The sequence below is a fragment of the Lytechinus pictus genome, chromosome 8 (genome assembly GCF_037042905.1).
Source record: "Lytechinus pictus isolate F3 Inbred chromosome 8, Lp3.0, whole genome shotgun sequence".
NCBI lineage: Eukaryota > Metazoa > Echinodermata > Echinoidea > Temnopleuroida > Toxopneustidae > Lytechinus > Lytechinus pictus.
This window is the reverse complement of record NC_087252.1, coordinates 38,555,056-38,614,665: the sequence shown is the minus strand read 5'-3', so window position 1 is coordinate 38,614,665 and position 59,610 is coordinate 38,555,056. Positions and strand designations below refer to the sequence as shown.

At 37.9% G+C, this 59,610-nt stretch overlaps 1 protein-coding gene across 1 annotated transcript; it reads right to left on the bottom strand.

The window, feature by feature from the left end:
- Positions 1–7,284: 7,284 nt before the first annotated feature.
- On the bottom strand, positions 7,285–26,409 carry LOC135155190 (serine/threonine-protein kinase SIK1-like). Its single transcript, XM_064104052.1, has 4 exons — positions 26,292–26,409; positions 23,903–23,966; positions 15,441–15,556; positions 7,285–11,205 (listed from the first exon to the last, which is right to left on the bottom strand). The coding sequence occupies exons 1-4, from the start codon at positions 26,331–26,333 to the stop codon at positions 11,026–11,028; spliced, it is 402 nt and encodes a 133-aa protein (XP_063960122.1). The 5' UTR covers positions 26,334–26,409; the 3' UTR covers positions 7,285–11,025.
- Positions 26,410–59,610: the final 33,201 nt, after the last annotated feature.

Below are 59,610 nucleotides of genomic sequence, written 5' to 3'. Positions count from 1 at the left end.
TTCTATAAGTAATCTGTTCATATCAAGATATGCTTATGTACTTGTGGAAGTCACTATATTCTCTTTACAGTTCATATTTTACTTGCATTAGGTTTGCCAAAATCATACTTTTTCATCCAATTGAAAAGAAGTGGAATATCTGATATTTAATATCGTGAATTGAGTGTGTGGCACCATACTTCTGAAGATGCAAGCAAATTTTTAAAATACCATAACTTTCTTTCGACTCTACATCTGATTTTGAAAAGTAGACCTATGGCTATAATTATGTCAACAATAAGGTTAAACTTACTTTTTGTTCAGATTTTATTCTCTGCACATTATTTTTTCTTCTTATCCCCAATGGCAGAACAATTACCGGTGGTGGATAAATGCATTCAAGCTTGGATTTTTTTTAAATTCTCTCTCTCTCTCTCTTTCTTTCTGCACTCATTCCTCTTCGGAACCTTGAGCTAATCGAGGGAGTGTTTCATGAAAAGCTTTGTCAGTGATTTTCCCTCTCTAATTCCCTCTCATCCAATCCGAGGCAAGGATCTGTGCGGCTCGCATGGAGGAAAATCACTAACAACTGTTCATGAAAGCTCCCCCTGAATAGATAAAACCTTGAAAAACTAGTCATCCCTGCTAAGGCCAACTGACAGAGTATGAATGGGTGCAGGGACCTTGCTACAGTTGGCAGTAGATCAAGGCAAGATACGTCACGAGTACTTGAGAACTAGTAACTAGTATAGCCATGGACCATGCTTTTTGGATATTCATTAGGTGGGCTGATGATGTCACATCTCCACTTTCCGTTTTCTTATGTTATTACATAAAATCATATTTTTGTCATTATTTCATACTTGTGTGAATAATATGTTTCCCTTATAATGAAATAAGTTGCAGCAATAAATATCTAATGCACTAAATCAGTTGTCAATCCAATTATTCTAGATCTTTGAGGAAAAAATTTGAATAAACCTTATTTCATATAATAAAATACAAAAGAACAAGTAAGGATGTGACATCATCAGCCCACCCAATAAATATTCATGACGACTGTTTTCACAAATATTGCTTAACTTTAAAATTCAATAACTTTGTTATTTGTTATCCGATTTTGATGAAACTTTCGGCATTTTGCTCAGTGAATTCTACTCTATTTATTAAGCTATAAACACTTTCAGCCCAGACCATCCCTTTAACTGTAGGTATATGTCCTCAAGTCATAGTGAAGGTCAAACGCCAGTCTTTTCGTGGTCAACCTCAAGGACGTGAACCTCAAAGAGGCCAACCGAACTTCAGAATTAAACCGAAGCCATACACACAAGTTTGTTTTCAATTGGTCTAATTAATGCCAGTTCGTCCAATTACCAACTCGTCTAATATCATTTGGTCTACCATCAGGTCATCCACTAGCTTATTGCCATTCCGTTCACTCAACCTTTCACCTAATAACCAGTTGATCCAATAGCCATTTAGTCCAAACATCATTTGGTCTAATTGGACTAAGTGTTAATTGGGCAAAATATACGTTGTTAGACGAAATGTAGATGGACGCAATGGCATTAGATTAATGAAGGTAGACCATGTGATGAGTGGACGAGTTGGCAATAGACGAATTGGCAATTTACCCACACACATACGGGATATCAAGGAAAGGCTTATATTTGGGCAGGGACGTGTCTCCCTCTCACGTCCCTGCTTTGGGAATCCACACAAAAAGGATTTTACAATGAAGGTGATTTTATAATATATGTAACAACCAGGAAGTTTCGTCTTTAATACATGCCATGTGGAATAAAACGTGCAAGAGTCTACATGACGTTGCCCATGATACGCAGGAATGTCATGACTATACAGAGGTCAACGAACGTCCACTTGGCTTTCATGTGCAAAGATGCCTACCGACTCTTCAGAATCTACAAGAATTTTTTCATACAAGAAAACAAAAGGCTGAAAACAGACAATACACAGAAGGAATACTTGCTTTATCATGACGCAACATGCGCACGTCCATGAGGTTGACCATCTCCAAGACTTGAGGACATACCTACACTTAAGAATCTTCAAGTATTATGCATGAGAAAAAAATGCTAAAAAACAGCCAGCAGAAAATGGTAGATTTGAGTAAATGTAAGCTGTGCATACGCAAGATCTAGATGCAAGAGTGTCATGACGATATAGAGGTCAATGCACTTTCTCACATGGCTATTCATGCACAGGATGGCTTTCGTCAACCTCTTGATGACCTTAGTGATAAGTACACTTCAGAATCTTCAAGCATTTTTACAAAGGAGAATGAAATGTTAAAAACAATCAGCAATAAAAAAGCAAAACCTACATCGTTTTGGATCTATAAATGAAATGGATGTTTTTTTTTATAAAATCAGTAAGGTTCTCAAAAATCTCATTGCGTTACATAACAGGTGTTTGACAATTGCACTCTTATCAGTCTCCTTGTAGGTTTACATCCCAATATTACTCAACATTCAAAAAATAAATATAATCTGAAATCCACTCATTGTTTCCCTATTTTTTAAATCTTTTATTTCTATTTTTCTATCCAGAATCCCTAAAAATATTAAATATTTACTGCAAACTTTTGCTCATGACTCTTTTTTTCATTTGAAGCAATGGAAAATATCAGCAATAATTTCAAAATCCCCCAATTGGAAATAAGATATTAAAGACTTTAAAATCAATGTCTTCAAATCTTATGTGGCACAGCATGTTAATTTGTGTGTTTTCAACCTTTCAACAACAAAATTTCCTGAACATATTTGATGTTGAAATATTTTCAAAAGTATATTCTAAAATATCAATTTAAATTTCAAATGTATTGGATCATGTGCTTCCACCAGAAAAGGAGATATGATCAATAAAACAGGTAAAACATGCCTGTGTGATTGAAGAAAATCATTCAATTCAATGCTTTTTTATTTAAAGTAAACATAGCATTTCATGAAAATATAGCAGTACAAACTACAAGCATTGCCAGCTAGTTTGAAGAGTGAGATATGATCAAATGGTCCATAATAATTCATTAGGTCCTTAAATATCTTCACAACTTATAAATAATAATTTCTACTCAATAGAAAGCCAATGAAATCACTTCTATGGCCAGACATTCTAATTTTGCATGAGAAAAATAAGGCATCCCAATGCATATCAATTAAATGTCTGCCAGGATGGGAAGAGACAGGGAAGGATTCTATTTATCAACTTGTATGTAGGGCACTTGACCCAATGACATTTCCTTTAGACGTTTATGGTCACTCATATGAGAAGGGCAGGGGAGAAAATTGGAGTAAATCGAGTGGGATAAAGGGCATGCAAGGTGGGCGAGAAGATGGCAGAAATGTCAGATTGACAAAAGTAGAGGGGGTGGGGGCCGGGGCATTTGAGTGAGATTATCCGGTGGAGAGACACGTATCTAATCCATTATACTCCACCCCCTTCCTTCCAAGGAAAAGGTGTGCCTAATTTTTCTGATGGAAAACAACAAGGAGGTCTAGCTTGGGGAACTCAGTGATTGCGTTTTCAGTTCTTGTGCTGAAGTTTACATGAATGAATAGGATGTTGAAATAATTTGGGTATTTATATGAGAATGAACATTTAATTATCATTGGGAAAGGCAAGGTTCTCCAATTTGCATGTGGGACTTCACTGCAGCTATGAACTCCTACTTCAATGGTAATACCCTAGCTACTCGTGTAAATTCACGCAGCAAATCAATTGTTCGGGGGGGGGGGGGTGAATTGTGTCATCATATATATATTTACACCCATGGAGCAATATCAATATTTCTTAAAAAGCTTAGGGCCTATATGTCTATTACTATATCTAAAGCAGTAAACATATGGCATGGAGTTGGCTTCAATAAACACAGAAATGTGAGCGAAGCATGCATGTTTTTATTTATTTATAGGTTTTGCAAAAACCTATCAACGACGTATAGAGTTACAGATTTTTTTTATTCGTAACTTTGTGACGTCACATGCGGATAGCTCCCACATGTGCCAAGTGATATCAATATCATTGAATTCTGTTTACTCAGTCTACATCCAATTTATTTTTTATTACAAAGTCTAAATTACCACGTTACGTATCAGTTTGAAAGACATTGGAATAAATTACATGCTTTTATGCTTGATCCATTAGTTGTCTCCGAGTTCATTTTTCATGTTAGGGAGAGAAGTCTTTTCTTGTAAAGAGGTAGGGAAAAGGAAATGGGGGAAATAACGCACTAATCATTGATATTATTCATTGATAATTGGTTATAACAGAAGATCCCTGATGGAATAAATGCTATTATATAATATTATAATAATAATGATTAAATTCATGAAAGTGATATTGAGTGCAGGATTTGTTTTGCGTTCGGTTGGAGAGAGATGCGATGACCTACCGGGAGGTGAACGGCTAGTTTGATGGATGTGGGTATACGTAATGCCTTGCCTTGGCTCGGAGGAGAATGCCAGAGATTTTCAATCAATAAGCTCCTGCGTTCGATGACGCATTGTCCGTGGTTTTAAAACAGCCAGCAGTGTCTAGTCACCCCGCTCCAGTTTTCTTTCTGTGCATCCTGTGTCTTTTGTTTTTTTCTCTTCTTTCATTCTATCTCTCTCTCTCTCACTCTGTCTCTCTTCCATCTTTTCTCTCTCTACCATCCTTGCTCTCTTCCATCCTTTCTGTCTTACATCCTTTCTTAATCTTGCTCTCTGAGTTTCTCCCTCTCTCTTTATTTTTCTTTCTCTCTGGACTATCTCTTCTTCTCTCCCTTTCCGCCTCATTTTCTTTCTCTCTTCATCTTAAACATTTCTTCTTTCCCCTGTCGGTTCTTCAACCGCTCCTTTTTCTTATCTCTTCGAATTCTTTGGTCCTGCTCGGACTCACATTCTGCCTCCACCTTTCTCTCAACTTCAATCTCCCTACTTGCCTCTCTCTCCCTCTCTCCTTCTATCCTCTCACTCTAATCATTCTTGTTCTTGTCCCCATCTTCCCCCTCTTTCCATCTCTAACTATCTCCCTTTCCGTGGAAAGAGATAGGGAGACAGAAAGACAGACAGTAGCGACAGATGGACAGACAGAAAGAGATATGGATATTTGTCGATCTTTCTTCGGAGCAACAAATGCCACTTGCTCTATCTGCCGTAAACAAGAAATGAATAGCAGAGCAGGTCATGTAAAGGAGAACGAACAACAACTCTTTGATTTTGTGCTCTCTTTATGGACACTGCTATGAATAATGGAAAAGCAGTAACTGAAAATGTTATAGTCATTTATTATCCAAAGTTGTTTTCATTTTAATGTCCTCGTTTTGAATGTAAGGTTATCCTGGGTAACAAAAACATTGATCTATACAGAAATTCTAAACCTATTCTACTCTAATTTGAATAGATACTTTTTAGAAATCGATGAGAGTATTTGTAATTTTGATTTTAAATTCTTTTAAGCACCCCTCTAACAAGATTTCTTTTAAAATCTGAGTAGATCATGGCAGGCCTACTTAATATCAAACCAAAACAATACTGCGAACACAACTTGTGTTGATTAACTATTTATAAATGCCCCAATATCGCAAACAAAATTTGGACTACATGGGACTATACAAACTTCGAAATTGCAGGACTGATTTGACCCGAGTCATTCTGCGCCAACGAAGGATCATTATCCTGAATCAGATACTCTGCGTCACGATCAAATCAATCTACCGACGACACCCCACCCCCCCCCCCTTTCCCCCTCTCTCCCTCAGGAAACAGGCCATGATAACGAACAATGATGTCATCAAAACTACGCAGCTTACGTCACAGGATCCAGGCACTGGCTGGCTGGCTGGACAAACCTGATGAAATACTTCCCGTAACGCAGTTTAGGATCCCTCCAAAATGAAAGTAGCATATCTTACCGCATGAAATCCTCTCTGATAGGAAGAAAGATAGAATCCTGTGGAGTCAGCGCGGCGCAGTTGACATCCAATATTTGACGATATGAGTGGCAGTTTTCATGGATAATTGATCAGGGGGGGTTATTTAATATACCGGGTACTGTGCAATATCGATGCATGTGATATTTTCAGTGCCATGTGTTCAATGCTTTCCATAAAGAGCAGATGATTTTATAGAATGAAAATCAAAAATAAATATAACACAATTCAGTCAATATAAAACAATCAATGTTATGAACATATTGTTTTATTACACAATTTATGTGATCTTGTAGAGGGGAACTAGGAATTGAGTGTGGCATGCATGTAGATCTATGAATTATATTGATAATGCTGCTAATCAAAGTTGATTACCCTCTATTCAAAATTAAATATAGAGAGGGGGAGAGGGAGTGGGAAGTGGGAAATATTTTGTCACTCTCTCTCTCTCTCTCACTCCCATTTTAAGCACTTACATAATCATGATTGATTTTATTCAACTGTGGACATTACTTTGGTCATTTCATAATCATTGTGTTCCATTCCAAACCACCTAACTCTCCTGATATTGCAACTACCCCCCCCCCTCCCACTCTCTTACATATAAAAAAAAATCTCATGTTCCGAAAAACATTGTTTCTTGTTTTTCTTAAATTACTATGACAACATGTAATTATCTATTGCATTACTGTTATTTCACACAGAGTGCAATTAACGCTGTGATGTAACACTTGAAAGTCAAACCAAGCATTATGTAATTATAAACTACTGCAGAGAAGGCTAGTCTACTAGCTAGGAGAAATCCAGTAATTCCACAGAGGTTAAAGCCTAGACGAGTCAACTTTCTCAATCACTGAATATGGGAAAAGACTATCAGACAATAGCAGAATCTCCATGCATTGTCAATGGGACAGGAAGTCATTGTGGTCTTGAAGTTCAGACTCACTGCCAGGTGCAATAACCAACAAGGTGTCTGAATCCACAGACTACAGCCAGTAATCATATTGCGCATTTGGTATGGACTGATATTCACAGAAGGCGCCCGAGTTATTGATTTCCCCCTATCCAGCACTTTCCAACCTGAACAAACCCTCGCAAATGTCAGAGGGCGACATCATCGACGAGGCTCGCTCGCACCCTTCTCTCTTCCAGCATTTTTCTGGTTGGTTGTTCTTTTTATTTACTGTGCATTTTTTGTTGGCTTTATGTTGCTCACACAATTTCTTCTGGTGATTAACGTCTGTAATGGTTTTCTTTTAACGCCAAGGGAGACATACAGGGTAGCTTGTTTCTTGAAGTACTGTACATAACAAGTTCCTGAAGCCTGTCTCTCTGTCTTTTTTTCTATAATTTTCTTTCTTTCTCAGCTTTTTCTGATGCTTCTTCAGATGTTTTCACATCTAAAATATTGTAAAATCCCTGCTTGATAGGGAGGCGTCCATCATTGTCCACAGTGTGTGTCAACAGTGTGTCACAATGTGAAATCATTATCACTAGTAAATATGAACATTTCAACCATGTGAATCATATTTTCCTTTTAGTCTGATATTGGCAACAATCAACACAATGTGAATGCTGAGTACTGAAGGCATGTCTGCAGTGTGTTTTATCTCCACACTATTTACTTAAAGCATTTTAACACTGTGAAACACATTAGGAACACACTGTGGGTACACTATAAACACACTGTGAACACACAGTAAACACTTTGAACACATTTTGACCACAATGTGGACACATTGTGAACACACTGAGAACATACTGTGAACACACTGTGAACCTACTGAGAACACACTGTGAACAAACTGTGAACACTGTAAACACACAGAGAACACACTGTGAAAAACTGTGAACACACTGTTTGACCCTACACACTTTGCAGCAGGAATCCCCCCCCCCCTCACCCAAGAAGATGTCCAACTATAGGCCTACATTTACATCTATACCAACCTGAAACCAGCCTGAAACTTACATGAACACCAATTATACAATATATAGAATAAATGAGGTTAACATCCTTCAACCTGTACACAACATTTTGAGCATGCCCTAATTTCATCAAATTGGTGATCAATGTAAATTTATCCTTAAAATTGTGCAAAAAGAAGGGTAAGTTGTAGGTAATATAATACCCCTTTCATAAACCCAATAAAACCCAATTATGCGGCTAATAGCAGCATAATTTGGTCGTAAAATCAGAGGAGGACAAGAGTTATCCGCATTATTCTGATGCTGCTATTATCCGCATAATAGCGGCATCGGGACAAGATTTTGAGTTTATGAACGTATTTCCAAATAATGCGGATAATTGCCATGGTGCGGTCACAAGGTCACCCTTTTCCAACACAACCGCATCGGAGGGGGCATGTCCAGTTGTCATGACGATTATCCGCCTTTTTCAGGACGGCGCTCATAAAAATAATGCGGATAATTTTCGGAGTTTGTGAACGCAATTTTTATTGAATTATCCGTATTTCTCTTAGGCGGCTAATTGGAGGATAGGTTTTATTGGGTTTATGAAAGGGGTATAAGTGTGTTTTTTTCTTTTTGCTTGTAAGCATTGTGTTTGAACTCTGCAATTCCCTTTCAAGATTTGTGCATGGATCACTCTATTCCTGTACATGTAGGCCATGAGTCAATTACCATCCAAAAATAGTACTTTCTCATTTTCACTCCTTTTGGTGTCTCATATGATATTAGACAAAATTCACAATTTTCTGACCATGAAAAGTAATTGTGATATTTTTGTTGTCAACAGATGCATTAACTTGTTGCGCTTAACCATGCTACCGCTTTAAGGGAGCAAATATTACAATGCCCTATTTTGACTAAATCAATAGACAATATAAGAGCTGGGGAAAATTACGGAGCATCGTCAAACTCAGAATTTAATCAACCTGAAGAGCCTCTTCAAGTGAGAACATTTTTTTTTTCATCTCTCTCCAGGTATCCTTGCCCTCGATCACAATCAATCTTTGCTTTCCCGGAAAACGGACAATCCTCGACGACACATCGCACAAATTGTCAAGCAGTGAAAGAAGATGGCCACGTGACGGGGTGACGATTCCATGTACAATAAGAAAAAATATTCATTGATTGACCTTAGATGTCATAGAGAATCATGTAAATTTAACATGGATAAATGACTATGTGTATGAATGTTTTTTGTCTACAAGCAATATTCGTTTGTCTTTTGCACTTCTTTTTTTATTCCCATTTCTTGCTAAGTCTATATGCTTCTCTCTCTCTTTTTCTCGTTAAAATTAAAATGAGAATCATAAGCCTAAAATTACATTCTAAATCACAAATTTGAATGCCTATCAAAATATCATCAATTTGATAATAAAAATGATATTTTATTTCTGATTCATGTTGATCAAATCTGGGCCGAAGCTTGTAGGTTTTTACAGCCCCCCCCCCCTCCCTCTTAGCCCCATTTACCCCAAAAATGACATTTATTCAAAAACTAACCTTAGAGGGCAGGAATTAAATATGTCTCCCTAAATGAATTTATTCAAAGGTTAAGAAGACTAGGGGTCATTAATTCACTCCAAAGTCACATTTTTTCAAATTTCCAGCTGGTGAAATAATGAAAAGAAATAATATTTTCTCTTTGGGGACTGTCTTGTATTCTTTCTACCTCTGAAATAACCATTTGAATTGAACCAAATTGAAATTTACAGCCTGTACATGCAGGCCTACATGTATGTTCACACGTATAAACGTCTTTCAATTTATTTATTTTTCAATACATCTGCTTATTATTGGAGTCAAATATGACTATAATTGGCATCAGCTTGGAGTCAAGTTTATGCAACTTAGTCAAAGAAATATGATACCGAGTTGAGATCGAACCCATGTCACGCATAGGTAATGTAGAAGAGAAGTCGCTTTGACTGGCAAAACAGTCAGCCAATTGCTTACTCCATTCTTAGTCAACTTCCACTCCACACAAATAAAGTGGATACAAAGATTTCAGATCTCTGTGACTTGATGCAGAGCAAATTCATATGCTGCAGTCATACCATTCGAAAAAAACCCAGGCCAACAGGAGCTATTACATTATTACCAATGACATACCATCGGTCGCTTAGGAGTCAGATTTGTTGGTGTGGCCAGGGCATTACTCGCCTATATGTCACAGATTCTGTCACAATCATTACAAACCATGCATCATCATTAATGATTCACCCTGCATTGATACCCAGCATCAGTTAGACTTGCACTCCTAGGTGTTTTGACAATGATGCTGATGAATCACCATGCGTTGTGTGTTTGTTTATGGTTCGCTGTTGGCAGTGAGTCACCTGGTACACAAGTCTAATTGAGGGAAGACTCATGGTTTTGTCAATGTTTTTGAAGAACAAAGGGTTGGATGTTTTTGTTGTAACCATCACAAAATTCTACCCAGTTTGCAAAAACATGGAAAATGTTGTAAAATTTGTTTCCCTCTTTTCCAAGGGCTTTGTTCAAGTTTCTGTACCTGATATTTTCCCAAAAGAAAATGCTTACTAAGAATTGCTTATTTCTCTGCAATTTGATTACGAGCTTATTGAGCTATTCACTGGCAAACCATTAGTTAGTTAGTTAGTTAGTTAGTTAGTTAGTTAGTTAGTAAGTTTGTTGGTTAGTTTGTTCATAGTTCGTTCGTTTGTACGTTCATTCGCTACTAGCTGTTGTTAGCTATGTATTTCTGTGAGAGCAAAGCCCACAGAGAGAACAGTTCATTAAAGATGCAGTAGCTGCTTTTGGTAAATAAGTATTTCGCTGATGATGATGACGTTGATCATGATGATTATCATTATTATGATTATCATTTTCATTAGCATTATCATTATTGTTATCATTATCATCATTATCACTCATATCATTATTATTTCCATTATCATTATTATTATCATATTACTAGTATCATTATTATTAATGTCATTATCATTAGCATTATCGCTAAAGGAGTTGATCGTTGTCTCACGATAAAGCAAACTGATATTGCGACATTTCATTATCATCATCCCCATCATCATCATTATAAATTATTATCATCATTATTGTTATCATCACCATAATCAATATCATCATCATTATTAATTATTAATATCATTATTATTATCATTCTAACTCACCCAAATGTCCAGTTGAGGTCCGTCATACCTCTGGCCCTCAAAGACTTCTGGGGCAGCATACGGCGGACTGCCACACCACGTTGCCAGGTGCTCGCCAGGAGTGAAGAAATTACTGAAACCAAAGTCCGCTATCTTGATGTTCATGTTTCCGTCGAGGAGGAGGTTTTCAGCCTGGAAATGCAGACATAGATCAGGATGAACAAAAATATTAAAGATATTATAATATTTCATTTGTATGCAAATTTCTTGATACATTAACAAAAGGCTATTTAAACAGTGCACTTTCTGTTACCAGTGAGTTTGCGCTTGTTCACTGAGAAAAGAATGAATTTTAAATTAATCATACAGTCCTTTCCCATGAGCAACATCCAAATTTTCGCTTTTCAAATAATAACAATTATAATAATAGGCATTTATATGGTGCCATCTATCTAGAAATATTCTATTCCGAGGCGTGTTGTTATTATCATTATTACCCCGGCTTTAGCTCGAGCTGCCTTTCAGCGCTCATGCATTCAAGGAATTAATCCTGCCGGGTACCCATTCACCTCACCTGGGTTGAGTGCAGCACAATGTGGATAAATTTCTTGCTGAAGGAAATTACGCCGTGGCTGGGATTCGAACCCACGACCCTTTGTTTCAAAATCAGAAGACTAATCCACTGGGCCACAACGCTCCACGTTGAAATTCACATTTCAATTTTCAAATTTCTTTTTTTTTCCAAATTTCATTCTTCATATATACTGTAAACACAATCTCCATATTCTGTCTGCCTGCCATGAGGAGCACACACCTTCGTACATGTACAATATTCTGAGCTACATTCATTCATATCCTTCCAATTTCAATCGAGGGGTAAAAATCTGTATCCCAGTTGTAGGACAATGCTATAGAAAGAGGTTTGGGTTGGGGCACAATTTTGTCTCCACCTTACCTGTAAATGCATCTACAAAAATTACCTTCAATACATTTTCATGCACTTGCCATTAAAGTACACACTAACCCTTGACCGAAAGAAAGCCAGAAAGACCATAGTTACGAGCAGATCACTTCGCAGCTAACTAGATTACCACCTACTGCCTCCGGAAATGTGGAATTGATTTCTACAAGGTGGAGTACATCTCGCTCATTGTACATGCACCTCACACAGTAATGTCATGGTATGTGGAAGCCATTCATGATTGGTAAGGTATGGTAGGGTTGGTGTTTAGTTGATGGTGCTGTTATTGATGATGTTTTCAATATCATCAGCAGTATCAGTATCATCAGCACCATCATCACCATCACCATCATCATCACAATCATCATCATCATCATCATCATCATCATCATCATCAATATTTACATCATTATATTATTACCATTCATTATCATTATCATTACCATTGTTATTGCCAATGTCATTGTTAAATGTTATTGTCTTTTTTTCATTAACATCATCATCATCATTATCATCATCGCCATCATCATCATTATCATCATCATTAATATCATCATCATCATCGCCATCATCATCATCATCAATTCATCATCATCATCATCATCATCATCATCAATATCGACATCATTGTATTATTACCATTCATTATCATTATCTGTTGTTATTGCCACTGTCACTGTTAAATGTTATTGTCTTTTTTCATCAACATCATCATCATCATCATAATCATCATCATCATTATCATCACCATCATCATTATCGTCATCGCTCATCATCACTAATAACATGATAATGACAATGATGATGCTGGTGGTGGTGGAGATGGTGATGATTATTCTAATGGTGATGATGATAATGATGATTTTAATCATTCATAATGGTGCCTGATATGGTCCACTTGTCCGTAAAGATGGTTGATTTTTTCTTTTACCTAAGAAATGTTTTCCCATGCCATACTGAGTTCATTTTCATTGACATCCCCTTGTGTTTGCACTAGCCTATAATAATATAGGCCAGAAATCAAAATTATCCAGAGATTTAATGCAATGGTTTATGTATGAGTTTAAGTGTGAGATACATACACATGTTTTGGGATCACATGAGAAGTTCATATAACAATTACATTGTTTTTCATTGACTTTTGTTAAAAGCTTCTGGAAAGCTTGGCATCTGAATGGCTGGGAGCAAGATGGTCAGTGGAAATTACTGATAAATCTTTTCACGAAACCCTCCAGGATGTGTGTCTGGTGTGAAAACGTATGCACAGTGCACTTATTTAACAACTTGGAGTCTTTTGGACGGTTGAAGAGCATTATATAAGAATGGCTGAAGGATTGGAGAGGGGTATGAGAGGATGAGAGGTGGGGTGAGGAGTGGTGGGTAGGATGAGTGAGAAGAAAGGGAGGAGAAATGGTGCCAGATTGGGTGGGGAAACTGTGTCAGCCGGGCTGGGGTTGGTGTGAGAAATGGTTGCCATAGGCCACAGCAGGAGTGGGGAATTCAATTATAAGTAACATAGGATTGGAAGTGGGGCATAGCAGTTTCCGAACATCCCGCTTGCAGGACCGTGGGTAGGGAAGCGGAAAGAAAAGGGGGAGGGTCGGGCGCTGGTGTGCCACATTTGAAAGCATGTGTGAACAATATGGATGTTGCGGATGCAAAATGGTGTCCATGTTGATCTGCTTGGCCTACATACCCGACAAATATTCATTTCCAGACTATGAAAAGGGAAAAGGAAAAGAGAAAAGGGGGTGAGAGGAGGGAAGGGGTGCAATAGGATCGTTCACAGCTAGGGAAACATGCCCTTAAAAGGAATGTGAGAATATAGGCCTACATGTCATTAAGTTTCAAGTCTATATTTACTGAAGGAGCTGATAGAAGCAAACAGACCCTAGCGATTGTCTAAAATCATCAAGGGTAAGACACTGGAAAATAAAAACAAACTCCAAATGAAGGGTTATAGAAAGAAAATAGGGAACCTGTGTACAGAGGAGTTTTGAAAACAAGAAGTTCAAAAGAACGATTTAAAGAATGAACAGCCTACACAGCATATACCCCGCAAAAAACAGAGAGTAAAGAGACAGACAGAAACAGTGAGAGGGGGAAAGAGATGGAGGGAGAGAGAGGGAGGGACAGAGCATAAAATGCCTGCCTGGTAATTAGGCCAGCGCTTTCACGCCACGACAAAAGGCAAGGCCTGGTTGCTAACGTACCTGCCATTCTGACGTCAATGGCAGCCATCGTGAGGCTATTGGCACGTGTGATATGATTTCTGCACGTTGCTATTGACAATCTCTATCTTTCTTGCTGCTTCATCTTCTCTTTCTCTCTCTCTCTGTCTCACCTCTCTTCTCTTCTGTTCTTCTATTTCTCTCCCTCTCTTCTCTTCTCCTTTCTCTTCTTCTATTTTGTATTTCTCTTCCTCTCTTGTTTTGCTACAACCCTCTTTCTCATTCTCCACCCCTTTCCCCCTCTATCTTTTCCTTTCTCTCTTCCTTTCCCTAGCTCTCTACCTCTATTTGTCCATCCCTATACCTCTTTCTTTTCTTTCTCTTTTTCTCTCCAATTTTCCTTCTTAACCCCCCCCCCCCTTCTACCCCATATACATATTAATTTCACCTAGATATTTCATGTCTTATGTGCCAAAATTTGAATGTAAGGGCACCTAAAAATCATTTTGTGGGCATCCTTAAATATTTTTTTAATAACATGAAAAGGACTTGAAAAGTTTGTTCACATTCTCCAAAAATGTGGGCTACCCCTTGTGAAACACATTTTTATGTTACATCCACACTGTGATAACTGTTTTTAGAGTGTGAATTGCATTTGGGGAGATTCCTTCTAATTTCACTCCATTTATAGTGTGTATGTATCAATGAACTGTCATGGAATCCTGGAGATATAATAATGTATATTTACATATGCATGCATGCACAATGATTAATACTTCAAACTCATAATCAATGATTATTATACATGTTGTAAGAAAAATCAGAGGAAATTTTAAAGCAAAGTGTGCTTAATTTCTTATTTACAATTCCAGGGTTATCATGCAAGTGCACTACGCAGGGTTTACACTGACTTGCAAGGAAGCAAAAGTTTAGTCAATTGCAGTGAATATTACAATGGAGAATCAATATCTAGTATCTGGCTATCGGGTTATTTAATTGTGACGAGAGATTACATGATCAAGGCATCGCCCCTCCCCCTCTCTATCTATATTTTTGTTTTTTTCTGTGTCTGTTTCTCTCTCTCTCTCTCAATCTGTCTCTCCCTCCATTTATTTGCCCACGGTTCCCACCTATGAAGCCTAACTTGCCATCAGTTATTTTATCGCAAAGAGCGATTACATGATCAAGGAATCCCCTCATTTCTCATCTCTCTCTCTCTCTCTTTCCATTTATTTGCCTTCTGTTCCTACCTTGGTTGCTATGTGGCCAGGCATTTGGTTGCCATGGTAACTTACCTTGAGGTCACGGTGCACAACATGCCGTTTGTGGCAGTATTCGACGGCGGAGATGATTTGCATGAATTTCTTCTTCGCTTCCTTCTCTGACATCCGGCCATGTGTGTCTAAGTAATCTGCATGATAAAGTATAAAGATGAAAATAAATTAGTCAAAAAGATATATAGATAGATAGATATATAGATAGATATACAGACAGACAGACAGATAGACAGACAGACAGACAGACAGACAGACAGACAGACAGACAGACAGACAGACAGACAGACAGACAGACAGACAGGCAGACAGGCAGGCAGGCAGACAGACAGACATTTCAAAAGTTTTAATTCTCTTCATACAATATGGCTGACTGAATCAATAAAGGGACCATAGATGAAGTACGTGAAAGCAAAAGTTCATGTAAATTCATGTCAAATCAACAATTGAAAAAGTTCTAGATTACCTAACACTTAGAAAGCTAGTGAATAGCTGTTAACAAACATATTGTAGGAGAATAAAATGTGATTAAATGGACAATATGAAGAGTACAGACCTATTGTAAAACAAGGTTATAGAATCTAAGTAAATTAAATCAACTATATTTTAAAAAGGCACAACATTGTTAATAATTGAGGAAAGAACCATGAAAAACATGTTATTGGGTAAGGAACGGGGGTCAATGAAATGAAGCTCACAGACTTATTCTGTCAAGGTGTGGCATATAATTCCCTATAATTATTTATTTGAGTATAACAACATGTACCCATACATTTGTTAAACTTGTTTGTTACTTATCAATTCATTTCCATGATCTGAAAGAAAAATTAAAGAGGGAATAATTTTCATGGTATTAGATCGCAAATTGCTCCACATTTTGTTTTTTAATGCTACACAAAAATTCCTTTGTGTAGCATTTTTCTTTTACATTGGTCTGTAGTCTGTACAGAAGATTTTTTCAAACAACCAGAAATGCTACTCAAAATTGAGATGTCAAATTGTCCCCAGCTGAAGATTTAACCTTTAAAAATATTTTCTAATTTTGAAATTCATCTCCTCATCTCCTCGTCTCTCCTTGATTTGTATTTGTTAACACACTTGTAACATATATATGTATACAAATTATGATGGATCTTCAACAAAAAAGATCAAAGTAATAATCCTATTTAGCTAAGCTGGATACAGCTTCTACTTGTAAATTGAGTTTTAATCCCTTTTTGGCTGTATACACTATGCATAAGCGGTTCATGAATAATTCATCCTTCTTATGAATATGCATCCCTCTCATGAATATGCATCATTTGTGTACTGCATTATAAATTGTGTTTACAAGCAAAAGCAACCAGCTGTGTCTGGCTGTATGCCAGAGTGAATTATGCAACTGGCCTTGTAGGCTGCCCACTAAACTAGGCAATGGAATGTCCCAAAGTTGACCTCAAATGAGGACAAAAGGTCGTTAAAGGTCAGATTTGTGAAAGGTGTCAGTGCTAAGTGATTGTTAGGAATGACAGGGAAGGGATGAAGACACACACAGCTCTAGAGAAAGAGAGAGAGGGGGAGGGGAGGGGACAGTGATGCCAGGCAAAATGATGCATTACGTGTAGTGATCGGATAGATAAGGAGAGATGAGGGTGGGGATGGGGAGATAAAGAGCAAGACTGGAGAGAGAGAGAGTTAGAGAGTGGGAGAAAGAGGGAAAGATAGAGATAGAAAGACAGGGAATAGAGGGAGATATGTGCAGAGACAGGAACAAGACAAAATGAGAGAAGGAAAGATAAAGAGAGAGAGAGACACACACACACACACAGCCAGACAGACAGAGACATCTGTTAGAAACATTGAGAGATGGAGAGAGACAATCAGAGACAAAGAGGGAATAGACAGAGATGGAGCTAGGTTAAATATGTAGACAAGCGAAACAAACTTTCAATACAAAAAAGGCTTATATATTTAAGCCCTGACCTACAGAGAGATTTATTGAAATATAGAATCATATGATGGAAAGCTATAAATTGGTCAAAATTTTCTGTATACAGAAAGATAAGCTGTACGCTATATAGATTCCTGGAAAGAAGGATAGATAAATAGATAGACAGATAGAAATGATTTGTCCCGAGAGAGCATGGGAGCGTTGACTTGGAAGGAATTCCAACCACCTTCCAGCGTGCGTCACATTAACGTTGTAACCAAAGAAGAGCCTGCATGCAATGTGGGGCAAACATTATACCCCCATCCATACATGCGACAGCCAGCCCAGTAACTCAAGCCACCAGTCTACCTGGTTGACCTCTTTGCAGGGGGTGTTCCAGAACAGGTCCTAAAAGACATCCCTGTGGGACTTCAACAATTTAAAATTCAGTCGATTTTCCTCGGAAGTTGCACGTTCCTGCTTCTGTATTTTCCCTTTCAGAATACACATGTAGCCAGATGTTTAAAGGCAAGGTTCCTGGTATATCTCTGATTTTCAATGTAATGATATCAACATGAAGGAAAAATGTCGTACAACGGGTCATGCAGGAGATTCACCCAAAATAAGGCAGGATTGCCGAATAATGCCTGTGAGCTGAACATAGGCATTTTATGTCTGATAAATCTACTATCTACTGCTAGAATTGTACAATTTTAGGCTTTTGTAGGCATACATGTAGGCCTATATCATTTAAACCATGGAGCTATATGTATTTTACAGTTCCATGTTTAAACTATGTACATGTATATGTATGAGCATGGAGCTCTGCCTAGTAGCTCTATGGTATGCAGGGAAACCATCATTCAGTGTGTGCAAACGTCACAGTCGAGCATGAGTTCAAACACACAACCCTGGAAGGCAACTTTGCAAGGGGTCTTCAAAACATATTTGCAGACTTGTATCACTGCTAGGAGACCTTCATCTCTACGGTGTCTAGTGTAGGAAGAAAGGCAGTACTATGATAGGAAAAAACAAACGTCTTCTCCGGTTTATTTCGCTATAGGGTACCGTAGTGTGGAATCATCAAGTTTCCCTTTTTGCATTTCAGCGTTTTTTATACCATAGTTTGGTAGAGCACGATGAAATACCCCCACAACCCACAGTTGATGGAAATCGGTCCAAGGGAGCCTTGAATATGACCTCAGGCTCATGAAATACATAATTAGCCCCAATGAAATCAATGTATTATTGGTCTGGTTCTAAATGTTAGGAGCCAGGCCAATAATACTTTGACTTCAATGGGGCTAATTATGTATCCATGAGGTCATATCTAAGGCCCCCATAGACAAATTCCCACCAAAATTGGGTTGTGGAGGTATTTCATCATGCTCTACGAAAATAAAGTATTAAAAACGCTGAAATGCATGAAAAAATTTAGTGACGTCATCATTTCGGTACTCTATAGGAATGACAAGGGATAAGCCAAAGAAATAGAAAGCAGTTTGTCAACGGTGTGGCTATTGCTACATTTCTATGATAAGTATCTTGTTCCTTGCGTACACACAGGCCTACATATTATTGGTAAAAACTGAATATTATTATTCATATTCAGCATTATTGCATGAAATCTACAATGGAGTTTAATATCAAAGACTACCCTGACACCCCTTGGATGCAATGATATTGGAGTTTAAAGTGTGGAAACTAAATGTATGACCTCAAACGCTGCTTGTATTCAGAGCACTACACAGGTTAATCAGGCACAGTGGTATTATGTGATATTTCATTTTCACAAGGCCAATATACCAGAGTTCAAACTAAATATGATGCAATGCTTTAGATTTGAGTTTTGAACTTGATGGTCATAAATGGTAACACCTGTGTGAAAGCAATCACATTGTCCACAGCCTAGATTGTATGTAGGCCATTGCCCTAAATGTAGGCCTATACATGAAAAGGGCATATTTATGCAGTTCATTATTTGCTTGTATGTGTCCCAGCTATGGGATTAAAACAATAATAACCTGCCCCTATTTAAAGGCTCTTCTAGTGAAAGGTCAGGCAACCATTTTATTTGGGGCCCATATTGCTATCCTGTCGCATCGTGTCCCACAGTGTGCCCACACTGTGGTATAGAGTGTAAAATCACCTCCACACGGTGAAGGTGCTCAAATTGAACAGTGTGCATCACATTTTTCGCTAAATTGCTAATACACAAATCTACAGTGTAAACACACAATGAATACACTGTGAACACACAAAATTCCACACTATATGAACACACTGTGAATACTCACGCCAAAGATGTACCCAGTGTGAACACACTATGAACATGATCTGAATACATTGTGAATACACTGTAAACACAATTTGAACACAATCTGAATACACTGTGAATACACTGTGAACACAATGTGTGTACAAGCTGAAGCCTGAAGACATAGAAAACACAATGGGAATCAAATGTGAACACACTGTGAATACATTGTAACACAATGTGAATAGGGCCTACACTGTGAACACACTGTACATATACTGTGAACACACTACTGTAATTACACTGTGTTACACTGTGCTTTCCAGCTTGAAGAAAAGTAAATAGAGACTGAGCTTCCGATCATCAGTCAGTCCCACCACACCATGCAGAAAGCATCAGTTGAACCCGACCAAGTGAATTAGGTCAGCGGGATCAACCAACCGTGTCACCGCAACACGTCATGTAATGAGCTAGCCATGCCTCTGGTCCAAAGACCTCTAACCCCGTTCACACTTGAAATAAAATCCAGATTAATGGTAGATCATGGATGAACACGATCAATTGAGGCTAGCATACAATTTCAACTGAATTTACTGTAGGCCTATGAGGCTTTGTGTATCTATAGGCCTTAATGAATCTCAGAGCAAGTACTTAAAAGGCTATTAACCCTGTTAATATTGAAAGATGGGCCTATAACTCAAGCATGTCTTACTAATGATGGGTGTATGCCTAATTGCCTATCTATGATGTAATTCTGAACTAACCGAGTCTACCTCACCAAATGCAAATGAAATATCCCATGTATTAGTCTAAACCTATTTTTTACATTGTTAATTCACTTTTATATCAAGCCTTTCTCATACATGTCGAAATTGCATATTCATAAATTAAATGTAGGCCTACATGTATACACTGCCAGTGATATTGAATATAACACTTTTTCTTAAAGTTCTCTATAGGCCTAATAGGCTAAACCTTCTGGAGTTCCAACTTCTGGAGTTCCAGTAGCATCACAGGCCATAGGAACATTTCATGAAACAAATATTCAATGATTTTTCACTGACAAGATTGTTGTAAGTTACTGCAAATCCTTACATCTCATTGGCTGAAAGCAAAATTAGTCAGAGAAAAATCACTGACAAAACCTTTCATGAAATACCCCCCCCCCCCTCCTGCATAAAATCATAGACCATGGACCTTATGCCTACAGACCAATCTCTGGTACCTGTCCGGGCCGGATGTCTCCCGCAGAACAGCAAATCCTTGCAGCTGATTGGCCGAGAGCAAATAAATCATTGACAATACTTTTCATGAAACACTTCCCGAGAACCTGGATGCACAGACCAATCTACCGGTAAGAACAGGGCATTATGTGTGTCGGGGGCCGGATGTCTCCCCAAAGTTCCCTACTATTGTTACAAGCTACTGCAAATCCTTACATCTCATTGGCTGGGAGCATAAGAGTCAGAGAAAAAATCACTGACAAAACCTTTCATGAAATGCTCCCTCAGCAGTATCATAGTCATAGACCAACGGACCTTATGCCTGGCTACAGACCAATCTACCGGTAAGAACAGGGCATTATGTGTGTCAGGGCCGGATGTCTCCCGCCAAATTCCCTGCATTCCAGACATGTCTCATCCTATGACATCCCTCCGCATCTCGGATGTAGAGTACATGTTACACGGACACCAAGTCAGGTCAAACCGCCCTCGCTCTGTTTGTTGTGAATGCGTTGACCGCCTTCCGCGTTAACCTCCGACGTCCAACCCCCGAGCTCCCCGCACAGCCAGAGCGGCAGTTCCTGCCTGGCATGCTCTTGTTTGCGGAGGGAAAGGGGTTAAGATGCTTAAGTATGCAATGACGTCAGGGAGAGTTAAACATGTTACTTCTATAACCGTTAGATGGGGATGATATGTCTTGCCGACAAAACATTTATTGTACTAAATATACCCATGGTGGATTGACGATGAGGGCCAAGAAGGGTAGGCAATATTGGTTCTGACCCTCTTCTGCGGAATTCCTGGGATGATGAATCAGGATGTTATGTCCATGGCTTAGGACTAGGAGTTGCCTCATGGTCTACGTAGAGGAGGGTTGGGGGTGGACCACATATCCAAGGTGCTACCTTGTGGGGGGGGGCTCAAAAAAGACACCAGTATTTTTTTCTTTTTTAATATAAAAAGGAAGAAAGAAAAAGAGACTCATTAAGCTGAACTTCATGAACGGAAGCATTAAAATTGGAAGGAGCACAATTCCAGGGTCTACTCTTGTCATCATAGTTTTTCCTCAGGGTGCGAACTAGGTGAACACAGTCAGTAATATCAAGACTAATTCCCAATACATAGGAATAGGAGATAGAATAGAAGAAAAATACAACGTACCAATTACCATCATGGTACCATCTCTAGACATATACAGAAAAGCAACTTCTACTGCAGACACACAATTGAATGGAATCCAATGTATGACTTACGTCAAGAGATATTCAAAGGAGGATCAAAGAACAAAAAACCAGCAGAGAATCAAACTTCTCCCAACGGTTTGGCTCCATCTTTACAATGCTGTGCATATGCACAATAAAAGCAACTTCCTTTCGTATGAAAAAGAAACGTGTCAAACATGTTTTCATCAAATCAAGGAGGATCGAGGGACAAAAACCAGCAGAGAACCAAACTTCTCCCAACGGGTTGGCTCCATCTTTACAATGCTGTGCATATTCACAATAAAAGCAACTTCCTTTCGTATGAAAAAGAAACGTGTCAAACAGGTTTTCATCAAATCAAGGAGGATCGAGGGACAAAAACCAGCAGAGAATCAAACTTCTCACAACGGGTTGGCTCCATCTTTACAATGCTGTGCATATTCACAATAAAAGCAACTTCCTTTCTTATGAAAAAGAAACGGGTCAAATATGTTTTTATCAAATCAAGGGACAAAAACCAGCAGAGAATCAAACTTCTCCCAACGGGTTGGCTCCATCTTTACAATGCTGTGCATATTCACAATAAAAGCAACTTCCTTTCTTATGAAAAAGAAACGTGTCAAACATGTTTTCACCAAATCAAGGAGGATCGAGGGACAAAAACCAGCAGAGAATCAAACTTCTCCCAACGGTTTGGCTCCATCTTTACAATGTTGTGCATATTCACAATAAAAGCAACTTCCTTTCGTATGAAAAAGAAACGTGTCAAACATGTTTTCATCAAATCAAGGAGGATCGAGGGACAAAAACCAGCAGAGAATCAAACTTCTCCCAACGGGTTGGCTCCATCTTTACAATGCTGTGCATATTCACAATAAAAGCAACTTCCTTTCTTATGAAAAAGAAACGGGTCAAATATGTTTTTTATCAAATCAATGTACCATTTCTATTCAACTACGCCTGAATTACCCTGGATCTGTGTCTCACAGCACCCCCCCCCCCTTCATGATTGTTTGCTAACACAATAGCTTACATCGCATGAGGATGTACTGAAAGCAATCGAAGCATCATTTGCTTTCAGACACCACATGTGAACAAACAGACTCGTTCACGTTTGTACTGTGTAAACAATATTGTAAAATCATAAAACGTCATAGCCTTAGTCTTGAAACTAATTGGGTCAGCGCAAAAGTCTGTAACAAAATATTTCTGCATGTACATTTTGCTTTCATATTCTTTTGCGTTTTACAATTTCAATAGAGACGAAGTTTTAGGTCTATGTTATTAATCTCACATGGCGAAAGAATAATTACCTTATGGGGGGGTGAAAAGGGAAATGTGTTGTTTTTCATTAAAGAAATTCTCATGTTTTAACTTGCTGCTGCTGCTGAGAAGATCATAATCAATTCAAACCACCAAGGAACATATGGCCTGAATGCCTCTTTGAGGAAAATGTTTATCAGGATTAGTACCTCACCAACTTGGAAATGAACAAGGCCTTCGTCAAGTTCTTGGTCACAATTTATTCTTAATAGTTTGCATGTTGATGCATACTCCCTTTTCAAGAGAAACATCTCCAAGGGCTCCAGGGCTCCATCTTACAAAGGGTTATGATAGATCTGATCAACTTCAACTGTATGGAAATCCATCAATGTCATATTTTTTTTCCGAAAGAAATTTGAACAATGTCCTTTGTAAACAATTTGTAAACAAAGAGAAGCACACTAATTTTTTATTAGAACGATGGATTAATGGATATACAGTATATCTAGAAAATATTTTGAACAAATAGGCATTTTAGATGTTGACGTTGCCGACTTTCCATAGTTGTGGTTGAGTGGATCAATCGCAACTCTTTGTAAAACAGGGCCCAGATTTTAAAGTAAACTTACCAAACATTTCCCCACTGCTTGCGTATTCCGTTACGAGGTATAGCATACTCTTTGTTTCCATAACCTAGATAAAAAATAATAATGGAAAATACAATAAATATCTTTCATTTTGTAAATCAATAGGCGGTGCTGCACCATCCTGAGTTTGCTCAATCTCGAGATTTTAGCCCGATCGGCCCTCTTCGCGATTAATCTTGAGATTCAAGAAACCCCCGTCTCCACCATCGCAAGAAGAGCGATTCCTGCTCGAGCGAGGCATCGATGCATTATGGTCTGACGCCGTGAATAAATAATCCCGAGTGCGTCTGCACCTACGAATTAGCGCTATACTTCGTAAAATAGCGCGCTATTTTGCAAATAATCCCAAGTTGACTTGGGATTGCAATCTCGAGACTAATCCTACGAACTAGCGCGATAATTGCGTCTCCATTGCAAATAATCTTGAGATGGTTCAGATCAGGATAATTTGTCGGATCAGAAATAGCGCGCTAATTTGAAAATTCAGGATGGTGCAGATGGCCCTAATGAGTTTGGTTCATCCTCAAAAAGGTCCCTCCATTTTGGAAGAGGGCATATCCCAACATTAGATGGAAACAATTCCATGTACTACCATGGCTTTTGGAATGGACAAAAATTTTACATTGGCAATCAAGCAGTAACAATTTCAGCTTTTTGTGTATATATATTGTGAATCTTAATAATTCTTAATTCTTCTTTTATCATATTCTGCAGGCATTGTGTAAACATAATATGTACAATCCAGTCTTTGACTGCCAATCATGTTTAGCAATAAACCTGAATTGAATTGAAAAACATTGGCAATCGATTACTACCTCAGCGTTATTGTTAATATAAAATTTTCTCAACGTTCTTCTTCACTATACATGTGTATCTATAACCACGGGATCCACTAAACCTATTTCATGACTGTTAAATAACATATTCTGAACTGAACCGGAGTCGTACGTACAGGTCCCATCACCCAACCTCCGGGTCTGGATCACAGACTACTTAGTTTACCAACACACAGTCAGTCATACAGCAATGACGTCAATGGCCGCTGCACGAAGATAAAGGACCAGGGTCCAAAGAATGCAATTTATCCCAAATACAAACACCGAACTTCCGAGGTCCCTGCCAGAATTTCTTTCCATGTTGTGGCGCAGTGTCAGGAAAAAAAGGAAAAAATATATAATACCCAAAGGAACGCAAAATAGCCACATAATAAAATAAGAAAAGAGGAAGGGATGTGTAGCGAAGAGGAATGAGGAAATATAGACTGGATTGTGATAAAAGTTGAAGCTGCGTAGGATGACATGCATACATGTTTTTTCATACATACCAGTACGTCATAAAATTTGCTTTTGCGCAGGACACAACAATGTATAAAATAGGATGCATCGGGTTGGAAAATGCCCACTCTTTGACATTTAGGCATGTGCGTGCTGTACAGTATACAGCATTATTTTTTAGGATCAAAATATGATAATGAATACAAATAAAAAAAAAACAATTGAGTGTTTCCAAACACTTATATTTTTAGGGGTTATACTTGTTTAGGGGGCAAAATTGTCCGGATAGAAGAGCCTGCCAATAAACATGAATAGAGTATAAATGTGACCAATGGATAACCCTTATTTGGGGTCAGTTTGCATAAAGTGAGGTCGCACATGGGTATTGCAATACAGTTGAGCACCCCCCCCCCCCCCCTGGAATCGACAATTGCTTACATATTTCTTGATTATTTCTCTACATGCATATTTCTAGTCTATTATAACAACTGGCTGAGATTCAATAGCTAACTGCTAGCTAGTCACAAGCAGTGTTCTTGCTAGACCCATTTAGTGTTGGTTGCTATTTCACGGCTTTATAAAGTTTTTTCCCAGGCCAAGTTAGCAGTCTTAAAGCCCAAAGTGGAGGATTAGCAAATCTTTGAAAATAAACAAATATTTATCAAATACAAGAATATATAATGTAAATATGCAAATAAAACAAGATATAAAGATGGAAATGAATGCAATTCCTCTTTGCAAGGAGTTAGTGTTGAAGCACTTTTCATTTGAAACTTGTGGTGGACGGAAGCAGTGTTTTTCATTAGTGGTGGTCGGAAATCCTCTGTGCCGGTTGGGCCCCGACCACTGCCATCCACTGTAGCTATAACACTGGCCACCAGCTAGCTGCTAGCAAAGCTTTCCTTCAAGGTTGTTCAGGTTTTTAGTATGTTGTTAGAGTAGATCACATAATGCTACTTGTAAATCCAACTGCAATCGAGTTGAACACCTTGTGGTCACTATACAGCATGGAACTAATACAAATATCATTCATTTCCATCCACCACAGCGCATATTTACACTGGCACTGAAGTCGTTCTAATCGAATACTCACTCACCTGGTATAATTTAATGACGTTCGGATGCGAGAGCATCTTCATGATTTGCACTTCCCTGTAAACCTTCTTGAGATTGGAATCGTCTAACCTGGATTTGTCAATGATCTTGATTGCAACCTGAAATGACAAGAAAAAGGGCAAAAATTAAGTTAAAGCAAGAATCAAAACATAAGGCATACAAGGTCAGTGATTTTTCTATTTACTGGTAAATCAAAATGGAAAATCCTTGTTGTTCTTTACCTTTTGTGTGAAAATTCATTGAATTTACCTCTGCAAAAAACAGAATTAATTTTCTTACTGTGTATTTTCTATGACAAAACAGAATAGATCAGATTTGAAACATATGTACAGGCTTACAGACACGGAAAAGACCAATTTGTTTTTGTTTTTTGAAAAAGAAACTCCTCCTAGCATTCATTTGGATATTCAGTTGTAGTATTAGAAGTGGGGGATTTATTCCTTGAATATGTTGAGGTTGATAAATGGATAAAAATTCAGAGTTTTACGGCAGGACTCATTTTTATTCTGGGCTGATATCAAAACACAAAATGTAAAGAGCAAGAAAAGATATAAAATCTTTGGCAACTTTATTTTCACTTCCTGTTCAACAATCTCTTCTCTGCTTGTGTAATATCATGGACCTATTAGGTCCATGATAAACCCCCAAATGAGGGGGGGGGGGGTGGGGGTCCATCCTTCATTTGCTCATTCTTTCCATTATTATTCTTCTTTTCATCCATGGATATCATCATTCTCATACATCTTCTCTTATTATTTCTCCTCCTTCATTCTTACCCCCGCCCTACCCCTTAACTTTCCCTTGTCAGAAAATGTGTGCACTATTAACATAACATGCAAGCATAATGCGGTACAAACTAGTATCATGAACCGCATTTTTAAAAGACGCCCCCTGACATTTACTTTGCACACCTCGAAGATGGCCTACGCAGGAAAAGCAAACAATCGGAACATTATGAAAAGGTGACCACAAAATAGAATTTATACCTGGTATGAGTTCACTATTATTTACACAAATGGTTCTACGACTCTCTTTATATAGATGTATGGATATTTCAGCTTTGTGAAGATGAATGTGGTTTAAGTGGTTGCCATATTATAAATGACTGAAAAATTTAAAATCAATTGATAGTATAGAAGGGGCATTGTGATAAAAAGAACAAGTTCATGGACGAGAATATATTACATGTATGTAATAATAATAATAAAAAATAATGCAGCTTCTTCTTGTATATAAAGTACATTTAATCTCTTGAGGTTATAAATGGCAACGGTACAATAGAAAAATATGACCTATTTGTTTGAGCGGCTGGGAAAAAAAGACAAGATAGAATTGAAAGATTGCAAGAAGATGTATATTTTTTGTTTCTAATTGATCCTGAGAAATGGGAAAGGCTTTTAATATCTAAGGGAAAGGTCGTACATGTAAGGACACCTCTGAGAGAGATAGAGCGAGAGAGAGAGAGGGGAAGAGGAAGAAAGAGGGGAAGAGGGGGAGACAAAAGGAGAGAGAGGAAATAAAGAGGGCCATCAGAGTCAGACAAAAGAGACGTTAAAAAAAGAGAAACAGAGAAACATATATAGAGAGAGAATGGGACAAAGGGAGAGAGTGACAGAGAGAGGGAGAGAAAGATAGAAATAGGAACGTCATCATCGTACGAGATAGATTGATTTTTCTAGTCTGTGGACATCACCTGGCCCTATGTTTGATTAAGACCAGGCAGCCTACGTCATACCTCTGTCTCCCAAACACGCAAAAAATACCGCATACATCACAAGATGTCGTCCTTGTTTTTGCAAACCAATCCTTGTTTTTCGTATTGGCCCTCCACCCGAGATGTCTGTTGCCCTCGTAATGGAATATTTTTTAACACGATTCCTATCATTTCCATTAGAAGTGACGAGTTTCGGCAAAGATGGTGCCAACAGAAGTACTATATGACGTAAGTTTGTAAATAACAAGAGGGTCACAAAATACGGGTGCTTTATCATCTGCAAAGTTGTTCAAATAGAAAAAAAAATTAAATGAAGAACCGACTGTTAAGAAATTAATTTTAAACAATAAAAGCCTTTCATTGCATTTACAGTACGTATCTTATGCAATGTGGGGCATATTGGGAAATATTTCGGAAAAGATGGTAGCGAGCTAAATTCTTGCCCATTCTGAAATTAAAAAATTAATTTAGTGACAGATTCTGACATAACATTCAGAAAACTAGATCTTATTCTAAACCATTTTCCATATTCTTTTCATTATTTATGTCCTTCTCATCTTGTTTTATATTCTTGATTGTTGAACCTTTGTGGGAAGGGGGGGGGTGGGAAGAACCCCATTTTTAAGCTAGTGAATGTGATTTTAATTGTATAAGTTTACAATTTCACATACATGTCCATGCAAATGGAGTTCACCAAACTAGATAGCAGCAGCTTCTGGTCAGAGAAGTATTTCTCAAATTATGACCCACACCCCCCTCCCCTACCACCACCCCCCCCCCCCCTCCATCCTTCCATAAAATCCCCAGAAGGATATATCAATACAGTCAGTCTTTATCACTTAGCACTGGATTGTATTCTTTGAGCAATACATGACTGTATATATGGGACTTGTACATCCCATACATAGGCCTAAACATGCCATGTTATTTACATGTACATGTATGTTCCCCTCTCCGCCACTTGAGCAGATCGATTGCGTAAATGAGTTCTATAAATACTTTCCTGACATGCTTGCGTGTATTCCAGGCCATGCTATTTGTGGAAGGAGGCATCCCTAAAAATATCCCAGGAAATCATTCCATATCAGATCTATTTTTTCCTTCTCACTCCAAACACTAATACCCAGCGGGCATATATAGTATGCTCATGACCATGGGGAGATTGTTAGGAAAAGTTTGGTCAGTGAAAAGTGTTATAAAGTTATTGCAATTCCTTGCATCCCTATGGCTAAATGAAAATCACTGTCTAAAAACTTGAATTTCATTCATAATCAATGGGCAGACTAGTATAATACAAGTAATTTGTAAGACAACGGTGATGATGATGGTGAAAGAAATACTAAACCATATAATATAAGAATAATGATATAATAACAATGATAATACAAATCAATAATGATGATGATGATAATAATAATAATGATGTCAACATCAATAATAACAATACAATAATAATAATAATAATAATAATAATGATAATACATCAACATTTTTGTTGAAAAGGGAATCAAAGGCATTTTATGGCCTACAAATGTACTAAAATGTTGTTATAGGGTAATGATAAATAAATTCAATGAAGTTCAATATTTCCTGCTCTTTCCTCAAAAGTCTCTTTTTGTTTATATTGTATGATTGATACTCTGTCACAGATAGTAGAATGAAGGGTTCATATTAGTATGAGAATAAAATGTATTAGCTGTCACAAAAAATAATTTATGAAAATGTTTCACTCTTGTCTAAGAAATGTTAATCGAAAATGTTAACTACCGGTATCTAATATTGATGTACAGTTAATGAAAAAGATATTGAGAATACATTATTTACCTTTGATCAATGTTAACTATTTTATGCCCTATAAAGAACATTAATTGTGAAGCAGATATACCTGTGGGTTTTAATGTTTTGAATTATAATGATGTTTCCTTTGCCATTTTCATTGAAATCCTAAGTCTTGTTTCTGCTATCGTTAATCATGTTTCAAAGGTGAATTATTTCGTTAATTCAGTTCTTTTACCTCCCCCCCTCGGCCCTCTATCTCCTTCTCTCTCTCTCTTTAAAGACAAATCTATTCTCATCATATTTCAAATAACACCCCCCCCCCCCTTCTGTGTAAGAATTCCCTCTAGAGAGTCTTCGGCCTCTGAATAGGAAACTAAATAGAAGGCGCACTCTAAATGCTAATATTATCATTAGATTTCAAGACAAAGGGCCGCTTTCAACAATACCACAATCACTGCATATGAACAAATTCATGTACATATACTTCGCCTTTCAATCCATTAGCCATTTGCTAGTATTGGTCAGACGAATTACAGAAACTTTACAATATTACTCATTATGCATAGCATATGCAGCTGGTCCAAGGTACATGTATTAAGCATTCACAACCATAGAACGTCATAGTTTACTCAATCCACCTCACTACTGCTGGAAAGGCACTTATATGAGGGAACCCAGGACGTACGGGTGTACAGCCAGTGCTCTACATTGACGTCATAGGAAACATGTACTGTTCTGGCTATGGAACCGTCGGATCCATGTCCCTTTGCCATGCAGAGCTTGCTGGCGAAGACGAGCAATTAGTATGCCGCTCGATGACGTGAGGGGCTTGCAATTTGCGTGAGCACTCCCCGATCCCCTTCTCCGAATCGGGCTCCGTCATGCCAGGATTTGCGGCGTAATCTCCCGACCCTGCGTGTTGTTTTCGTCAAAAGTTCCTCAAGTACACACGCAGAGGTTGATAGGAAAGGAGAGAGACGGAGAGAGGAGGAGAGAGAGGGGCAAATCTCAAAGCACTCATCAGACTTGCTATATTTAAGATAGGGCTTATTTGGGAAAAAATCTATTTTGGAGTATTTTTTCCTTTACGAACCGAAGGGAGTACAAATGCGTCAATTGAGTAAAAGCAATACTGCGCTTCATTGATTATTGCCATCTTACTGTTTTCTCTCTCAGCAAATTACCCATTTTTGTCAAGCTCCCTAGTGTGTCTGCCGGGCTGCATGTTACTCATTGTTTACTAATGTTTTTTCTCCTTTTTCTTTTGTTATTTCTACCATTATCAAATTAATGAATTATGGTTACCATTGTTTCAACTCACAATCTCTAAGGACTTCAATAAAATTCTAGAATAGATTAAAAATCATAATAATAATAACACTTATCAAATAGATCTTTAAAATCATGTAACTATAGCCTAATGAATAATAATATAGGATTTACATAGCGCAAGTATCCACCTTGTTACGTGCTCAAGGCATTTCTATATTACCCCGGCTAAGCTAGACTACCTATTCCGGTGTTCACAGCTTTTTGAGGAATTACTTCCTGCCCGCATCCATTTTCTTTGCCTGGGTTGAGTGCAGCATGCCTTACTGGGGTTACACCTATAAATTCTAGGGTGAAAATTTCAAATTAAATCAAGGCACATGAAGAAATAATCAAATATGATAGGGCCTATAGATTTTTTTATAAACGTTACGTTTACATGCATGTAAAACAATATGATGGAGAAGTACTCCTGCCCCTGTGTACACTGTTCTATTTTCCTTACTGTCCATTGTACCCCATTATCAATCATGACCAAGAAATCAATTGCACAAGTATTCCTGCCAAAATAGTCCTCTATCAATTTTCTCTGCGACACTATTTATAAAACCAAATAATGTAACACTTACAGCTATTGAGAATTTTATGATCACATCACATGGTCTTGTTTTTTTCCTACCCTTATCTGAGAGTCATCAGAATAACCCTCCTTTGACGTCACAGCACAGATGCAATCAGCGATGCAAATGATTGGGTAGCTTTTTGGGGTCAGATAAATTGATAATGGAAAATAATCAGGAGTTCGGCTCCATATCCAACAAGTTTTCCCTCTCTCTCTCCTATTCAGCAAGCAAAAAACCTAAAATCTAGATTGTTTATTACTTTCAGTATTCATATTCCCATGACTAACAATTTTGCCTCAAAAACCAAAATATTTGTTACTTTTTATTTCATTCCCTTATGCATTCATCTCTGAAAAAAAATTATATTTGAATTTTCACAACACAGTTTGTTCCAAAATTGCAAGTATCCATGTAAGTGGATGGAATGTCTTTTTGTTTGAGTCTGAGAGGGTTTTTCCCCTTCTGCATTCATCTCTGAAAAAAAAATTCTATTTGAATTTTCACAACATGGTTTGTTCCAAAATTGCAAGTATCCATGTAAGTGGATGGAATGTCTTTTTGTTTGAGTCTGAGAGGGTTTTTCCCCTACTTTGCCAAATTTACACTATTCTAGTGTTCAAAAGCAATACAAAGCTAAGGAAAATAATACAATAAAGGCCTAATGCATTACCATGATTACTTTGAATACACAAATGCACGTACATGTGTCCATATTTAATTAAAAAGGGAATTTATCCATATGATACAATATCATTGAACTATGTATAGCCACGTGGGACCCGGCGTGGGACTATGTACAATAGGTAAACAAAAGAAATTTACTAAATTTATGAATCTCTTGAAGAATGACAATGAAGGAAGTGACATGTAGTCTCTGCCACAAATCAATACCTCAATGACTCTAGTCTGTATCCTACACACAAACATTAATACCCCTATACCAACAGTAATGTCTTTTACACCCCCCCCCCCCCGTCTTTAAGTCAGTTAGCATTCCATAACTTAACTATTGGCAACCATTTCATTTGCACTTAAGCCTACTGTATATATTGAGTTAATTTTTTTTTTGTGTGTGTGGTTGTTTAGCCGACCTCACATTAACATGTGTGTCCTCAGTTTGTTCAAAATTGTAGGGTGGCAGCAGTGGGATCAAAACCAATTTAATCACAATCATTTTGATTTAACTGTTTCTTTTTGCAATCATTCTTCGAGACATTTCCTGATCAAATGTATCTTGCATACATGTACGTCTTGAGACCCTACACACAGCCTATACCATGCAGGCCTTTTTCTTTTTGCACCCGAGGAGAATTCGGCATTGAACCACGGTTGTACTGCGTTTGACACTCCTTCATAAAGCTCAAAGTTTACCTGGCAGATAAACAAAATACAATCACTGCCAGGTCGCTTCTTATCAGTTACAGACATCTCTCACACGTTAATCCTCTTGATTACCCTCTATCAATACACTGTTAATCCCATAACCAAACTGAGACCCCTTACTTAATCCCTTTTAGCTCTAATCAAAACACCTCAATGAAGTGTGCAGTTGACAATGGGATTGTTAATGCCAGGGACTCGATTTTAAGGCGCGCGAGAGCGATCGCGCGCTACATGCGCGCCTTAATCCATTTTAGGTAGCGCGATTAATAGCGCGCCTCGCGATCGCTGAGCTGCACGGAAATCTGAATGTCGCCCCCGGAATTACTGCCGAGTGATAACAACTCAACGGCCCACTAGCGCCATATGCTCGAGCTCCGCTTACCATTTAAAAATCATCCAAAATCCACACTCAAAATCATGAACAAGCCTTGAAAATAGCGAGGAGCGCAGTTTCAAATTTTGCGTCTTTTTTTCTGTACCACGTATTTCCATACACATGGTACCAGGTATGGAAAAAAAATCAACACAACGGTCGGGAAACAGTTGCATGTAAAGGGGTCCATTATGACTACCACCATGTGCAATTTCGAATGCACATGTTTCCCCTACAGATATCACAATTCTGTGATAAAAGAGGAAATAAATACCAGAGACTAGTAACCTAGCATTGGTGAGTTGTCATTCGGCTTTGCTTTTCAAAACGGCCTATAACATCCAAAATAAGTTACCTTATTTATCAATTATAACTAAAAAATCATTTGTTTTCTTTTTCTAGGGGATAAGGTAAATATCAGACAATAAATCATCAAACAAAGCTCCATCTATTTTACAAGGCCGGCGGCAGGCTCGCGCACGCATTGGCGTTTGTTCTTGCTAGCCAGTCGGAGCTCTGTCTCTCTGCCAGAGCTCTGGGGGACAATTCGCTCAGTAAAGGCCTCAATGATGGTGATTTTCTGTTTCAGACAGAGTTTACATTTCAGGTATATTATTCAAAACTGCCAATAAAGTTTGATGATTTCTTCATTGTCATGTATATTTAAGTTCTTAATGAATACATTCTCACTGAATTTAGACTCCCCCAGAGAGAAATGCAATTTTCATGGAGATCTGCGTTTTCAAAGAACTTCAGGAAAAGTTAGGGTATCTACGAACGAGGTTATGTGGGCCTTTATTACATGTACATGGCCGAGTACAGGGTATTGTACTGGAATAGACGGAGTAGAAATTAGATATTGAATTTATTTATATCCAAGTCCAACTCACAGTCACACACACACGCACACACACACCCACATCCAAGATTCTAAGCATGAAAAAATAACTTAAAAAATCATACAATATCAAACAAAAAGTAATATAATTCATTAATAAGTGAACAGGTATTCCTCAAAATACAAAAAGAGCATTTGAAAATAGCCCCCAAAATGCAAAAAGTAGCCCCCGAAATTTGACAAAAATTTAAAATGGAGCCCCCGAAAAAAAAAAAAATTGTCAGTGACTTAACTTTTAGCCAAAGTCAAAACCTCACTCAAACAGGTTTTATAACACACAATCTCATTACAATACATTGTAAAACAATTATATTTCAAGAATTACAATAACATGTTCAATGAGGTACAGCATAAATATTGCATAATCGATTATTTCCTTCCTTTGGTTGTTGATTGTAACTTAGTACATATATTTCCTCCATCCGTTTTGTTAATTGGACAAAACGCTCCTCTGTATGTAGAAGAAGAGCTTTTTGCAGTGCTCCTCTACTGCTCTCCTTAAAAGTTCTAGGAGAGCTTTTTATTGCTCCCCTCATAATTATTAAACTGAGTCCCTGTAATGCGTTAATTGCATTCCATTAATTTTTTTTTTGAAGAAAAAAATAGGCCTACAGTTACATGAAGAACCAGTAGACTCAAATTTCCTGCAAGTGCCTACTTTAGGTTTCAGATTTAATCAAATAATCCAATTATGCAGAGTGTAACTTTACACTGTCTCAAAATTAGAAAATCATCCCTAAACTATGTAGGCCTACATGGACTTTTATGAAGGAACTACTCAAATCAGCATTTTTCATTGAAGTTGTGGATATGATTATGATCTGTAAGATCTCATTTATCTTAAATATCCCTTACCCATCAGTTTCTACAGAGGCCTCAAACTGACAACATGTTTTGGATTGTATCTTACATGATCTGGTTTCTGCACTTGGCAAAGGGATTTCATTTCACATCAAAGAATGCAAAGATTACAAGGAATCAAATCAAATGGTCAACTAATTTTTATTGTTAACTTAAGCCAATTTCATATTGCATATTTTGTGTACCTACAATACATTGAACTATTCAAAAATGCAGTTTGTTAAAGAATGGGAATAAATTTGTTACCAGTGAAATGATATTGGATGAGGGACAGGGAATGAAATGCAATGAGGGTAGGAAATATTTTAATATTTTCTGGAGCTTTTTGGTTGGGGACGGTTGCTGATCTACTTTTTTTTTTTTGGGGGGGGGGCAGTTCCATTTCAAGGACTCTTTTTTGTCGCAACAATAATGTATTCATATATCATCACTCTGCCTGTCTGCCATCCATAATACCATTGTTTATGGAAGATCTTGGGGCCACACTGGAAAAAAGCTATAGCATTCGATTTGAAAAGAAATTCGGGGTGATTTGAGATGTGATGAGGGCCAAATCGCCCATTACCCTCGTGTAGTTCCTATAGATGCTGAATTGTTTTTAGTAACAGGAAGGGAAATAAGACAGAACCAATCATCCCATATACTAATAAATATAAAATCAATGAAATTGGAGAAGAGACAGAGAGAGGAAGAACATACAGGATGTAAACATTCGAAAGGAAGAAAGGCTACTGTCATAATAAAATAGGCCTACCAAGTGTTTGAAAAACAGAGTCTGAAGACCAGTGGATATGGGTGTGGCCGCAGCATGTAAGCTTGCTGATGGCTTACCTTACATAGCAACAAATAATGCAAGTAGGATTAAAAGTAGGACACGTAAACATGTATAAGTCGATCAATCCTAACAAGCCAGTGAGCTTTAGGAGTGTCTTGTAGCATGATCATCAAAATAAAATCATATCTGCTTCTTGGAGAAGCAAATAGGTTTATTACATGAAAAGACAATACATGTACACATAGTCTATCCATAGGCTAACTTTAAAGGTGCTATTTTTGTCACTATTTGCACCATAGCAGGGGCATACCACTGTACTTTAAGAGCATTGGCATGCCCCTTCAATATTTTTCTCTTATGGTGAAATGCTCAATACTCCTTTAGAACCAATGCATTGGTTTTTGGCTGCATGGATCAAGATGTCAACAGGGTTAACTAGGTAAAACATGACAGGATGTTGGTAGAAGGGTGGGGTGGAAGAGGGTGGGTGGGTGGGGGGGGGGGGGTCATCATATCAGCTGGACCCGATCATCCGCCAACCCTTCATTGTCTTGTAAGGGGTTATGACCAAATAAAATCCTGAGAGAGAACACATTCTCCATTTTGACGTCATTCTGAGCATGACCTCCCAGGAGCCTTCACACTGAAAGGTCACCAACCCAGGACCCTTGCCATACTGCAGGTAGTAGTCTCACAATTCAGGCTTTAGTTGGACAAACTGAATATTTAATACTAGCCTACATTGTGATGAAATTTGTAGCAGTCCAAACAACCAAAATCCCCCTAAAATTCCTGAATGGAAATGCTTAGGGCAACCTTCTCTTCCATAGCCACTCTAAGATTTGCCACTCTAAAAATCCAAGAATATTTAGGAAATATAAACGACAGAATATTAAATACATAATTTGTAAAAAGTGAAAAAGAATTAAATTGCTGATTGTGCAACAAGAGAAGCCCTTGAAATGAAATAAATAGCCCCCAGAATTCAGTAATCACCCCCAATATGACAAAAAACTGCCTCTGGAAGAGAAAAAAATTTGTCTCCCACGTCCACCCTGGTCTGTTGAAAGACTCCACATGAGGCAAGAGCATAATGTACATACTATAGATTTATGGCCGACTGTATCAAGAAATGTGATGCAAAATCATGCCCAAGATACTAGAAAGTGGGGGGGGGGGAACTTCAAGTTTTTACTCAGGAGGCCTACATATACATACAGTACAATGCAGGATCATACAATTTGGGGTATGAAAAAAAATAATCCTTCGCAATTCTTCATCAGACATCAGTCTCTGGCAGTCTGTAAGCATTTATTTTCCAAACAAAACATCTTCATCTTTAAGACCTTAACAAATGTTAGATGCTACCAACCAAATGAATTGACCTTTATGCAAGGTACATACTTGCATTGGGCATGGAGTAGCTCCATGCTTGCATGTACATCTGTGAGCAGACCCAGTTCTCATAATTAGGCCTACATGATCATACGTAACTCTTTCCTACGGCCATTGAACTGCATTCCATCATGGTCAAGTTTAGAATGCACACCGAGGCATTTTGCCTATACCAATAATTCACATTGCATGTGAGATGCAACAGCCTAAATGTTGGCCATTCTTAGACGTCACTAATATAGTTTGGGGCTGGGCAAGCATGCCAGTCTACTAATGTTTATTGCAATGTGGCTTGAAGGTTGGCTTCTTTCCTTGCAGACGGTATCCTATCCTTAGGCATAGCATGGTCCGTTGGCATAATATGTCCATGCTCGCAAATCGAGGCAGGGGTATGAAGAGACGCATCTTTCTGATTTACTTGACTTTGTTTGAAACTTGAGGAGCTTCAGTCATTTGACAGCAGAACCATCCATCGTGTTACTCTTTTGAGTTTCTTGTTCCAATCCGATGTAAATTTGCTGAGATTCCACAGTACTAAAATAGAGAAGTTCAGGGCTGACTGGAAAAGCACACAATTCCCAGTCGTATGTGGTGGAATTAATGTGTCACCACATTCTTCAGAAAAGAAAAGAAAAAAAAATACTGGACAGGGGGAAAAATTCATAACAACTGTCCAGGGCTACTTTTTGATCCCATCAGAGAGCCAAAAATTGGCTAATTATTTTACAGTTGTTAACATTACAAACTGCTGGAATTGCCAGGGCTGCTTTTTTTATGTTTTAGGGTTCTTACAAGCCTTTTTTGGGGGGAGGGGGTGGGGCATATTCTCCCCCAAGACCCATGTATTTTTTTCCCTGACTTTAGCCAAACACCACACTGAAGATAAACTTTGATTTAGGCCTACATATTCGGAGGGGTACTTACTACTAAACAGATAGAATCTGAACTATGGTTCTCCCATTTATATAGCTACGATACTCTACCTACGATGTAATACGCCTACATATTATTGGACCTTGCCCTCACTCCCCTTTTCCAAGTATCATAATATTTAACTTAAGAGTATCCCCTGAATTCACAATGCTTGATCAATAGTGGACAATGGACATTTGCTATCAGGGCTTAACAAGTTCCTTGTAGGTTTCACAACAGCGAACAATAGATCAATAGCCTCGGTGAATCATTGTACTGCAATCTAGGGGGTCAGTTAGTTGGGTCAGTCAATGGTCAGCTATTGTCCAGCATGGTATGGATTGCTGGTCTAAATGAGGCTTGAAAAGCTCAGCTGGGGAGATGGGCAGTGGAGGAGGATGCTTTGCCTACTCAACCAGAAAAGAATGGACACCAAATCCTCAGAAGATACAGAATCGAAAGGACACCAAATCATAAGAAAGATACAGAAACAAGTTTGAACTGACAGACACAAACTTCTTAAAGCTCCACCTTGACTTACCATCAATAATACCTACATGTAACAATATATTTTGCATTTGACCATTTCTAAAAAGTTAAAAAACGATTTTGATTTGAACAATCGATAATTTATTGATGAGCTAAGTAAGCTAATTCATTTGTTCATTCATATTACTTTACTAAGTTATTCATGATTTCTCAACTACATTCTTACTTTCTAGCACAATTTTATAAAAATTGATTATACCATGGAGCTATTAAGAGATAGCTCTATGATTATACAATGCCTGGCAGGCTAATCCATACACTAACTTTGAGGCATGTAGAATGAAAAAAATCCAGAGAGGAATGATAAAAAAATTTCATGAATTTACTACAATTCTAACATTTTCATTACATACTGGAAATAACTTAGTAATGTTACAATATCAGGTCTGTAAGTGTGTTCTTCCATGCCCAACCATTTTCCCACAGAAAAATAAGGTCATTTTGCCTCCGACGAAGATTCTGCTAGGATCGAAAGCTTAGGCCCCTTTTTGACTTTCTAGAAAAATAAGTTTGTTAAGGAAATTATGCTTCCAGACTCCACTTTTCACAAGTACATGCAACCTTGGCTTGCAGGTGCACAAATATTACAGAAATTATGTGGTAAGCATTACAAATGTTGCATTCTCTTTACATGAAATCAATTAATTTCATGTACTAGTGCATTCTTGTGAATGCACTTTTATGTGGTTTCTTTATCTAAGAGCTCCTTGCTTTCACTAAGAATATATTATGAGTTTTGCATCCATGAGAATGTAAAGGAGATGTGGTTTGGGCCCGTTGGAGAGAAGGAGAAGGGAAGGATGGGGGTAGAGAGAGAGTGAGGGAGAGAAAGGGGAGAAAGAACATAGAAGTGGGAGAAGGGGTAACAAAGCAGATCTTGAGTGGAGGTGGCAAAGGAGAGAATTGAGTTTAGAATGGGAGGAGGGGGAATGGAGCTATTAAAGAGGGTGGGAAAGGGGAAAATGAAGGTAAGGGATGGAGAAGGGGAAATTGAGGGAGAAGGGGGAGAAGCGGGAATGGAGGTAAGAGAGTAGGAAGAGGGAAAATGAAGGTAAGGGATGGAGAAGAGGGAATATGGAGAGAGGGAGAAGGGGCAGAGAGAGGCAATAAGAAAGGGAGAAGGGGAGAGTGGTGGTGGAGGGGGAATTGAGGAGAATGTGGGTAAGAGAGGGAGAAGGGGAGAATGAAGGTTATAGAGTGAGAACTGGGAAGTGAGGGAGAAGTGGAAGAATGGAGATATGAGAGGGGGGCAAGAGGAGAATGAGGTAGACAGAGGGGGAGAACGAATATGAGAAAGAGAGGAGATGGATACAGACACACCCAAAGATAGAGGCAGGTCAGGAAAGAAGCTGTACACAAGTCCTTCTTTGCCTCAAGTAAAGATTACATCTGGTCACAACATTTAATAGAGACGCATGGAGGGACCATGATGGAGGAAATGTCTCAAAGTGAATGAAAAGCGTAGGCCTACGTTATAAGATTTAGTTATCACAACCAATATCACAAAAACCTGTTTTGCTGAGCCAAATGTTCTGCACAAAAGAAAATGGGGACTATGTAATCTGTTTGCCATATTACTTCAGAGCATCTTTATTCTGAAGAGCAATGATCATAAAATCACAACAATGGCCCTTTTTTCAGTTATTCCTAATTAATGTACACAACCTAAATGCTCAAAATGAATGCCTTAATCAAATACCAGCATTTTCCACATCTTTAGTTCCCCCTTCAAAACTGTTGGGTAAGGGGGTTTCCCTGAAAGTGCCACCTGTAATTTAATGGCTTTTCCTTTCAAATCAATCTTGCCCCTGACACAAGCAGCAGGCAAGTACTGCATACATTCACAAAACTCATGTCTACAGGGAGTGTGTACAGATCAGGAAAAGTTGAGTAACACAAATTAAAGCACATTGATTACTTGAATACTTAAGTTATGATTGATCGACAGTATGATCACTGTAATTTCGATCACATATTTAGTACATAATAGTGTACTGTTAGAACAATTGCCTAGTTTTGCATTGCAGAGCCAATACTGTGTATTTCCTTTTTTTTCAATTTGTGAGATTAGTTTATTTTTGCAAGAGAAAAAAGTTCCAGTGAACACTGTGTGACTTACTATAACCATCTCAAATGAAATTGGGACCTTACACTCTACTCTAGCTTGTGCTGTAGTCCTAAATTTTAAAATAGATTTAGTGGAAAAAATATAATATTGGTTTTCAAAGTATTATTATGCATCGGATTCAGAGAATGCTTGTACTATTACTACACTATGGTATTAAATTGTATGGTTTATTTGGGTAAAGAATGTGTGTTCAACACATCTGCCAAAACAAGGTTAAACTTACACAAGTCTTATATTATAGCAAGCTTGTTTGGGGTTTTTCTGTTTTCTTGGTTAATATTTTAGTAATTTGTAGTCATCCATTTAATTCTGCTCATTTAATTTGACTATATATATTCAATATTGGTTTCCGTTTGTCATCTTTTCAAGCAATCTTGCTTTTCAATGACAATCCATCTTCTGCAAGTGATTTTATGTATGGATATATATTTCTGATGGTCAAAATGTCTTTGTTATATTTATGTTAATCCCTGTGTTACTACTGTTATGTGGAATGAAATCAATAAATCAAATCAAATTTGATTTCAATGAACCTTTGGGGTGCACAATCAGTTGGTATTAAAGTATAACAGTTTTCTGCACAAAGGCAGACTAAAATTGGTACGATGGGGAAGATGATATCACCATTGTTATTTTAACTCCTTGCACGCTGAATTAATTTTGGAGGGATAATAATAACAATCGTTTCCATGTTATTTTTTTTATTCAAGATATCCATATTGCACCATTGACACTTATTATTATTATATGGATGTTATCCAACAACTATTATAGATATATGGACTGCTTTGAGAGGCATGGTTGTTTCTAGAGGCTCAAGGGGACCGCAACGCGACTATGCACGAGGGCTTTGCCCGAGGGCATGGTCTGGCCGATGCGGTACCCGCGAGCCGAATTGAAACAACCATGTCTCGAATATAAAAGCAGTCCATATATATTTTATGAACCGAATTATTAAACATTAGATCTAACGTTAGGGGCTAGTCTAAGTCTAGATCTAAAGCCCTGGCCCTGGCCCCAAGCTAACGTTAGGTCTAGGCCCTGATCCTGAAGTTAGGTCTCAAAGTCGAATATCATAAGCAGTTCCCGAGCAGTTCATACCGATAGGCCCCACTAGGCCTAGATCTAGATATTTTTAGGAACCAAATTACTAATTAGGTTCTGATTCTGAATAGGGTCTAGGCTAGATCTAACGTTCAGAAATAAATCCCTATGTGTACTGTAAGTTGTAACGTTAGATCTAGTCGACTAAACCTACGTCCTAACGTTAGATCTAACGTTAGATCTAATAACTTCTAAGCTAACTAACGACAATTAACATTAGATCTACCCGTCATAACGTTGTCGTTTGTCATACCTAAGGCTAAGTAACGAGTAACGTTATGTTAACCTTAGAAAGTGCAGTGACCGTCTAACTTTAAGTTTAATCTTTTCACCCGACTCACCTTTTGCGACTGCGAGCATGAATTTGAGCGGTCTGCGACAAGACTTGATGATTGATACATCCGTTATGTCCTTAATAAGTTAGCTTTCTTTTCAATAAATGCCATATATTTTAACATGAATTAACAAGCAAAAGTCAAAGATCGGCATCGTTCCATCGATATGTCATATCCGTTGCGCGCACTTGCGCAATAAGCGCGTAAATGTGCGAATTGTCTAAAACTTTCGATCAAATCGCGCGGATATTTATGGTATCCGCAATCACCGCAGAAAGCAACATTTTGCATGCAATCAAATGGGGATCTCAGCCAAATTTTGCTATGCCCGTCGTTAAGGGGCGGGTCAGGGGGCAACGGGCAGAAATCTTGTTAACTATGCCCGTTGCCCTTGGTTACCACCTTAATTTGTTGTTTTGAAGGCATGGTCGTTTACATGACCTCAGTTTTGACCAATCAGAGGAACGGATTATTCGACATTCTTAAAGAGAGGTTTATAATGCCTTTTATTATCTTATCTAATTTCAAGGTAGGGGAGAAAACTAATTATTACGATTGTTGAATTTAATTGCATGAATGTGCAAAATTGCAACATCAGCATGCAAAGGGTCAAGTCATATTATCAAGCCTAGAATGAAATCATGGAGTTTGGACATGACGGGTGATTACTGCAGCGACCTATTAGTTTTGGTTTAAAAATACATTGTTGACAATACAGGGCATTTATATTTGCATTAACGAACAAGTTTACAAATAGATGATCCCATCTCTCTTCATTAATTGTTTCATGGTGATGTACACATTTAATGCATACAACATGTTCATGAACACTTTAATTGATGCACTGCTGATTTTTGAAAACTTTTTCATGGAATTTACCATGAGGGTTGAAAAGGACCAAGGTCTTGGATTTAGACAAACCCATTCATTGAAGTAAAACAATTACCTGAGATTTTGTAATGCGATGTTTTGCCAACTTCACCACTGCAAAGTTCCCCTTCCCAATGGTGCGGTCTATGTCATAGAACCCAACGCGTATGTGGCCGCGGCGAGGTTTTGCCTGAGTTGGGGGGTCGGCCGATTCCTCCATCATAACGACCATCTTTCAACCACGGCTCTCTCTAAACGGCAGGCAAAATCCAGGCTCGAAGGGGCTCCAAAACGCTTCAGCTGTCGTATATTCCTATGTAGACATGAGGTGAAAATGGTCATCATGCATCGTGTTAAATCCAGACAAGAATAAGAAACCCTTGTTGATGGAAAAGGGGATGAATGAATTAGTGTGATTTCACAATCCCCCGTGCATGCCTTGTTGGTGCGATCCGATCCACCGCACTGGTGCACAATTTTCATTGATCAATGTAAAATAGTGCAGAGGTTTCGCGTGTAATATGAAGCTGAATGTATCTGCGGATGAAAAAAGGTCTTGTTTCTTACGTTTAAAGCTGCTCTTTGAACAAAAGCTTGGATTGTCCTCCAAAATTGTACTGTTAGGCTTTACAATGATGCGTTGCAAAGTATGAATGAACTATTAAACTTCATGAGCAATATCAAAACATTGAAACGGTAAATATATAAGTACACATGCAGACAGTCACGAAGGGATGCATGCATCCAGCGCAATAGCGGTAGATAGTACAGAATATAACACGTTTTTCAAATCAAAATTAAATTCCTTCTTGATTGACGATTAAGCAGTCCTGATATTCTATTCATAGAATCGTTGTACTTGAGAAAAAACAGCTTTAAAGAGAAAAGTTACAGATACAAAGCAAAATTCACAGTTTTCGCCAGGGCCAGCCCAGCGAAATGAAGTATATCAATATATCCGTCGATATGCCATTTCGCATGATATATTATCAGTACGTGTGTGTCGTCAGTATGTGTGTGTGCACATGCCTATTCGCTGAACGTGTGTTGTGTATGAATGCTCCGTACGTCAAAATTTATGACGTCATTCTGGGGGATCTCTCTCTCCATCTCTCCCCCTCTCTCTCTTATTCTATTTCCCCTTTGCCCCCCCCCCCCCTCTCTCTCTCTCTCTCTCTCATACTCACTCGCATATAATTCACATAACACATGTCATTAGCCAAAAAAGGGGCAAACTTATGTTGCAGGATTTTTTGTTTGTCTTTTCAATTTCATATTACATGCCCAGTTCGTGAGGCCTCGGTCCTAATGTAGGTCTCGCCACCCCCCCCTCTCCCCCCCCCCTCCCCCCCCCCCTCTCTCTCGAGGCGCACACATACTTCCTGATATATATAATACTTAACAATCGTATTATCAATTTAAAATGCCAGTGGACTTGGGACGTTTCACTGTTTCCCTTTCCATAAATTATCGCTCTGTGAGCGTTTCGCAGTTCTCCACGCAATCTCGCCACCATAGGCGGAGCTTCGCGTGGCGCGCCCTATTAGTCACCATGGAAACGTGCCGACGTATGACGCAAGTCGCTGCCTAGGAAACGGAGTAATGATGTGTAAGAGATCAGTGGTGGAATAAATCGCTGGCGTGTTCGCCGATGTTGGTCGTGGAATACATCGAAACCACACGACAAATCATCCCCAATCGAGATAATGGAATTACGCAACTTTGAATAACATTATGAACAATTTTGTCGTTATTTTCCAGTGTATAAATCACTGGATAGGGAATGAAGGAATGCGTGAATGCATAGCATAGATCTACATGTATGTTTTGACTTATGTAGGCCCTAACCGCAACGCAATTTGTAACTTCTAAAATCCCTGCATGTGTCAATATATAGAGTAGACCTCATTTTTAAAACAAACTATTATACTGCTCATTGAATGGGGTAAAACAAACGCTTACAATTCGCTGACAATAAAAAGGTATCAGTAAAGAAACGAGTACAGAAACATCCGAATCAAAACCTTAGTCAGAAGAAACCAAGACAATTTCTGCGTTATATAATACCCCCGTTCATGGCCGTATTCAGATTCCCCAGCCCCCTCCCCCTTCCCGGGGGGGGGGGCAATTAAGACTCGTAAAAATGTTCAAATAAACTAAAAAGTGTGAGGGCCGGAGCGAAGCAACCAAGCTTTTTATTTGGGCGCTTTTGCATTTTCTGAAGTGAAATTGAGGTGGTGTTGATATAGCAGTGAGTAAATGCCAGTTCAGCAGATGCAGCTAGCAGAGGAGGAAGGAAACAGGAACCAACAAGACATGAACTTCAATAAAAATAAAAAAGAATAAGAACGAGCGACAACAATAATATTAACCAGGGACTAAAGAAGTAGATATAGGGATCAATGATTAGGTCTATAAAAAAGAAGAAGATGAAAGAAGAAGAAGATGATGATGATGAAGAAGATGATGAAGAAGATTTCAGAAGATGAAGATTAAATAAGAAGAAGAAGAAGAAGAAGAGGGTTAATAAATGTAAAAATGAAAAGACACAGGAAGAATAAATGAGTTGTTTAGACTATTTAATTATGAAATGATCGACTTAGGTGCATCTTCTCCTCCTCCTCCTCTATCTTCTTCTCCTCCTTTTCCTCAGTCTTTTTTTTTCTTCTTCTTCTTCTTCATTGTTCATTTGAGATTCCACGATAGGCCTATAATGAAGAATTTATTGGTTGGTAAACAAAAGCGGAAGAGTTTAGACGAAAACCTTAATTTCATGGAACTCTGTTTGCTTTGGCGCGTACGTCATTATATACGATTCTTTTTATCGTTTTCATTCGTTCTTAGAAAGAAAATTTCGAAACTACTCCGTTTTTACGTAAGGTACTGGGAAGTGGGAACTCCCATGATCTAAAGCATTCCAATATTTGTTCAGGTCGGTCATTGTTTAATCGCTTTATAATGAACAAAAAATGTTTAATAGACTTTTGGAATGACGACGAGTGATCGCCGACTCTCGCGATGTTAGTCAAAACATGAAGGGTCCATGGTCAAAATGAGGTTGCATAAAAGTCAGAGCCTTGAACGCATGATCGATGATGATGATACCAACACCCCCCCCCCCCCACCTACCCTACAGTAACTCTGATGCGCAAATGCTACTAAATAAACAATATCAGATATTACTAGCATAACGAGTACTGCACATCAGTGGCCGCAATGTACATAGCCATATTTGCACACCATAAATGACAGGGAATACACACATTTCATATCCTTTGCCAAAGTGTCATTGCCATCCGGGAAAAAAAATACCATTGCCCGGAGGGGCTCAAATCACCCAATTCATTATAAATAGGAGAGACATAACATAGAAGGGATGCCATGAAGTGTTGTTGTATTTGACAAAGAATCAACAAATCCCAATTAACTAACATTATAACATACATGTTATAAAAGAGATTCCTAAGATCGTTGTAGTTGTAAATGACAAAGAATCCACAATTTGCACCCATATGCCATAAATTAAATCACCACATTTTTTTGCCCTAACACGTTAAATGGCGTGATCTGCAATGACAGTTAAAAGCTACTGAAATTCTTTAATCTGATAGTAAATTTGTGATGGAACGAGTCCACTTGTTAAGGAGCCGAAGTACAACGGTGAACATGAAGAGGGCTTCTTGAAGATGCAATACGACCATGATAACGCCCTCTGTTGTGATTGTCTACATGGTTTCAAAAGATTGTCTCCCATTTCCACTGTATTTTTGGTGTTGTTGGTCTACCAACCCCCCCCCCCCCCCCCCCCCGTCCGCCTCCCAAAAAAAAATCGTCTAAATAATTCAAATTCTAATACATTTTAAGCAATTTGACAACCTTAACCAAGATTTTGGATGGCCGGGTCAAACATAGTCTATTAAAAACAATAATAAGCATAACGAATATAATTTTAGATATGTTATAGACCTTCATATAATTTCTTATCTAAGCACATTGTATTCTCCATTTGGGTACATTTCATCCTCAAACTAATAATGTAATGTAGCTGGGCTAATAAACATTTTTATAATTAAATATTTAGATAGCGAGCGGAACTAATGGCTGTATACGTCTTTTTTCAACTTTGCTTAAGTTTCATAAAACTTGTTGTGATAACAGATTTGTAGTATCAGTTAAAAACTACTGAAATCATTCAATTTGACTGGCTGATAGTAAATTTGTTATAGAAATTTTGCATTTGTTGTTAAAAACAATTCTTTATGAAACGGGGCCCAGATGGGCAAGCAAAGTGCAGGTTTGCCATCGTCCCAACGATGGATTACCTCGCTCGGAATGTAAAAGAGTAATTCATAGCCAACAGTGTCCTGATTAGGCATTACTTTCTTCAATTTGGAAATAATTACGCCTCTAGGTATGACGAAGCGTTTAACACATCAACCCCTCGCAGTGGTAGCGTATGCCTCGTTATGACGTCATCAACGTCTGGCGAAATATTGTAAGCCAGGGTCAACATTTAGATTTAGGAGAGGTGGCGTGTTACTGCTCATGATTATTATTACCACCACCACAATATCATCATCATCTTCGTCGTCACGGTCATCATCTTCATCATCATCATCATCATTACCATCATCATCATCATCGTCGTCATCATCACCATCACCATCATCGTCGTCATCTTTATGATCATCATCACCATTATCATCATCGTCATCATCATCATATTGTCATCATCATCACCATCATCATCGTCGTAGTTTATCTTCATCATCATCGTCACCATTATCATCATCGTCATCCTACTCCTCATCATCATCATCCTCTCTATCATCAACAATAACAACAACATCGCCATTGTCGTCATTATCACTAATTCTACTTTTTAAATCTCTCTCAATCAACCTTGCATGGCCTTTGAGTCACATTTTATTGCCTATTCTTACTTTGAATTTGTGAAATGTTTAATCTTCATGTAATGTCTTCTCCTAACTTGTTACCTGTTATTTTTGTGGCATTTTCTGCAGTGATTTTTAGTTTTTGTTTAACCCAAACTATACCGCTCTTTTGGCATCGTAACACCTACTTTATTTGCTTACTACAACAACAACAACAGCAACAAATTTCATTGATCGTCTCCTCCCACACAACAACAACAACAAAAACTTCCTCCACATTTTAAGCCTTCCATTCGTAGTAGTACATCATGTCTTTATTAAAGATCAAGAATAACAAGAACCAGGCCCGGCAACCTATTAGGTAGGCCGGCAGGTTAAATTTACATTATTACATGATACATAAATCAGAGTATATTATACATTATAATCATAATACATTATTATATTACTGTTCGATACAGTAATATAATCTTAATAATCTTATTTCTCCAATTATTGCCTCTTCTTCTTCTACTTGGAAAAAAAGGGCTTGGGCTGGTCCCTTGGTGCCCCCTGTAATGCAACATCACGCCTTTCCCAATTTTGGCTGTTTTTAGTTTCCTGTTTTCCATGTCCTTTCAGTAAACTCTCCAAAAAGTATCGTTTGTCAGAGCTTGCTTGATGTTCGTTTAAAGTATGGACTTGTGTCATAATTAGGCCTATATATAGAAACTATTAATTACACCCCGGGTAACAGCGAAGGGTCGACGGACTTCGGCGAACGTCTGAAGGATATCCTGTATTTATACATGGACCAAGTAGGTCCATGATTAATACAAGCCGACTTACGTAAATTAGTTTGATTGATGAGATTGACTCATTGTCTTACACACAATTGAGAACCAACCCAACAAATGGTAAATCGCCATCTCGTCCAATTCCCGCATAGTCTACCTTCATTCATTCAAATGCCATCCCGTCCATCAACATTTCGTCTAAGAACCATTTAGTCCAGTAACTCTTGGTGCAAATGCACTTTGTCTTATCATCAGTTCGTCTCATAACCAAGTGTTCTAATACCCATTTATTTTCACTCATTTCGCCCAATCAACACTTAGTCCAAGAATTAGACCAAATGGTATATGGACTAAATGACAATTAGACTGTTTGGATAGTGGACGAACTGATGGTAAACCAAATGATAGTCGAGTTGGCAATTGGACCAATTGGCAGTAGACCAAATGAAAATAAATCAGATTGATTGTTGGTGATTTTCACAAAAATCAACAAGACAACACCAAATTAAATATATATCCAGGTTTCGTCATTTCCCACGATTTTCAGATATCCATGACAGCGCATTTTCAATCACCAATGTTACCGGGTCTAGTTTTGCTTACGTATGAATAAAATAAATAAAATGTGACCCGATTATTTATCATGTACGTCAGCAAAGCTAGACCGGGTCAAATCGTTGATAAATGCCGCAGAGGGTAGCCTAATTTTCATGGTAAAAAATCAAGTGAAAGCTGATTTTTTTTTCTTCCAAACATCTTCTACAGACATAAGCGAACTTTAAGCGTTGCATCATGTAATTATATTTGTAGAGCAATACTGTCTGATAAGTGTGCCAAAATATAATAGTTTCACCAGCTAAAATAATTCCTCTCAATTTCAGACCCGTTTCATTGCAATACTCTCTGCGTAATCTACATGTATAGTAAGTCAGTATACCAACTGCGAAGTTTCAACTTCGAAAATTATGAAGTTTTCTCACTCAGTCGCTACACCCTATTGCATATAACAGAAACGATTATATCAATGTTGTGTCACAGCTAGACACCACACTTATTACAAAAAAGACTTATAAAAATATGGCCTTCTGCCTTCTTGTAAGGCGCTCGTCATAATTAGAATGGAGAAGGGTGGTAATAAGATCAACATATCACGTTGTGCAGGACCCGCTGGGAGAACAGAGAGTTGAGATTGATCCGATCAATCACAACTGTGGACGGCCAGCAACGTCAACATATAAAATGCTTGTTTGTTGAAACATTTTTCTAGATATGAATGTTTATCCGTAAATTCATTGATTTCTTGACAATTTGGTGTGTTCTTTTTTGTTTACAAATGACATTTTACAAATTTCCTGTAGAAGAAATTATGACACTGATGGATCTCCATAGACATGATAGAGTTACGATTGATTGGATCAGTTGTAACTCTTTGTAAGACGAAGCCCAGTTCAGCAAGAGCTGAAGTGGCTACCCTGGGTACACAAGAATTGCTATTAATTATTATTTATCAATTACTGCTTTGATTCTGTTAAAAATATTGAATTCTTGTATTTCATATAATTTTCAATTCCATTTTGCAAATTGTCCATTGTAACAGGCCTATGTTCGCGTTACTATCGTACAATAATGACCAACGCCTTGAATACATGTAGTAGTCAGAAAAGCGTTTCTTTTACGTCACAATGATGTATCGTGACGGAGACAATCCGAAGGGCTTGTGTGTTTGATTGATTGAAGCCTTTGGTCATGTTGGTTCTTTCACTGTACACGTGGCGTACCTCAATGCACAGGCGGTCACCAGTACACTGAACGCTGATTGGCTGAAAGTTGGAAACTATCCGGGTACGCAAGAATCCGTACACGATAATTCTCGTACTATACCATGACCATAATGACTCCGCAACGATTCTGTGCAATGCTCGTAAAGGATTGGGAAACAGCATTACTACTTACGTCATATTTTGACGTTGTATTTGACGTGTATTGCATTGTTTAAAGTGTTGAATATCACCCGTGCACGACAGAGCCCCTCGGTCTATCGTCCAGACATGACTAATTTTTATGATCCGGGACTTCGGGATTGTATTACCCTGGCGTATTTCGCTTTGGATCGCAAGGAAGGGGGGAGGCGAAGTGGGGACGGTGGCGGGGGTATATAAGCAGTAATCCGACAATTTGAAACACAAACACATCCCGAACACAGAGGCACACGACTCAAATGCATGACTGCATAAGAAAAATATGCCCTCAAGCCTGACCCCCCCCTCCCTCCCCCGATCCAAACAATAGTTATATTGCATGACGCCCATGATGACGTAGATATATTGTATAACTATCGTTATTAGTTGTTTTTTTATATTCGGTTTAAATCACATATCCAGTTAAAAGGATGGAGGCAAAACAAATAAACAAAATATGCAAACAAAATACATCGGTAGAATTTACCCAACCCCCGGTTTGCTTCGACGACCTGGTATCCTATGAATGGCTGGTTGCAGCACAATGTACCTTTGAAATAGACACAGTGGCGTACCTAGGATTTTCCACAGGGGGGGCAAAATCGGCAAAAAAAAAGGTCTTCAATTAAAAAAAATGAAGGTTTTTTCGTACCAAAAAAAAATTGACAAGCAAAAAAAAAAAAAAAAAAAAAAAAAAAAAAAAAAGGTCTTCAAGCTCATCCAGGGGGGGGGGGGGCAATAAAGGTCTTCAAGCTCGTCAGGGGGGGCAAAAAAGGTCTTTTAAGCTCGTCAGGGGGGGGGCAGGTATATGTCTTTTGTATAGGTTGTGGCTCGTCAGGGGGGGGGCAGAGTGCCCCCCTGCCCCCCCCCCCCGTAGGTACGCTAGTGAATAGACATGATAAATATATATGTGGATACTTTAAAAAATAAATAGAAATGTCGATTGTTAGAGCAGACGTATGCTGGTGGGTCGATCCTATGGTATGCGTAAATATCTAAGTTTGTGACGTCACTATAACAGCAAAAATGCAGCTGCAGGCATATCTGTTAAGTGGGTGTAAGTGGTATTTAATTTCATTATTTCCTATTTTGATACCTAACTTTATAACGATGTACTATTTGGAGACAATATGTGGATTTAGATGTGGAATTCACCCCCTTTCCCCCCTATCCTTCGATTTTTAGAATTATGATGATTTCAAAGTAGGTTTAAATTTCATTAAATGCACATTCTGTCGCAGAGTGATTTGAATTGAGAGAGAGAGAGAGGGGGGGGGGGGGGGGGTAGAGAGAGGGGAAGATAGAGAGGGATGGGGGGATCAGACAAGTATCAAAACTATGATAAATTTAATCTATAATCTGATGAAAAACGAGAAGAAAATGAAGAATAGTTAACTTCCTTGTTATTTATGTAGGCCTATGTATTACTTTTTTTCATAAAAAAAAATATATTTTGCTCATTTTGTAAAGCGCTGTGATACAATCTATAAATACTTATATTGTATCGTATTGTATTAAGAAGAAGAGAAGGACAATATAGAAGAAAGAGAAGGAGGAGGAGAAGAAGAAGAAGAAGAAGAAAAGAAGAAGAAGAAAAAAAATGAAGACGAAGAAGAGGAAGAAGAAGAAAAAGAAAATAAAAAGTTTCATCAATACTTGTTATAATAACAAATACACAATTTTCTATTATAATAACAAAATGTAGGCCCCCCTACTATTACCCAATCAGATTAAACGATTTCAGTGCCTTTAAAGGTCAAGTCCAACCCAGCAAAAAATTGATTTGAATAAGTAGAGAAAAATCGAATTGGCATAACACTGAAAAATTCATCAAAATCGGATGTAAAATAAGAAAGTTATGACATTTAAAGTTTCGCTTATTTTTCACAAAACAGTGATATGCAAATGAGTTAGTCGATGATGTCCATCACTCAGTATTTCTTTTGTTATTTATTGTTTGAATTATACAATATTTCATTTTTTACATATTTGACCATAGGGACCGACTTTAAATTACTGAACCATATATTATTAAACAAGGCTAATTCCATATGTTTAGGGAGGAATTAATCACTGTTTCACTTGACAATGAGGAGAAAATTAGAATATTTCATATCTCATATAATGAAATACAAAAGAAATAGTGAGTGGATGATGTCATCAGTCTCCTCATTTGCATACCGACCAGGGTGTGCATATAACTGTTTTGTGAAATTAAGCGAAACTTTAAAATGTCATAACTTCCTTATTTTACATCTGATTTTGATGAAATTTTTAGTTTTTATGCTTGTTGGATTTTTGTCTTTTTATTCAAATCAATTGTTTGTTGGGGTGGACTTGTCCTTTAAACTGTTACTGCTTACGACCGTGTTAATATAACAAGTTTTATGGCACGTGGCACTGATATCAATCAATATTAAATCCGTGTATCATTCTCGGCTATAATATTGTGTTTCAAATAGTCCTCTTTCTAAAGATCATTTTTATAGAAATAAAAAACCACGCACCGTGACAAATAATGTCAGCATTGCGTTGGCAAGAAAAAAAAATACACGAAGAGAATGCGTGGAAAGAGAGTGATATGTGTTAGCATTTAGCCTGTGTGACGTCATTACCTTTCGACAACATAACAAATGCAACCGGTCTGTGGCCTTCAAAGGGGAAGTTCACCCTGACGAAAATAGCAAATAATAATAATAATAAAACATTGGTGAAGGTTTGAGGCAAATCCATTAAAGATTAAGAAAGTTATTAGAATTTCAAGTTCTTGATTTGTGACGTCATAAACGAGCAGCTGCCCCACGATATGTTATGTAATATAAAATGCATAAATTTCTTTTTTTTTAAATGGTTCATGATGACTTATTTTTTATTTTCTTTTTAGGAGCGGGTGTGAAATCATCTGTGTATTGATATGCTGAAGGTACAATAAAAACCGTTTTCAATTTTCTGACAAAATGGCATTTCATTAATTTTATACCATTCGATATAAGCTGCTCGCACATGACGTCACGAATCAAATAATTAAAATTCTAATAACTTTTTGTTATTCTTGTATGGATTTTCCTCAAGCCTTTGCCAATATATTTTTTTATTATTTCTATTGTACAATCAAGCATGACTGGAAGTCTATGACAAATTCATTATGTACAAACAGGGACGATGCCACAGGTGGGGGGGGGGGGGGCAGGGGACGAAGGGAACGCCCCATATATGGTTTCAATCCGTGAAAAGATGAGAAAAAGAGGGGAGGGAAAGAAAGAAAGAAAGACAGAACAAAGGAAGGATCGTGACGAAGGATGAAAGAAACTAAAGAAATAAAGAGACAAAGAAAGAAGTAAAGTAAGTATAAATAATAAAGAAAAAAGAAAGAAAGAAAGACCAATGAAGAAAGAAGAGTGAAGATAGAAAAAGTTATGATAAAATCAAATAAAAATTTACCATAACTACCCCACGGGACATCGACGAATTTCATATATCACTTTACAGAACTTTACTGGCCCAAAATACATTCATATTCAACGGTCAGTCCTAAATTCTGGAACTCCCTTCCTAATAATGTTAAAGACAGTGTCTATTGAAATGCATTTAACTCAAACTTATCCTGCTTCATTCCTATAATTCTTCGGAACGGATCTAACATTTCATTGTCTTGATTATCATCCTTACATTTTGCATTTTTATTGTTTTTATCTTTTTTATCTGATAAAATCATATTTTGTTATTTCACCAGGTCAAGCTGGTCTGTGGTCAGCCCTTCCCCATTCTGACTGACCTTTCCTCCTTTTTTTCTTATTTATTTACTTATTATGTTCTTATCTTGTCTTGTCCTGTCTCTTGTTTTGTCTTGTCTTCTATGTCTTGTTATTCCCTCTCTCTTTCTGCTTTTTCTTCTATCTATTGCGCAATATATCCTTCATAGCGGAGACCTCTTTGTGTGACTAGCTTTGCATTTGGTCAGTAATTCAAAATGATTATGTTTACATCAATTTGGTTTCGACCTTTTTGTTCCTTCTCTTTTTTTCTTTCCTGTATATATACGCATATATTAATAAGTCGACAATATATATATTTTTTTCATTTCCGAGGGGATCCACACTTCACAAGCTTTGCTTCCATTTCCATTTATGCTCAATTTCATACTTTTTTTTAACGAAGTTAGAATGTTTATCTGTAAAATTGTATCTGATTTATATTATTTTGTATTTTGTTTTGAATGGAAATGGAATAAAGAATTTAATGGACTTGAAAAAGGTCTGGCCGTATATGATGTCATGTTTTTGTCATCTTGCCCACCCCCCCCCCCCCCTACAAAATATCCTGGCGGCTCTACCGTTTCAAAAAAAATATTCATAGTATTGTGCAGATAAATTTGTATTCATAGATTTGTTATTATGTCCTTTCAGTATTATGGTGACCTCAATTCTGGTTGTAAACAAGAACACTGCAAACACACCGGTGTTGATTTAACACCGGCCCGGTATCTACATGTATATATGTCCACACCAGAGAAGTGTTAAACAACACCAGTTTCGTTTTGGTCAAACACCAGATAGGTGTTTATACAACACCAATTAGTATTAAAACAGCATCTCTCTCTCTCTCTCTCTCTCTATCTCCTTCTGTCTTTTACCATATTTCTCGTTCTCTTTCCACCCTGGGAGAGAGACTGTAATCGGAAATCATCCTGACCTTAACAGGTCTACCCCTGTATTTACTTCAAGTAACAAATTTCAAGGCTGATTGTAAAGAACACCTGCATTTTAAAAAACCAAAGTCGCAATGTTTCTATTTTTTGTTTCCTCATGAACGGGGTTTCCGCGTAATCTTTATAAAAATATATCTATTATCTTTATAAGGGTAGAAAATGGCTTAAATTTCAATATGTGCAGCAGCTGTTTACGAAGGCATATGGATTTTAACCTTCGTAACCCATACGCACTCGCTTTATTGTTTTTATTGCCAAAACACACGGCACTACTAGATATCGTTACGTCGCCCTGCAGAAAATATGACGTCAAAATTCGTAAGCGGGGATTCGGGATGACATCATGATCACGTCATTCGAACTCGCCAGGCAATCGAGCCCTTTGATTGGTCAATGGAGCTGTGAGTTTGTTGCGTACTTTGTGTACCAATAGAAACGATAGAGTATGTAAACACGGCAATGAACTTGTGAACTGAAATGGTGTGTGAAGCATAAAACGTATTGGACGGCTGTGTAAACTGCAACGTTTTCAGTCCAGAACTGGAGGCCAAAAAAAAAAAAATGGCAATGAGGATGATCTCTTGAGTTGCGTGACTAAATGCGATTTCCATATAGGAATTATGGATAATGCTGAGTCATGCACACAATATCATTGTACATTCCTATCCCCGTTGAAATTTCGACCCAAGAACGGCAGGCCTGATGTACTTTATGTAATCATTGTCAGGATTGGTATTTCATTTTCAGTAAACGATTGATGTGAACGCGCAGAGCAAAGATATTTTTTTAATATATATAATTATATCTGATTCTGAAACTAGATATTTTCAATAAAAGAATACGTACGTTTTGTATATAATGATAATAATAATAATAATAATAATGATAATAATAATAATGATAATAATGGTATTTCATTTTCAGTAAACGATTGATGTGAACGCGCAGAGCAAAGATTTTTTTAAATATATATATGTATCTGATTCTGAAACTAGATATTTTCAATAAAAGAATACGTACGTTTTGTATATAATAATAATAATAATAACAATAATAATAATAATAATGATAATAATGGTATTTCATTTTCAGTAAACGATTGATGTGAACGCGCAGAGCAAAGATTTTTTTAAATATATATATGTATCTGATTCTGAAACTAGATATTTTCAATAAAAGAATACGTACGTTTTGTATATAATAATAATAATAATAATGATAATAATAATGCAAAGCGCGAGCTGTTTTTTTGCTCATTTTTTTCAATTTCTTTTATTGGCCTACTGACCAAAACTTGAGGGAATGTTTTAAGCTTTTAACATTAAGGAGATTTGTGGTGAAGATATTATGTAGAATCCCGACGTAGGAGCTGATGTTTTGAGGGGCCATTAACGGGACATTCTAAACGCTCTTTGAAATCGTGAATGTAATAGGCTACATATCTTACTTAACAATTCAAGCGAATGCAAAGCGTTATTGGGAGAAAAAGATCCACTGACATAATGAAAAAAGGACCTTTTTGTGTGAATCTATAGAAAGGATACGTAACGCACAAATCAAATATTATTCAACATTCTGCACTTTTTGTAAATGGATGCGTGTCGATCTGCTGAATATGATAATGGGAAAAAAAACACAAATCGCGTGCAGAATATTTTATTGTATAATGCATGTCAATAATCAACTATGGAAAACGGGATATTTTAAGTCCCATGTAATCCTCTCGAGCAGGATATAAAAATGTGAGAGAAAGATTTTATTTTTATACAGTGACCTGAAAGTTTTCTATTTTTCCATCATCCCCTCTTATTTCATTTATTTCATTCACTTTTCTTCCTCCTTTTAGTCACCCGCTGCATTCTTTCTCTATCCTTTTTCTGTTCTTTCCTTCATTATTTTGTGGGCGGGACACACAAATTAGTGGGGTGTTGTGCACGTGCCACAAACCCCTTCCCCGGGGGGGGGGGGGCAGTCAAATGTATTGCTGTACACAGTGGCGGACCGTGACCCGAAGGAGACAAATGATTGGAGGGGCACTGTATTCTTTGTGAACAATGCTGTGCCCCTCCAATGCTTTGTATCCTCCGGGTCACGGTCCGCCACTGGCTGTACACATGCGTGACCAAATTATTTCCAAACACCCCCTAAACGAGTTTTTTCTCTGTGTGCAAAACACCCCCCTAAACAAGTTTTCCGCGGGCTTTATTTACACATTTGGCCCATAAACAAGTTGTCGCCAGAATATAACCCCGGGGAAAAAGCTTGGGGGAAAAACATACCCTAAACACGTTTTGCTAGTCTTAAAATAAAAAATACCCTAAATACGTTTGATCCCGCGATTGACCATTGACCAGTCTATCAAAACCATCTTTTTTCTTGAAAATCTATGTTTTTGATACCCTTGACGAGTGCACGCGCGGCCCACGTCCAAAACTGAAAAAACACCCCTTCAAACGCGTTTTTTTTTTTTTTTTTTTTTTTTTTTTTTTTTTTGGGGGGGGGGGGGGGGAGGTCACGCATGTGTACAGCAATACATTTGACTGGTCCCTCCGGGCCTCCCCCGCACCTACGCCCCTGTCAATATCCCCTGTTTTCTTATCGTATGATGATGCTTCTCACTAGCGTACCTACGGGGGGGGGGCAGAGGGGGCAGACTGCCCCCCTGACGAGTCACAACCCATGCAAGGGACATATCCCTGCCCCCCTGACGAGTCTTGAAAACCTTTTTTTTTTTTTTTTTGCTTGTCAAATTTTTTTCTGGTACGAAATCCTTTATTTGTGGTTGAAGACCTTTTTTATTTTATTTTTTTTTTCGCTTGTCAATTTTTTTTCTGGTACGAAATCCTTTATTTGTGGTTGAAGACTTTTTTTTTTGGCTTGTCAAATTTTTTGGCGGACGAATTTGCCCCCCCCCCCCTGTGGAAAATCCTAAGTACGCCACTGATGCTTCTGTTGTTTAGACGTGCAGAACTTTTTAAATTGTGGTGAGACTTTTTGGTGGGGGGGGGGGCATCAAAATTGATATTGATATTTCACAATATACGACCGGTCACAAACGTTAGCGATAATTGCTAAGTGTAACGGCCTATCAAGACCATCGCTGCATGCGCATTTTGCTCAGTATAGAGATTCAGAATTGTTCTTTTAAATTAGCGATCAATCGCTAACATTTTTGCTATACGGGGCCCTGCTAGCCTGCTGTGCAAACCCTTCACTCAAGTAAAGGGTCTGAATTGCAGCCTACTCATGCCTCCTGTACTGCTAGTCTTTATATGGAGACACACTTATTGATCAAAGTTTCAATCAGGGTCTGTGCCTGCAGACTACGGCCCTGCTGCGCATTATACGGAATGAATCAATAGTGCAACACTTTGACCCGGATGACTGACAAGACAAGTATTGGTCAAGCGAGTGAAACGAGCGAGGATTATGATCAGGCCTACTCCTTTTCTTAAGCATGTTTAGGAAATATTTGACACGGTGCATTCTTTGAGTAGAAATCATCTAATAATCTTAGGCATAAATAAGTGGACATAAATAATAATAATAATAACGCAGTTCTTGTATAGCGCATATCACATTATCTGATAACGTCCCTTTGCGCTTCCAAAGGACTTGGATATTATTACCCTGGCCTTATAGCCCCGCAGCCTTTTACAGCGCAGTGGCATTTCGAGGAATAAATTCCTGCCAGGTACCCATTCACCTCACCTGGGTTGAGTGCAGTACAATGTGGATGAATTTCTTGCTGAAGGAAATTACGCAATGGCTTGGATTCGAACCCACGACCTCTGTTTCAAAGTCAGAAGACTAATCCGCTGGGCCACAACGCTCCATATGGACATAAAGAAAATATCGAGGGCAGGTGTGAGTGTGTGTATCCCCCCGTTATTTTTTTTGGTCTGCTATTTCATTCTATCTAATTATATATGCATATCCCTGGCATTCCTCTTCTTAGCTCATCATCGGAATCTTCAGAAGACGCCTCTGCTCTG

Excerpts from the sequence above, each read along its gene's own strand:
- LOC135155190 (XM_064104052.1), bottom strand. The coding sequence starts at position 26,333 with ATGAAGATGCTCTCGCATCCGAACGTCATTAAATTATACCAG. Across the intron at positions 23,967-26,291 it reads ACGTCATTAAATTATACCAG|GTTATGGAAACAAAGAGTAT; the intron begins GTGAGTGAGTAT and ends TTTTTTATCTAG. Across the intron at positions 11,206-15,440 it reads TTGTGCACCGTGACCTCAAG|GCTGAAAACCTCCTCCTCGA; the intron begins GTAAGTTACCAT and ends CTGCATTTCCAG.